This window comes from Thunnus maccoyii, chromosome 13 (genome assembly GCF_910596095.1).
Source record: "Thunnus maccoyii chromosome 13, fThuMac1.1, whole genome shotgun sequence".
Lineage (NCBI taxonomy): Eukaryota > Metazoa > Chordata > Actinopteri > Scombriformes > Scombridae > Thunnus > Thunnus maccoyii.
In genome coordinates, this window is record NC_056545.1 from 32,465,270 (window position 1) to 32,533,796 (window position 68,527).

At 39.0% G+C, this 68,527-nt stretch overlaps 1 protein-coding gene and 1 long non-coding RNA gene across 5 annotated transcripts; one reads left to right on the plus strand and one right to left on the minus strand.

The window, feature by feature from the left end:
* Positions 1 to 313: 313 nt before the first annotated feature.
* hlcs (holocarboxylase synthetase (biotin-(proprionyl-CoA-carboxylase (ATP-hydrolysing)) ligase)) lies at positions 314 to 50,229 on the minus strand. Of its 4 annotated transcripts, none has more exons than XM_042430795.1 (11): positions 49,715 to 50,223; positions 46,878 to 47,018; positions 39,244 to 39,406; positions 37,343 to 38,376; positions 33,249 to 33,428; positions 28,153 to 28,433; positions 7,215 to 7,282; positions 6,874 to 7,034; positions 6,513 to 6,627; positions 5,820 to 6,033; positions 314 to 1,189 (listed from the first exon to the last, which is right to left on the minus strand). In XM_042430795.1, exons 1-11 carry the CDS (start codon positions 49,985 to 49,987, stop codon positions 1,018 to 1,020), a joined length of 2,802 nt encoding a protein of 933 aa, XP_042286729.1. In that variant the 5' UTR covers positions 49,988 to 50,223; the 3' UTR covers positions 314 to 1,017. The 4 variants fall into 4 exon arrangements, with proteins under 4 accessions (XP_042286729.1, XP_042286731.1, XP_042286730.1 ...); XM_042430796.1 differs by lacking the exon at positions 314 to 1,189 and adding an exon at positions 3,528 to 3,637 and having other exon boundaries at positions 49,715 to 50,229; XM_042430797.1 differs by lacking the exon at positions 46,878 to 47,018 and having other exon boundaries at positions 49,715 to 50,222.
* A 1,694-nt stretch (positions 50,230 to 51,923) lies between these two features.
* On the plus strand, positions 51,924 to 53,870 carry LOC121910826. The gene is made up of 4 exons (XR_006099740.1): positions 51,924 to 52,319; positions 52,502 to 52,584; positions 52,961 to 53,131; positions 53,619 to 53,870. It is a non-coding gene; the product is annotated as an uncharacterized LOC121910826 (long non-coding RNA).
* The last annotated feature ends 14,657 nt before the right edge of the window (positions 53,871 to 68,527 follow it).

Sequence of the window (68,527 nt, forward strand, 5' to 3'; positions counted from 1 at the left end):
TGTACGAAATCAGTCTAAGGCAGGAAATCAGACATGTCCATATGCAATACAGTTATCTGGTTACTGAAAAACACTCTTCAAGTGTCTTCATGATATAAGATACTGCCTGTTTAGAGCTACAAGCCACTATTCTTATTTTCATATTAGTTTTAGTTAGACTTCGGATGTTAAATTAAAAAAAAAAAAATCAGCATACTCCCAGTTAAGACTACTATATCTGACTGTCATTTTCCTTAGATAATCAGGATTTTGTGGACTTCTGTGGCCATGTAAGAAAACAGATGCTGGTTAGTCTAAAGAAATGAACAACACGTTCCTGTGGAAATCTTTTATTTTGCTGAAATTAAGTGCAAATGCTTAAATGATCATTGTTCTCATGTAACAATGAAATTAGGTTAAATGTTTAGAAAAGGGGTACAACATGTATTATTGCCAGAAAGTAGTGCAAGTTATTCAATAATTATTTGAATTTGTGGTCTTAGCCTATGCCTATGGGTCATAATCAAACTGATGTTGAAGATAGTATGAAGGGACAGGGGCTGGATATACTGAATGTATGTCAAGGTAAGCTAGTAAATTATGCCACTTTAAATCAGTAACGTATTTATACCACTTTCAGACAGCAGACGCACATATTACACAGGTCTACTTAACGCACATTCGAACCGAGGACCCATTCATGAGACAGCTGTCACCTTGCTTCTCACTGTTTGCAGATACTTCAATCTGCTGTGTAGTTCATAAACTTCAGTGACAACGCCAGGTCATCAAAGCCGGGCAGCCTCTGACCGCCAACCCTCCTAATGCAGGTTGGCCTAAACAGATAGACCCCCAACGTGGGTTTAACCAGTGACACTGGATTAGTCTGAATTGGGTATTAGTGATGAAATTAGATGAAATTAGTGATCAAATAGAAAACAAGGATAAATTTATGTAGTTCCATTAAGTTTTCTGTCACTTTAAATGATCCAGTCATTCGTTCAATGTATTATTCAATGTATTTTGTTGAGTTTGGTCCTAATGCTGCTTGATGATCACCAGGTTCTTCAGCATGTCAAAGGAGTTTCCATCAGGTTCCACTGAGACCACACCCTGCTCCTTGCTGTACACTTGGAGGAATCCGTTGGGGTCCAGACCCACCACCTCAGCCTCTAGTCCATCCTCGCTCCAGAGACGCACCTGAGTCCCACTGAAGCCAGAGCACAGAGAACCACTGTCACAGTTCAGCTTCAGGATATTATGGGAAGTTAAAAAACTGTTCTTTGCTTCTCAGCTAAGACTAAGAGTCAGACCCTTTAAGACTGTGACTAACCACCACCTCCACAGCTTCTTTCCTCAGCCAATAACCCTCACAAACCACAGTCATATGTGCCCAACTCTGATCGGCTATGTTCTCCTACACAAACTGACTTTGTCATTGGGTACACTGACTTGATCTCCTTCATTCCCTGTACTTTGAACAATATGTTTATTATATCCAAATGTTTCAGTACACTATCAGAACCACTAATTGCACTGATCTCTTAATAGGTCATATATGCCTACGTTAAAACAAACCAAACAGTGAAATAAAATGAAATACAATACAGATTGTCCTTTATATGTATGCATTTACTCTGTCATAATTAAATAAATCATGACAAAGTTAATTATTTAGCTTTTTGTCTTTAAAGAGTAACTTCACACCAAATCATTTTGGGGTTGTTGTTTTTTTTTACACATTTTTTTTGTACACATAATCACACGTCTATGTTGGCATATGATGTTAATATTGGTGATTTGTCGAACGATACACATATTGGGCCTCAACTAATATGTGTGTAGAAATGTACTAACTTTGCACACAAAACAAGTGCACACACAAAATTGTTGTCAGATTCATGACACATGCGCACCAGTCAATTCTGTTCTTACCACCGTATGTATATTAGTGAATCAAAATCATTATAAACTGACAGGTGCGTGCACACTATCACTAAGGAAAGCTCTGTTGGAGTGGTACAGCATTGAAGAGAGCTGTCACTCATTGCAAACAGAGCTGTGATGGTAAAAATGTAGAAAAACTTAACTACTAGTGAAATGCAAACAGTAGTTTCAGAAATAGAAGCCAGAAAAGGCAGATTAGGCTGGTAAATATGTCACTGGCACATCCATTTGGAGCCCAATTGTACTACTACGCAGTACATCCGTTACAAAATAAAAAGTTGGTAAATGTGTAGATCTGTGGAATTCATCCAGCTCTACATCATTATTCATTTTCAAAATTGGCCAAAAATGACTTTCAATTATTCCCTCCAAAAAAACACATAGGTTCAAACCATATGAATATCTATTTTTGTGCATTATGTCCATAAGAGGGTAAACCAATACAACAAGAGAAATAACTACTTGTATAGGTATATTCATTTCAACATAAACATGTATTTTAAAAGATCCACATACCTACACATTACACAATAAATAAAATAATGTCCTATACCATAAAACTTAATTTAAAGACTATAGACCTGTCTCTCTCTCTGTACTGTGGTTGGTGCTAAAGTGAGAACTGAGAATGCAATATCTCTCGGAGTGAGATCAAAAGAATGATTAAATTGATATATTATTTGATAGCTTAATTTTTATACAGGTTAAGTAATATACTAATCTGAAGTGTTTCCAAATACGGCTTTTTAGATTGCTCAGAGTGCAAATCACTCTCTCTGCAGCCTAATTGGGTTGTGAACTCTCTGCCATCATTACCACACGGCTGTTAGATTATTCGCTCTTTTCAGTTTGACTTCTCATTTTCAATCAATGAAAGTGACGTTGTGTGACTTCTGTCCGTCATGAAGTGCATTCAGTGCATTCTGTGCAGCAGCCCAGGCCCATGTGAGAACTCGTGAGGCAGACAGCCAGGGTAGTGCTGCTTTTTTTTTCCACAATCAAATATTAATTTTCACTATCAAATGTTTGTTTTCTTTTTACAATTCCACTATACAATTGAATTTAGAATATTCATTGACAGCCCTATTATTCATGCTACACTGAACAGCGGTCGGTCTCTGTCACACTGTCGGTAGCATGTATCTGGTCAGTGTCAACACTTACAGTGTCGCACACCACTTAGTGCTGTGCGATATGACGATGTATATCGTGTGACGAGAGAAAAATATCTATCGTTTCATATTATGCTCTATCGTTTATATAGTTGTGACACAAATCACATTCTTTACGGCAATATTTTTTGTCATTTGGAGTCTGTCCATCTTTTGTGCGGATTACATTGATAAATTTCTCTTCTTGGCTTTTTACTCGCAAAGCTTTTATTGCACTTACAATAAGATGACGAGTTTAGTTGTTGTCATCTTTCCAACTCTCCACCGCTGTCTGTCTTCCCTGCTGCGCTGCACACACGCGGAGGGCTCAGCCCCGCCCGCGCTGAGAAAGAGCAGAGAAGCAACGAGACAGTGACCATAAATGACAGCAAAACACAGTAGAGACGGTCTTTATTTGTGTTATTTACCAAATGTTTGTACACTCGTTTAATTTCAGCTCAGTGTGAGAGTCTCTGCTGCTTTTTGCTGTCCTTTATAGTCGCGCTGCTCTCCTCTGCTCTCTATGATTCACCACTGCAGGGCTGAGCCATCGGTGTGTGCTGCACACACAGGAGAGAAAGTGAAGCCGGCGAAGTACTCGAGTTGATGACAACTACACTTGTTACGTTACTGTAAGTGCAATAAAGGCTTCGGGAATAAAAAGCCAAGAGTAATTTAATTTAATCCGTGCAAAGGACGGACAGACAGTGGGGGGAGAGAGGTGGGCATGGACCAACTATTTATTCATTGAATTAAAATGAGCTATATTGGCAAAGGTATCGTTATTGGGATATGAAATGACATATATTGGGATATGAGATTTTGGTCATATCACCCAGCCCTACACTACATAGCCATGAGGCCACACACCTGTTGTCCTTTGCAGTCCTCGGCTGCATTTTTTAAGTGTGCTGGAATGAAGGGAGGGTAGTTACTCTTTCATAACCAATTTAATTGTTTTTCATTCATTGCCACATTAGAATGAAATCATGACACAGACAACAGAGGTGTGTTGTAATTCTGTATTGCCTAGCAGAGAGCAGCACAGAACTGCCAATACTAAATACAATGTACCGTCATTAGTTTTAATGAAGTGGTGCAGGGGAGCTTTCTCTTTTTCATGTGTCATCCAAAATGCCAAAATGAAAAACAATCAGTCACAACTTGGGCATAACTTTTAAAAACTAAAGACAGTTCTTTGTAAATAGTAGTGGCAGTTCTATGATGCCCTCCACTGGACAGCACTGAAATGTATTTAAAAGTTTATCTAAGATAATAGGAATCTTTAGCCATCCAAATTATTCAAATCAAGTATATATCTTTCAGCGTAACAGTCATTTTAGTTCCAAAGCCCCTCTTGTTTTTTGTCCACTGCAGCTCAACAAGGAAACACTGTCCGAGGAAATACAAAGAGGGAATTTTTTGCTACAAAAGACTGTAAATGTGGCAGATATCCACTTGATATGACTAACTGCTGGAGCCTCAGATAAACTGCTGATGAATTTTTAAATGCATTTTTGTACAAAATCACTGTGTAGAAACACTGTGGATTTTGGCCCCCATCACTTACACTGAAAGCACATTTGAAGGGGATCTTTCAATAGCCACTATGAACAGGAGGAATGATTACAGCAATCAAAACCTTGTTCACTGTTCATGTGGGTACCTGAAAAATTGTGAACCTATCCTTTAATATGGCATGGAAAATTTATGTCACAATGAAAAAACAAAGGTTTGACAGACAAAAAGCTAAAGAAAAAAAAAACTTTAAACTTATGTTTTTCATTTAATTATGACATAGCAAATGCATACATAAAAAGGAAATACAAAATAAATCTTGTCATATTTGACTTTTTAATTACTAAATATTTAATTGCTTCCATAATGTATAAATAATGATTACATACAAAAACAATTTCCTACTCATAAACCTATAAACAAGTATGTGTGCTCAACTCACACATACACAAACACACACACTTATGCCATCTGAGAGTGATATGATGAGGTGGGGAAGAAAAATAAGATGAGAGATTGAATCTTAATATCATTTGTTTATTTCAATTGTTGACCAATTTTACTTTGTTGTCCACTGTGTGATTCTTGCAGTCTACACAGTGATCTGTAAAATGCCAATCAAAGGCACATTAATTACACTGAATCAAATTGTGTGAATAGTATTATCAATCTTTTTAATTATACTGTAGGCATTGTTTTATTTGTGAGGTCTTTTAATATGATCCTTTATTGTGAAGCACTTTGTAAAGTTTGTTTTGATATGGGGGCCATAAACTATTGAAACTGATTATTGAGATATTACAGCATCACAGGTGCATGTGATCAATTAATACAGTAGCTATTAGTAGCCACAGCCATGTGTAATGATCATGCGTATTGACAGTAAAGCCTTGTCAAGACCATCCTCAGTGTCATTATAAAATTCAGTGTTTCTGTTATCAGTTACATTTTTTCAGTCACAGCAGCATGCCAACTCAGTTTTTAGTGCCACAGCACCCTGACATCAGGTTACCTTACATAAAAATGATTACAATGTCTTTCATGCAGTGAGGTATACAGATTTTTAATTTGGGTTAATGAGAGCATTGGTATTTAACTAGTACTTGGCAGATATGCTGAGTTTAGGTGTTTGCATGTACTTATTGAATCAAGTATCTCGCTCTGATTCTAAACAAGAAGTAAAACCTGAGTCCAAAGCCCAGTGGGAGTGTTTGGAATGCTCACCTGTGAAGCCATCTCTTGTAGTAGGTGGGCAAGATGGCATCTGGGCCTCCTTGTTGGAAGCTGCTGATGAGGGCCTCCAGGTAGCTAACAGTCCGAGCGATGAGCTGGGCACAGCTTAGCGGCTGCAGGTTGCAGTTGTATTGGATGTTGTACTGCTGGATTAAGTCATTGATGCACAATGTTGGGTTGCTGTTGGTCACATTGAAACCACAGCCTGCAGGGCCCATCATGAAGAAATATTACTGTTATTGTGAGCAATATTACTATGTTATTCTGAGCAAACAACATGAGACTATATAATGTATTGCAAAAAGACTGTATTAATTACTATCGTTGACTAATTACTTGGTGTAATGTGACAGTGCAGAAATAACTGATCATATTCACCACCTTTACAATGACACACTGAAATCATGACTAATAAAGCCTTTTACAAGTTGCAAAATATTCCTTAAGATCACTTGTGTGTAATTAAGGTGTTACAAATGATTTAAGGTTACCAAAATGGTCTAGATGTTCGTCAATTTCCTGGAAAAAGTACAACATCAAGACAAAAGAACATTCCAACATGCCTCAAGCTGGTCATTTCTGTATGAGAGGGTTCATGTTGCCATATGAGAGAATAAGAAAACTGTCAATCATCTACTAAATAGCCTCCAGTCTCATTACCTGTGATAAAGTGGAGGCTGTTACCTATGAGCAGATGAAAGGTTGATCCTATTACAGTAGAGGTCACCAGTACTCCCCCGAGCTTCATCAGGTTACTGTAGTAGATGTCATTGGGCCACTTCACCCTCAGGTCTATGTCCTGAGGAAGGTTGCAAAATGTTCAACCATCATCAATCATGAACATAAGATATTTTCATTTAATACCCAATTCTATTGCTTTTAATATCATATCATTTTGTGATACAATATGCCACTGATATTTTTTGCTAAAAACTATTTTGATGTATTCAGATAAACAGTATATGGGACAAATTACAGAGGATGTACATTCTGATAATTTCTTAGTGTTGACATTGTTGATATAGGAAAATGTGTAGATTGATACCTGGTATCCAGGAAGTGTACGAACCGCCTCGACCACAGCCAGAGCAGCCAGATGTTGCAAGAAGGGAATCCTCTGTCCAAGCCTGGAGCTCAGCTCTACCTGGACACTCAGAGTAAACATGGCACAACCCAATGGGCTGAGCCAGGCATTCCTGCCTCTACCTGCAGCAGCAGCAAACACAGGAAACATACAAGGGGACCCTTAATGGTACCAAACTGACCTCAGACAATTATGATGAATAAAAAACAAAAACAAAAAATACTGTTACTGAAAATTGTTTACACATTTGAGGTATGTTTGAATGTTGTGTGAGCAGGTTTACAATGTGCTGGAGCACTGACCTCTGCCCTGGCTTTGTCGAGCCGCTATAGCTATTAGACCCACATCCTTTGGTAAGTGCAGAGTAAGCCTGAGGGGAGACAAGAACAATGAAACACAAATGTTAAAACCAACTTAAAGTACTTCATAGAGACAGCACCGGTATACATTGTTTTGTTTATAGTGTTTATTACACCTTAAGTTAGTGCTTTTAATTACTTCAGCCTTACTCTTACTTTTGCCCTTACTGACATAATTAAAGTATTAATATATACTTACTATTGTAATACTTTGAGTCCAGCTTCAACACTAAACACACTAAGAAATCCAATATAACAATGTTTATAAACTGGAAGTATTGCAGTTGTTTAAATACTGAACTGATAATCATAAAAATCTTTAGCAGATTTGGTGGAGAAAGTTTTACTTTACTGATGTAAGCAGTTGGTGAAAGAGAGTTAGAAATAGTCAGAAAGTTGACAGTTCTTCAGGGACTTTTTTGCCCTGAATTACAGCGTGTCCACACACAAAGTGATTCAAAACGTGTTTTTTTAGTCGTATCCATCTCACTTATGTTTAATAGAACAGATATGCTTCTATTTTAATCAATACACCTTTCTACACAGGCCATGTAATGGCTCGCAGCCATACATACATAATCACAGCCCTAATCATATTTTTATGCTTAAGTCTATTCTCCTACTGTTCACCTGCAGTGATTACAGTGAACTACAGTGATTATGTGTAGGGCTCCGAGAACTTCCAGAACACAGGTGACTTATTCTCAACACTGTTCCTGAACGGATCCTCTGTAGTCACATTTGTACTGAAGTTCTTTGAGAAATTTACAATGTAGTACAAAGTGAAGAAATTGTGATATGTAGCACAACAACCTAAAGAAGCTCTGTAAACAGAACTGCATTCCCTTGCATGTGCAGTACAAGCAACCCTCTCCAGAAAATGAAAACGTGATATATATATATTTCCTCTCTCACCCCCCTCCCATGGGGGGTGGGGCGTGTCTTCCTCAAGCTCGGGCCCTCTACCAGAGGCCTGGGAGTTTGAGGGTTCTGCACAGTATCTTAACTGTTCGTAGGACTGCACTCTTCTGGACAGAGACCTCAGATGTTGTACCTGGAATCTGCTGGAGCCACTCTCCCAGTTTGTGGGTTACAGCCCCCAGTGCTCCGATTACCACTGGCACCACTGTTGCCTTTATTCCCCACATCTTTTCTAGCTCCTCTTTCAGCCCCTAATTTTTCACATTTCACATTTGCATACTCACACACATTTGATCCTGCAAAGGAAAACTGTTCACACAACTACAGTAAGTAGTAAGGGTACAAGTGGGTCATAGTTGAAGCAGGATGAGGATCTGTAAACTGTAATGGATATTTACAATAGACAGTTTAGGTAGTCGTTTTGTTGTTCACTTGTTTAAAATCACCAAAAGGAACCAAGTTGTAATGAATTTGATATATGCTTTAATTTAGGGGGACAGATTATTTAGACAAAACTGAGGGTGTATTGTCTCACTGCCTCTGACAAAAATTACACATATGGTACTTTTATATTGTATGACATTGGACTGAAACCTGTCACTATTATTGAGCTTTGCCATTTTGGATAAAATATTTGAAACATACAGTGTTCACCATTTTTAGGCATGCAAACACCTGAGATGGATTTCCCTTATTTTACAGATATATCTATGAAACTCTAGGGCTGGAGTGACACAAGAGGTGGTTAAGTTAACCCAAGCCCTGTTTAGTAAGTGATTCATAAAAAAATGAATGAAATGAATGAGCCCTTATTGTTTATGGACCCGGTGCATTGCTTTTGCCCTTCGGTATGAAGTTCAATAGGAACCCCCAATTTGCTCTCTTAACAGCAGCACCTTGTCAGAAATGTTTCCAGATAGACCAAATACTAAACAGTAGTAGCCTTCAGCTTGGATTGTATTTTTAGCAGTAGAAAAGTTTCATAGACATGAATGATTATTTTCTGTAATTCTGAGATCATTTGTTTTTTTGTCCAAAGCTTTTATAATTTGATTTACACATTGGATTTTCTTCTCCCTTGCACTTAGAAATTCCTGACCTTTATTTACGTTGATTTTGTCAGACAACATTGCTTGTTTGGACACAAATCATTTTCACAAGAAAACAGAGTTTTAAAACTGAATATAATCAAAGAAAATGTGGACCTTCCGTGCTGTTACTCTCACCACTCATCCATTTCATCTCCTCTTATCTCCACAGCTCACTGATATCTGCTCTTTCCAACTTGGCCAGAACAAAGACATACAAAGTAGCACATTTGACAGATGACAGAGAGAAGGCATTGTCCCAAGAGGAATAGCATGGCCCTATAAATCCCTGCTCAGGACTCATTGTTTTAGGGGGCAGCTAAGCCAAAGGGGTCACCCTCACAGACAAAGCAGGTCAGGAGGATAACGCCCACCAGCCGAGTAATCTGTGAGAGAAGAAAAATGGTGGGTGTCCTTGGATCATGGGCTAGGGGAACCATCTTTCTCACACAGGAACAAGTCAGGGGAATGACACCAAACAAGAGAGAAAGCCCTGCTCTCCGTAAAGCAGCCTTCTCACCCACCCAAAGCATCAATCTGTTTGTTCATCTCAGACGGACCTGATAGACATTTCATGGTACCAGTCACATGCAGTTGATAGCATTTGGAAATAAAGGTATTTACTTATATTTAAATGTAAAGCTAGCAATCCCATACAAATTCTAACATTACAATGGGGTGGATTTGATGTGGTCAGTTAAGAGATAATTTTTCTTAAAGCCAGTCATCTCCCAAACCATTGCCCCCCAAAAACCCTCTCACTTTCCAGATTAAAATATCAAAGATTAAAAGATTATTTCTGCCATCGATGCTCATTTTTGAAAGAGGATTTACCATGCATAAGTGTGTTTGCATTGATCATTCAGCAGCATCAAATGGATGATCGATAAAAGAGGACAAACTAATCTGTAAATGTGATTAATTGAGCTAATCCTGTTTACTGAGGAACAGCAGAAATTACCATTTCAAAATAGAACTACTCAAAGTGACCAATGAGAGAGAGCTGCTGCATTACCACGGGACAGCGGAGGCACCAGTGAATGACCTTGCTTTGCTGACTGCTTGTTTGGAATTGGCCTGCCTGGTCTGGCAGAGGTCATGGACAAAGACACACAATCATTCCTTAAACCCACTACACACCTTAAAATGTGTGTTCTGTGTTTTATTGGCCAAAACAACCCTCCTCCTTTTATTGAGGTCCTGCAATTTATTATTTGACAGCCTCAAAGTGCTACTTTTCTGGCCACATTTGTATTTGTTAAAAGCTATAATATTTGAACAACAAGTAGGAACACATAGGCTATGCATGAAGTTACTATTGTAACTTAAGTTTATATATCAATTAAACAGAACCAGTTAAGGTTTATTTCACAATAATCCTTTTGCTATTGTGATTATACTGAACAATGTGTTTGAATGGTGTCTTGGTCACTCAAAACTATCTTCATGTGAGTCTTGCACAAGTGGGTAGATCCCGGTCTGAAAAGTGAAGCCAATGAGGAAGTGCCTTACATTGCATTCTCTTGCATTCTTTCTAATTGCCAGCAGGGAGCAACTCCACTGGCTGCAAAAAGAAGTCTGACTGTATGTAAGTCTATAAGAAAATGACCCTCTTTCTCACTTGATTTATTACCTCAGCAAACACTTTCCTAATGAGTTTATGGTCTCAGTCGCTAGTATCAAGTCTTCTTCAATGCATCATGATGTTTATTTTTTAATTATGGCCCCATTTAGAGTGAAATAAATGATACAACAGCATATGCAACAATGTTGATTATGTAACATCACCATGGCAGTGAGTTTTCAGTTAATGGAAGTTAATTGTAACATTTTGGTCACCTTAAAAAGTGTTGTTCAGCGTTTGGTTGTGATAAAAAACCCTCCAAGGAGTCGGATGTTCAGTTTTTCCGCTGAGGCAATTTTGTTTCCATGGTTTTAGGCCTGTTTTTCGCAAGTAAAAATTTGCATTAGCATTATCACTGCAAGCTAGCAGCTAGTTTTTTACAGTCTATGGTCTTGCAGCTTGATGCAATGTCTCATTAAATAAGATGCTACAATTTCTAAGCATGTAAACACCCACTGGCGACTGGTCATTAGGGGCAGGTGGGGCACAGCCCACCTGCTGTCACCAGAAAGAACTGTTCAAACAAATGACGTTATTATCAATTTTCAAATTTTTATCTGCTATAATTTATTATCTATGAATATAGCATCTTCATAAATTGTATTATATAATTTGTGTTGGGATTTTAGTTCATTTTTAATTGTTCCCTGCCTTGCTGCTTCAGACTGTGTTTTCATGATTCGTGTCCACAGCGGGCCTACGGTGGCCGGCGTGAATGTGGGGCTAGCCCCTTTCTCACAATGCAATGTGTATTGCACGTGGGAAAATATGAATACGCATGCTCAGAGTGTTAGTGTATTCAATGTAGATCACACAAAATTAATGATAAGTGGGGCTGACAGCCCGTAGCCCCACTAAAGCGTCATTTCATCATTCTAAATGTCTAGTTGACCAATCAGATTGCTTGGTCGGAACTACCTGTTGTACAATTTAGGCTTGTGACAGTGATAATGTAACTTGTGTAATTTCTCTCTCTCTCTCTCTCTCTCTCTCTCACTCACACACACTTTTCACTCACTCTCTCTCTCTCCCTCTGTATATGTGTACAAGACCTACTAGAAGCAGCCACTTTGTTGTTAAAAGTGTTTTGTGGACCCATAACATGTTAAAAAAAACACATCAGTAGCAAGAGCAAGTACTGTAGTTTTCCTGGTATGTAGCCTATCTATTGAAGTAGTTGGTGCCCCCCCAATTTTTTACATATAAAAACGCCACTATAAACACCTTAGATGTATTTTACTTAATTTACTAATGTAACTCTAGAGCTTGGGTGACACAAGTGGCAATAAAGTGAACCCAAGCCTTATTCAATAACTGATTCCTGAAAAAATTAATGAGCTATTATTGTTTATGGATTCAGTGCATTGCTTTTGACCTTCAATAAGGTGCCTGGTTTTAAGATACCAATGTCATTGTAGAGCCTCAATTTAGCTGTCTCAAGAGCAGCTCCTTGTTTGTTGCTTACTAGCTTGTTGAGTTTTATCCAGATAGGCCAAACATTCAACAGGAGTTGCCTTCAACTTGGATTGTATTTTTAGTGGTAGACAATCTTTACTTTCAAATATTTGAATGATTTTTTTCTCTAATTCTGGGTTTGTGGTGGGTCTTAACCTGTGTCTATGGTCACCATTTTCAGCAATCTTGGACAATAGACATAGCTAGTGACAAAAAAGGTTAGCGTAGGTAGACTTCTATGACATTGCATTGACTGGGTTGGCCAACCAAATATGAGCAATCAGACATTTCTTGTTGATTACTTTGTAACATGAACACTGTGTTTCTAGTGATGAGGGAAATTAAGCTTTCTGAATCACTGAATCAAGGCTGTGATGAAAGTGTTTAATTGTTTCAAAGAATTTGATACAGACAAAAAGTGCTATCTGCTGTGCAATTTTACATTTCTATGGGTAGCATAAATCTGAGACGATGATCAAATTGTTAGTTACAAATGGCTTTCATTATTGTTTGTTGTTCAATAGAGATGCACATTTTAAGCAACTTCCTTAATAGTTGGCCTTGTTAACAATCAATAGTTGGCTAATTATTAACAATTCATGAAATATGGTGGACATTTTTCCATTCCGTTTTTTAACCACTGACGCAACCTATGTTTGATGCAAAGTAAGAGTACATTATAGGAATTTAGTGACACAACCAGGTACTACAGCAAATCTATACATTTTCTGATAGTTGCACCGCACATCTCATCTTCTGCATTATCAGTTAATATATTTTTAATTGATGAAATTAACAGGGAATCGTTGATAATAAATTAATCATTTTGACATCCCTATATTCAACAATAACATATATATAACAAACATCACTTCTGAACATATAAATACTGCAGCAGATTGAGAAGCACATCGTGCATTAAAAATTCTCTAATACAAGATAAACAGATTAAACTGCTTGCTGACAGGTTGGTATAGTCTTGGTGAAGCTGACATGAAAACCTCTACCCTTTGGACCCTGTATGGAACATCCCTGTCTTGATGTGACACAGGGCTATGGAGTATAGCATACTTTCCACCGGACGTAAAACACTGATGTCGAACACTACACCATATGTTCCCCAGCATAAGAAATGAGGACGTTTAGGCATCTGCTTACAATCTTTTATAATTGCAGGTGGAGCATGCAAGGTCAATTGGGCCAATTTGATTTTTATGGTTGACCCTGTTGCCACAGTTTTGAAGAATCCATTTTCTCTGCACCAAACTCCCATGTAAGTCCTGCGGTTTGTATTTTACACGGGAAACGGGACTTAATTCCATAGTGTCAGTTTGGATATTGGATTGCTTGTCAAAACAAACATTGATTGTCAGGGCTTTGGCTCAACAGCTGAACAGCTTTAACTAGATATCCCTTCTTAAGGTTGTTTTTCTATTCAGTTTTCCAGAGTATGCACACTATTCTGTGTATGAATGTGACCATTCTGTGGAATATCTTATAAAATCTGAAATTTTGTTTTTATGTAAAAAAAAAAAAAAAAAAAAAAATCACAGACTCACAGAAGTTGCAATTTTAGAATGATGAAAGTGAGTGAGAGTGTGGGTAAATGTCAAAAATACTTCCACATGTGCAGACAGCATGGAAACATAATTTCTATGACCACAAGAAGAGGGGGAAAAATCTGAATTACATTTACATCCATTTCTGCGTCTTTTCCTTTATGTACCTTTTCTTTGAGGGGAAAAATAAGGGGGAAAAAGAATACAAAAGTAAAAGTGGGCCCTTGGGTTTTCATGTCTGAGCCTGAAGCTCTAACAAGAAAAAGTCAACAAGTAGGAAATGTGTCGCTCCAGGCACAGGCATCAAGTTCAGCAGAGCAGGAAAAGAATCATTATTCTCTCTCGACTAGCAAAGTAGTGATAGAAAAACCCTACAGTCTCTTATCCAAACTTGTTCACAAATAAACACTTCCACACTGTTAACTGTCCTTAACACCAACAGCTTTGTGCTGACACACACAAGATAGTAACAATGGACCACTAGTCCTACAACACTAGTGCTGAGTTTCAGTATGATAGAAAAATGATTTTTTCATTTTGATACCTTATTTTGAGAAATACTGGTAAATTGTTTTCTATTTTTTCTAGAAAAAAAAAAAAAAGAAAACCAAGTTCTTAATTATTATATGACACCTAAAAACAAGCAGCTGTAAGCATTTTGCCTACATAAAAGAGAACATTTTTGAATTAAAATCAAAAATAAAATTCAGAGCAAGAATCTGAACAAGCATTATTGGCTTTAATTACTTGACAGTTTTTGAAACTCAAACACATTTTGGTCAGTATAGAGGTTTGATACCCAGGCTGATTGACATGTATCTATAATTATAAAAAAAAAAGTGTAATAAAAGGCCAACTCAGCATTACAATAGCTTTTCAGTAAACTACTGAACACACATTTACTTTTAATTAGAGAAACTGACTTATTAAAACTCTCTTGTATTAAAACACTATTCGGTCAAAAAAACAGAAACAAGAAAGTCCAGTACTGAGCATCTTCCAAGCATGTCCATGATCCCAGTTTAACACTGAGATCATCAGTACTGTAATAAAGGACCATTATCGGTATAACTAGTAAAAAAACACAGTGGCTTAAAGTTTAAAGGCTTAAACAGTCACACATTTTGGTAAATGTTTTATTAAACATACAGATATGTAAGCGGCATCAATCTCTTTGAAGGAAGATTCTGGTTTATTTCAATGTGGCCATTGTGGCTCTATGTGTAATGCTAATTTTGCTGCCTCTAGCTCCATTATAAAGATTCAGGGGAGTCACAAAAAGATGAGTATCGGAGCAAGCTGCTGAGCCTCCTACATCTTTCCAAATAAATATGATTTTTACATGAATCGCCCCAGAAGTTGTTCCTGAATTAGTCTGGCTAACTGCATAGGGAATTACATCCAGGACAATTTGCATGGTAGCCCCTGTGCCCATTCAGCGTATGAATGTGTGTGAATGGGTGAATGTGGTTTGTAGTGTAAAAGTGGTTTGAGTGGTTGGAAGACCAGAAAGGCGCTATACAAGTACAGTCCATTTACCATTTACTATTTAATCTTTCACAGCATGAATGATCGATATCAGTGACAGACAGAGGATGTCTTTTTTTGGTTTAGTCCAGTCTAATTTCTTCTGTGGCTGAAAGAGGAGAAACGCTTAATGGGAGTATTTGGTGGGGAGGGGCAGTAAGGTTTTCACTGCTGATAGAATGAAGGTGGATATAGATGCTCACCAAAAAATATGAAAGGATGGCTGTCAAACTAGCATTGCTAATCAACTGGCTTTTGCAGGCAGGAGGATGATGGTGGGAGTGGGAGAGAGTGAATAGCTAATCGATTCTTGTCAGATAACATCTTTGAGGCCCAGTAAGTAACACTGTGTGGACTGGTATTAGATTGTGGCCCGATCATTGAGAATCACTGATCAAGGGGATTTAATTACCACTAAGCCACAGCATACTGAATGCCTTCATTGCCAACAACAAGAAAAGAAAGTAGGCCTTACCTGAATCCCACCAAGCTCTACTTGCCTTATGCTGCTGTTCCACTATCCCTCCGCGGCTCTTTTTCTTGGGTCACCAACTGTACACTGAGATTGTGGTTGGTTTCAATTCATTTAGGTTAACAAAAACACATAATAAACTAATCCAACATATGTCAGGGATGAGGGTTATCATTCAATGTCCATCACAGTCTCAAGACTTCCTCAACAGCACACCACTTTTGCGTTTGTATCTTTTTTGATTGGTGGTCAACCTTGTGAAGGCAGGTCTTACTGAATATGAGTCAGTCTGAGGGCAGATGTCAGAGAGAATACACAAATGACAACCTGTGAGCCTGACATTCCCTTCTTCCATAACCAAAAAAAAGACACCTGTTTTTTTCTTTTTTTAAAAAAAACATACATCTAAAATCTACTGATTATATGATTATATACTCATTAACACAAGGAAATCTTTTCAATTAGGGCTATATAATTTCACCATACCAACTCTGACCTTAACCTGATTGAATGTACACTTGACTGTCCTCTTCTTGTACCTCACTTTCATATGAGGCCTATTTTCTTTCCAGCAATTTTTTTTGCCAGCTACCTTACATACCCAGTGTAATCTTCCTAGAAAGAAGAAACATAGTCCAGGACATCCCCTGAAAATTTTGGTTCTATAGTCTTTATATTGGACAATTGCAGGGGATCCCTAACCTGACAGCCAAATATTTGCTAAAACAGATTCTGTTGGAGAATTTCAAATGGAATGAGCTAAGACAAACATTTGAATCATATAATTCAGTGTGTGGAACCTTTCAATAGCACCTTTTGTGCATTGTGGATGGCAAGATGAATACTTATGGGTATCTGTTACACAGCAATAACCTGCTGATAAAGGTTTGATGTTAAGTTTGGGCCCTTGTCAACAAAAGGATGGTACACAGCAGGAATAGAGTTTTACCAGCTGTACAGCAATTAATTTAGCCTTAATGCTGCATAGCAGAATAGCATCTGGATATCTTGAGGCCACATCCATTATAGTTAACAAAAACTAATTTCCATGTTTGCATGAGTAGATGACTACTCAGTCCATCATAACATGAGCAAAAGGTTCCGGCTTGACAGACAAAGAACCCAAAGAAGCAACTGTCGTAAACCTGCCCTACTTTCCCACTACTGGACAAACATGGCAAGTATGCCAGAATCCTGTTTACATCCTGTCTAATACTTGGCCAATAAAAGTGTCCAGTTATGTTATCAAGGGTTTTCCTCACATCGATATAACTACTGGTAAGGACTTGTGAGCCAGACAAATCAGCACCACAGACCTCACAGTCATTATTCTCTGTAACATTTGCCTCATCTACTTGAGTCAAATCAAAAGGAACATCAACCATTTAAGTTCCAGGTCCTGGATTGTAACTCCCCTACTGGTCTGTGCTCTGCCACATCTGAGACAACCCTTGTGCAGGCGACATCACTTGCCATCACAAGGTCAATGCTATGGAACGGGAGGTACTGCATTTCTGCTATATCTATATTCTGACACTAATTCATTTGTTCTGTGAATTGGTAGATTGGTGCATTTTCATAGCCTCCACAAATTCCTTGCACAGCCACAAACCATCCAGTAAAACTGAAAGTGGGTCGTTACAACAGACCTCTCTGAATCAGGGTCTACTTGACACCAGTATTTTTCAATATGGTGACCTGAACACGCAAACCATCTTAACTACAGAAATGGTGGACCACACCTGTAATCCAACTTTGGGGAACTGCTCTTTTTATGCCCAAATTTATAGCAGTTGTGCCAGCAAGCAAAGCACTGCCACTTTGGTGAAAGTATCCCCCTAAATTTTTGTTATGTGCAGGCATACAGAAATTAAATTACCAGTATAATGCTACTGCCTGTTTCCTCCAAAAATCTAGATATGATTATCCAGGTTGCTGCCAAAGTTACTGAAGCTTCCTTCTGTAGGTTTCTGGAACACAACTGTATGCACCCAGCACTGCTTTCCTTAAATCATTGTATTCTAAACCTGTACAGCTATCTAGCACTGCAGCTGCTTTTTGGTGTCCATGATTGTTAAATCAATTAACTCCTTTTTGAGGCATCTAAATTGTGCATAGGTCATATGCTCAATTTGTAACATGGAGTCCTTTGCTAATATTACAACTTGCTGACACACAAAACAAGTGCAAGTTCCAACTGAAAAAAGTATTCAGATACTTTACTGAAGTAAAAGTAGCAACATTCACACACTGATGGCACAGCCATTAGGAGCAATTGGGGGTTAAGTATCAGTATCAGTAAGTGCCCAAGGACACATCAATATGTGGACTGGAGGAGCTGGGAATCGAACCGCCAATCTTCTGATTAGTGGACGACCCGCTCTACCTCCTGAGCCACAGCCTCCCCTCATTTCAGGAGCTCAAATGTAATTGAAGAATTAAATGTTCATTTTGAATACTAGCAATGACTGCCTGAAGTCTGGAACCCATGGACATCACCAAATGCTGGGTTTCCTCCTTTGTGATGCTTTGCCAGGCCTTTACTGCAGCTGTCTGTCTAATCTGGGCTTTCTATTCTGAGACTTACACTCCTAATGTTCTTGCGATCTTTCTGATGGATATTTTCTTTTTTTGCAGCTTTAGGATGGCCTGTTTCACTTGCACTGACAGCTACTTTGACTGCATGTTATGGGTACACAGCAACAGCTTCCAAATGCAAACGCCACACCTGGAATCAACTCCAGACCTTTTACCTGCTTAATTGATTAAATAATGAAGGAATAGCCCACTCCTGGCCATGAGACAGCTTTTGAGTCAATTGTCCAATTACTTTTGGTCCCTTGAAAAGGGGGGGCTACATGTTAATGAGCTGTAATTCCTAAACCCTTCCTCCAATTTGGATGTGAATACCCTCAAATTAAAGCTGAGAGTCTGCACTTATTCATTATATAACTGTAACTCGAATATGTTTTGGTAACTGACTATTAATTTTGTAGATATTACTTCACTTATTCTCTTCAGGTAAGCTTTGAAAAAACAGAAAATTAGAACAAAATAATAACAGATTTATATGCTTAATTTAATCTACAACCTCACTGAAAATTAGCAGTGGCCACAAAACAGCTGGGACGAACCATGAAAATCTTTACAGCATACAACATCCTCTATCCTTAGCTGTTCGCTTCGGGAATATTACAGCGTTAATGTTACCCTACATATTAACTGCTCTTCTCACCCTAAATCCAGATAGTAAACAGTATTTTAGTGAAAAAATTAGTGACAGTGGAGAGAACGGGAAGCTGCAATAATGCCTGAAATCAATATCAAGATTAATTGTTAAATTTACCTTGGTCCTCTCAGACAGAGGTTTTTGTGGACTAAATGTCAACCAAAAGTACCAATAATCTAATTACTAATGTTTGACTACAACATTTTAAACTAAACACAAAATCAGGTGACACAATTAACATTGAACTTAAGGAATATCACTGCAATTTTGCATTGCACTTCCATGAAGTTGAAGGGACTTTCAAGAGACTGATTTTAAAAATGGTCAAAATTGACGTAAAAATGGCCAAAATATCCTGACTTTTAGTTCCTTGTATGGGTCAAACTTCAAAAACACTGGATTCCCATAATGGAACTAATTAGCTTCTTTTATTACACTTACAGGCTGGTACGAAGCCATATCTTTCAAATATTTATTTGTTTGCCAGCATGTGGCCACACTGAACCACATGGTGTGATACTAATGCCTAGGTGGGCTTCCAGGAAAAACTTCAATGCAATTCAATCTCTGTCAGCTTCCACTAGCAGTCCTATACAACTATTTAAAAGTGTCAGTTACACCAAAAAGGCTGATTTTCTCTGAAAATATTCAGTATCATACTGAATACTTATATACGCAAATTCTCGAAAAAATAATACAGGCATTCCTCAATAATGCCATTAATCAAGGCTACTCCAGAGGGACATCTGGAAACTCAAATATTAGCAATGAAATCAAACTGCAGCAACAGGTTTGGGGTTATATGGCCAACTCATTCACCCTGCTTTGGTTTTTGTACAACCTTAATGACAACACTGTCTGCTCCAATCAGCTCAGTGCTGGTCCACAATCCATTTTTCAAACTTTATGACAGTCTTAATTGCTCCCACCTGCTGCCTGATCAGCCCACTCAACGGCCACTTTTTCTCATATGTGGATGCAGACAAAGAAGCCTATTAGGTGCGGCTTGCCTTTGCTGCAGTGAGGTCACTCAGGCATTAAATTAGTTCCAGCCCATCTACCCTCCCACCCCAGCGCACACACATATACACACGTGCCAAATGCTGGATTCATTGTAGGATTTTTATGCTGAATAGCTTTCTTTTCTTTCCTTCACTTGCCTGGTGTCAATTTCATTTTCATCTGTTGCCAAAGAGCTGCTTTGTTGACTCAGCATCTAGTGCATGTAACATCACCCATTATTATTCATTACTGTCTCTGATACAGACGTTTATGGCCTGATATTACATATTGTACTTAAATTGGCAACAGCCAATGTTTAATCAGGTCAACCTTTTACAATTCTGATCAACATATAGCATCAGTGTCATTTAAAACAATCTTAAAATGGCATTCAGGATTTTTTTTTAAATCAAGTTCTACAGAATGGCTTCTATTAAAATAACATAATTAGAAAGAGTTGGGAATGAAATGTGTGGTAACTGTGTCACTAAAAATCTGATCACCATTCAGTACATTTACATGCTCACAAGAAACCAAGGTACTGAGATAAATAAGGTTACACAGGTAATTGGCAAACATGCACATACACTGTAGTAACAGGCTTACTATAAAATCTGTGTTTACATGCAGCTGGTCAGGAGTCAGATTTCTCCCCTACCTTCTGCAGGTGGATATAGTCCCAGTTGTAAAGTTGTTAAAGTTGATGACTCAAACCCTGAAAAGGGACAAAGGTTTGAGTCCCAAGTGGAGTGTTGTAAATAAACCATCAGAAAGGGAGAGGGGATGGTATATATACTCTGTTTCCAGCAAGCTCAAACTAAGGCAGTCTAATCCAACTGACATGCAATTAGTCTTGATTAAACAACTTCTTGAAGGTAGGTTCGTGAAGGTTCTAACTTTAAATTTTTGTTCAAACAGATTTAGCAAGGCATAGTCATTTTGAAGGCTGCAGTTTGAGCTGCTGTTGACTTGTATTGTGTTATACTGAGTTTAAAGTTTTTAAATAATATAAATAATGATGATAGGAATCTACAAAAACATTCTCGCACATTTGTCTCATCCTTGATTACAGCCTCAAAATTTTCCTGCTGACTAGAATAAGTGACCTACAATACCTACAAAATTATTTAGAATTAAGGTCAAAGCTGAAAAGCACATACACACATCATTACATAGTCAGCTACATTACACTGATCTCAACTTCAATGGGGAAAAACAAATGGGGGATCAACCTGCTGACCGAAGAAAAGACAGTCAGACCAGCCAACATTAATGAAAAAAGTAAAATACGTCATGGATATACTTACTACTTTTTAAACTAGAAAAGTTAAATTTCCAGATTTAAATTTAGACAGAGATACTATTAAAATCACTATTGAAAACTACTATTAAAAACATCCCTGTATCCAAATATTTGCATGAGGAGCTTTCACAATAGTCCACGGTAAAGATATAAAAACAACCTGAGGAAGTGCATGTTAAGACAAACCTTAACATGTGGTTTAAAATGTGACAGATCCATAGTTGGACAGAAAATGTGGGTGCAAGTGTGTGTGCATACCTTGTGACAACCCGTGCCATAATGACAGCTAACAGTTATACATTTCAAAAACACACAAATTCAATAAGGTCGCAAGCAACCTATGAATATGACCCATTCAAAAGCTTTGAGTGGTCTTGAACACATGACAGCTGATCAAAAAAAAAAAACAAAAAAAACAGATGCACTGCTGAGACACTTTCTTTCTCTTAGTTATAAATAAGCAACCTGTACAGGTCCGTTGCACTGGGGCATATTAAAGACAAAGGGCCAGATGTGTAAACGATACGCACGTGCAAAAAACATGCATATGCCATTCCCCACACATAAACTGGTATTTTTAAAAACATAATGTGCAGTGAGAATGTGGCACCTCACACAGACTTCAGACCAGAAGCACAAATGATTTTTTTTTCCCGGAGCCAGCTGCAGGTTATATGATAAGGTGGAGATGGAAACATAAGGTGAAAGACGGAATCTATGTATAAAACATTGTTTGTTCAGGTTGATAATCAACTGCACTTATTGTGAGCTTTTTATGACATTTACATCTGTTATATGCCAAAGGGTGCATTTATAAACTTAATGTTGATTCATTACTTTTGTGTGATCAGTTGTATCATTCTTTTAATTTACACAGGAGGCATCCTTTTATTTTGCTGTTACAATTCTTTGTATTTTATCTTTTATTCTGACACTCTGTTTCGATATAATCACTAGAATTCAGTGATTTTTTTCAACAATTGTTTACAGGTCCATGTAATGAATTAATGATATGGACAGTATAAATAGCCATGCACCCGTGCATAATGGTCACTCATAATTACAGCTGTTCTGGAAAACCTCACTGGTGCAAGACAATCTGTGAAACTGCACTTCTTCTTTTCTGTTTGGTTCATTGACAGGTGTAAAGACAGGAGGAGCAGGCAGTATACTTATATGAAAACGACTGGTTTAAGGCACGTCTTCATTCATTTGTGGTTAATTGTGGGAGTGGAAATTAACCTTGTGCATGTGTCCAGTTCCAAAATGACTGAGATTTATAAAACAGAACCATGCATATGCACAGCTTTATAAATCTCACTATAAGAATGCATAGAGGTTACTCATTTCATTTGTCTGCTTTTTCTGCTGCATTACTATGGTGCTGCCGCTGCAGTAAACGTTGGGGCCGCACTACCTAACTGTAGGCACTAGGTGGCAGCAGAGTGCTTGAATCCTAATGACAGGATTTCACTATATACCCCCTTTGACCACAATGTGGTCAGCAATGGCTTCATTTCTGATATTTAACTTAACAGCTCTTCTGTGAACTTAAATAAACTAAAGTGAGATGTGTGTTTGACATCAATGAAATGGTGTTTTAGTGTTTATCTTGCAGCGCCCCTGTGACATTTTGCACCCTGATTGTTTCTCTGCTGAGTGCATATAAGGCAGAAGCCCCACTCAGGCGGAGCTTTGGCTCAGTGTTCAGGGGAGCTTCTGTAATTTAGACTCTATTGAAATTATTTGAATGCATTTCTTTATCATACTCCAGAAACATTTGATCATTGAACATCAAATGAACATTTAATCTGATTAACTGACATGTAGTTGAAAGAAAATGTTCCCAACCTTTTCTGCAGGGATCATCTTTTGTAGATTTTCTGAGTTGTTGAGTTAGGGTCTTCTTGTAAATTTGGCAAAAGTAGCCTAGGCTACTTTATGTCTATAGTAGATGCCTTGTTAAAAGCACAACACTGTCACACACACAGTTACTTCTTCACTGTATATCAGCCTAGAGATGGTGAAAACTCTGTCCCTCTCTCAAACTAAAAAAACTAAATGGGTCTACTGTATGTTTTTATGGTTACACTGTTCCATCAAATGGAAATATCAATGTCTTGTGCATCATTTTAGACACACTTCCCCAAAAATTCAGCCTGAAACCGCAATATTTTTGCCCCATCCCAAGATTCCAAATAAACTTGTGGGATTTTTCTTCAGTGGGTTTCTATGTGCATATGTTTTGGTCATTAAAGCAGCTAAACAGCCAAGTGAAGAAAACTGTTTGTGGTTCTTTTGTTGTTCAGATCTACAATTAACACAGATTTTTAACTAGATGGTGAATCAGAAAATAAATAAAATATAAAACTTAGGAGTGATACACTTGACGTTAATCAGTAATCTGCCTTCACTCAAGGATGAAACTGCAGTGCTGTTGTGATGTATCAGATCAGTCCATCTGAGATTCTGTCCTCCTTTCAGTTTGTTGATTTGGACGACACAACTCAAGAGTTTCATGACAGAGCAACAGTGACGTTCAAATCATTAAATCATCTCAAAAACTTCTATTTGTATTACTTTTCATTCAACTCCTAAAGATTAAGGTTTGGATTGATTACAGAACATTCTAATTAACTAAGCTCAACTGTCTGGAGGTAGCAGCAGGAGGCGGTGACAAAAAACTGAGATGGACTGTTACAGAGCTTAATTTAAACTGCCGAATTTTCTCTAATAGTGGTCAAGGCCTTTATTTACCTCAACTGCAGAGGGTACCAGGCCTTTATTGGAAGCAGGCTTATATTAGAGAGAGGCCTTTATTCCTAATTCCCTCTGTTTGATAAGTATATTTGCTCATATTTTAGTACAAAGCCTCCTTGTTTTCTGGTCTGTTTCCGTTTGCTCTGTTAAATTTTTGTTACTGCATTATGCTATTAATAAAATCAAAAGCCTTCATTTCCCGACTTTTATTGTGAAACATTACAAAAACATTTCAATATAACTTGTGTGAAGTATGACAGGTCAAGTACCCAAGGGGAAATATGGCCAGTGTCAGTTAAAAACTAAACAAATCTGAGGTAACGTTACGCTGGATATAAACATAAATAGCCAGTTAACAGCACAGTCAAATATCAAATATCAATCAGCTGTCTCTCTAGCTCCAAGCTAAATTTCTTCCTTCCACCTCCTAGCCGTCCTCTCCTCTTGTCAGCTAACAGCAGCTCACGTTTCTGTTTTTTCCAGTATCTGATTCTTTTCGGGTCAGTGTCAAAAGGTCTTGCAACTTTTGCTCCTTAATTTTCTTCCGCATATTGCAAAACTCTCTTTGAATTTGACATCAAACTTCCGTCTGGTGGGTGCCATGTTCGCTCTCTACAGTGTTGTGGCATTGGTGTTATGGAAAATCTAATCACTGACACTTGCACAGGTCCTATATGGTACTTCAATTATAGCTACCACCATCTTGTGGCACTTGTACATTACTACAAACCACAGTCACATAACAGGCACCAAGAGGAGGGGGGGCGGACATTTCTTTTCATTTGATAACGTTAAAAGTAAAGTTAGGCTTTGCTGTTGGTTTCCCAACTCATTTTAAAAAAAGACGAGAGAAAAAGAGGTAGAGGGGGCTAGAGAGTGAATGAAGAGATGGAGCTGGTAAGAAAGCAGTGAATCAGATCAATAAAAAAAATATCTGATTGTTTCACAGCGGTTACTTTCTAAGGCACAAATAAACACACACACACACCCGCACACCACCGTACAACCCTACAGCAGAGCGCAGCAACACCTGATTTGGTCTGAATATGGCCTCAATCCATCCTTGTTTTTTCCCTCCCCGGCCTGTATTTGGGGCCAGCCTTTATTTGTTTATGTTGACCACACCCCGGCCATTATTGGAGACCTGGCTTTCAATTGAATACCAGCCACTATTAGAGAAAATACGGTATACCTTGGTTATATATCATTCAATATCATGTTGTCTAATTATGCTATGATAGGCCCATGTTGTTAGCATTAAACGTGGTGTTTGATCACGGCATAATTTATTACATCTTATTAGTGTACCATGAAAAAAGTGTGACTGTTATTATTATTGCAGCAGTGAAAGTAAAGTTCTTTATTTTCAATGCTTCACATTTTTCTGTGAAGGTGCCATTTCTGTGCCTTTTATGTCAGCTGGGCTGACATGAACTGATGAAATTTACGCTCCAATATCAGATTTTCAAACAATTTAATAGACATTACCCTCTAATATTCAAATAAGTCATCAATACAGTATTTATTTGCTGTCCATAGCCACTGTATGAAAAGCTTCTTCAATTCATTAAATCTTTGCAGCATCTGAAGGATATGCTGATATGGTGATAAATAATGAATGAAAAATAGTGATTAAGTTAATCCATTTCACAGCAATCCTTTTGAATTTGAGGTCCAGCATTTTTCTGATCAGGCATCTGAAAAACAGGGTCTTTTATTATTATCATAACACTCAGAGCAATAGTTCTTATGTCAAGTTTTTATCTTTGTTTTTATCTTTTATCTTTTCTACCTTTTTTAAAATCTCAACTGTACTTGAAATATCAGTACTTGAAGGTTACACTGCTACTTACCTGTTGTATTTGCACTACATTGGTATTGTGGACTTTACACATATTTACACAAATAAAGAGATTCAGAATTTGATTAATTTTCCATCATTTATTATGGTAACATATGGTATGCAAAATATGAACAACACTGTTAGTGCAGCCTACATCACAAGAAGGTTTATGTCAAAAGTATAGAGCTTAAGTAGATGGTTTCCAGCAGCTCAATACGATAAATACACACAATAAAAATCTCTTTGTCCACCGGTTAAACCGCTCAGTGTGCATTGCTTTGATTTCTGCCTGTATGAGGTGTAATGAAGGTACCCAGTCAGGATGACATTGTAGCATTTCATAGGCTGGCTTGCCTAAAAAAGAAAAAAAAAACACACAATTTCTTTAATTAGTTATGTAGCTATTGTAATGGGAAATTGCTGATCACCCAATAAACACACAAGAGAGCATTGTCAGGTTATGAAATAATGTAATCAAATAATACAATCAGAAGTATAATGCATCATAGTTCTGGAGACAAAGATACATACCACCTACCTATCTTTTCTTTGTCTGAAAGGTTGGCACTTAACCAGTCCCTTAAATACTACTTGTACAGAATTTATGACATCTGCTTACTAACCTTACAGGTCAGCAACCAACCCTCAGATAGAAACATAAGTCAAAAGTTCAGCTAACCTAGGAACAGTCTTTCTTCACGACCATATATGACAGTACATAAGCATGCACCAAGTAGCATCACAAAATAACATCACTACTATATTAAATTAAGGACAAACCACACTATCCTCTAAAGCTTATCAGTTTTACACATAAACATCTACATAACTACAGTTTATCTTATCACTGGCTCAGGTAAGGGTATAACAGAATAGACTTAACTGTTAAACACACAACTGCCTCATCTTACACAGCAAAGAACTAAGTTTAGAATAGATATAGCACAGAGGAATTTAGAACATGTGTGAAACACTAACTAACACTAAACTGAACTTAAACACTGTCTGAAACATGTATGATATATTGAAGAAATACATCAAATGATAACCCGTGATTCAGTTTTCTTTTACACTATGCAGTAGTTGTGCTAATTTCACATACACCATGTATAAGGAGCTAGCGGTAACAATAAAATGTGTTCAGATTATAACTTACCTGTGTGAAAACGGCATGAACACACGAACAAGTGTCAGGAAATGTTGCCAAAGGCGATGTTTGTTCATCTTACAGCTGCTACCCATGCAACGCCTCTTTGTTAACTCTTCCAAGTTGGAAAGCTGAAAAATCGCACTCCATTAGCGATCAGATTCCCATGCTGGTCTTGAAAATAGTGATGGCAGTTGATAATACCGGAAGTGTTCACCATTCCACCATGCTTTAAAGTTGGATAAGGTAAACAACACCACCACAATGTCTACCTCCTCCACTAATCGCATCCATTTCCTAATGTTCCACAATGCATTGCGCTGCTCGCTTGCACTGACGTCACAAACCTATTCTCTCTCGACTGCTCACATGAGCCACCTGGTGGTTGCTGGTGCAAAGTGCTCCTGGATAAATTATTTTACCCCCCTTCATTGTCGCCGTGGCATTACCGCAGTGTTACCACATTCAATGTTTGGACAGCAAAAATAGTGCGGGCAAAGAAAGCATAGTTTTTTTCACCAGTCCTGCCTTTTGTTGGCTTTCTTGCCTTGTACCTTGTGGCTTTCTTGTACTGCTTAGGATGTGCAGTACAACAATCTTATGAAGCTACTGAAATCCTAAGGGTGATCATTTTTCTAGTGCTCACAAGATCTATACTGTATCATGATAAGAAAATATAATCTTTCTGAACTTTTGGGGGCTCTTACAAATCAAGTATAGCTACAGTGTTAGGAGCAAGCTAAACTAATCTGTCTAGCTGCAGGTAGCTGTGATGAAAGGTACAGTGTAAGAATTTCAGGGGGTTCAGCTGTTTTGACTGTGCACACTGCATTCAAAACCAATTGCTACACATCTTTTTGGTCACAAAGCAATTTTATCTATGAGAACACACTTCTGCCAGCCTAGATTTACATGTCTAACATTACACAGGCTCAGAGGAATGTGTGTTACCCTTCAAACAGGTCCATGGTAGATGTAACGACCTCAGCATACAGCAAGGTGTGCCCCAGTACACTGGTCTTCAGGTTTTTTCTGTAGGTCTCCATACTGAACAGCTCCCAGGTCTGAGACTCTGAGGAGTCAGTGACCAGGGCCAGAGAGCCATCAGGCAGCAAAGGGCCATTCTGGAGCTCACAACAGGACACCACTCTGAGGCAGGCCTTGGACAACGAGAGGAGGCCATTTTGATCTGCACGTGTCTGTAGCCACTTCAAGAAGGTGGCCTTAGCTTCCTGTGACAGAGGAGCAGAGAAGGATAATACCATCAGTAGTTTCTTTTATATGATACGTTGTAGCCATTCTGTGTTTTTAATAGGTTTTTGGACAGCAATAGAGCTTTATGATGCAGAGGAATAAGATATATCAGACTTTGGATACACACAAAACTTAGTAGAATCTATTCATTGCTGATTTGGGTCTTTTCATGGGATTTACTGACAACAAATATGGCTGTCACTGGTATTCAGAATAATAATAAAAAACAGACACACACCAATATCAGCACACCTGCAGTGATGGTATGGTAACTGGGGAGTACAGACGTCAATTGAACATTCAGTTTCAATGAATGCAACAAGTATTTTATATTTAACTGTGGTGTTCGAGTTGGGTTTTCCATATCAGGCACTGTCTCTCATTCCAAGGTTTTACAGAGACATTTCATATTCAGAATCTGCTTGTTGTATCAGTTGCAATATACATAATGAATTTACCCTTTGAAATAAATGTGCTGAATGAGTTAATTAGTGTGTGTGGCTAATCAATGATGTAATGGTGTAATTATACGGTGGTCCCAGTCTCCTCTGCTGCAGTCCCTTCACATTAATCAGATTTCTCTTCTGTGTCTTTACATACATAAAAGTGTTGTCATAATGTGTTTCATTTATTCTCTTCTTTTAATGCTTCTTTTATACAGACAGGTGACAAATTAAAAGAAAAACTGGTACAGGTCTGAATGCTTGACCCCTACAGTAAGAGGATCTGGTGGCTCTGTTATGCTGTGGGGGGCATTTTGCTGGCATGGTTTGGGTCCACTTGTCCCTTTAGAGGGAAGGCTCACTGCAAATCAATACAAAGTTGTTCTGTTCACCTTTATCCTATGATGAAACATTTCTATCCTGAGGGAGTGGTCTCTTCCAGGAGGACACTGCCCCCATCCATGGGGCACGAAGGGTTTGATGAGTATGAAAATGATGTGAATCATATGCTATGGCCTTTGCAGTCACCAGATCTCAACCAAAATGAATATCTATGGGAGGTTTTGGACCGACGTCTTAGACAGTGCTCTCCAGTTGAAACTTTAAAATCCTGTTTCAGAATTACATACTCTAATAATGACAAAATAAAAAAATAATCAGAGAATCATCTTTTCGCTTGACACTACTACCAGATACTCTCATAATGGCCACATTGAATACATTAGTGTGTGTTGGAGAAGGTTTTCATCACCTGCATATGGTCCAATTGCTACAGCAGTGTCTAATGATAATAATAATAATAATGATAATAGTAGTAGTAGTAGTAAACTTCACTTTGCATTTTGTGTATATGAGAGTTTCACTGGAAGCAACAATATGTTCAGAAGTTCAAATAGGATTTTTTTCTCTGACATTGTCTTTTCCCTCTGTAACACTGCTGCAACATTTCCCTCCGTTTCAACCTATTTTATCTAAGCATACAGGCTGCCTGATGGTAGGACAGTCCATTGATTCTCAGAGGCCACAGCTTCATGTTGAGGGCTGGCTGTTTCTAAAGAGAATAACATCTGTCAACTAGGACACTTCAACAAGCTTTGACACGCAAAGCATCTGCACTTCTCTGAATGAATCCTACAATAGCAAAAAAAAAAGGGCCTTGGCAAATCCATTCCAGTCCTGATTCGATTTTACTCAACAACCCACTTAATCTCCAGACAGAGGGAAAGAGTGATTTACCACTTAATGGCAGAGAACAGAAACACCTCCTGAGCCGTGATGAAAGTCAGTCGTACTTATCACATTATTGAATACATTATCGCATGCTTAAGAAAGTATTCATCACCTGCCAAGAGTCCTGCTATCAAACCAACTATGGCAGTGTCTCAACCTTTCAGTTGTAGCAGTGGTGTGATCTAATACTGTAAATGTTACCCTGCACCCACACAACTTTAAAACTACACAACTGGTCCTTTACTTTCCTAAATGGAGAGATACTGATAATATTCCATAAGTGAGATATATGTATGTGAGATATTTGAAGTCGCTGGTCACTATATCTTGGCACAAGATATTATCACTTTTGTTTTTTCCACACTGTCCCTTTGTGGTTGTATTACTTGTTTATTATAGATATGAGTAAAACATCTGATATGTGACTAATATTTGCTTTTTAACCACATAACTTAAACAAACATTTTTAATAAGGATTTTTTAAAGTAACCAAGATATCAACTGCGCAGGGCATTTTACAGTGTAAAAATAAACTCGTCAGTGCTGTCTGGTGGGCAAACTATGAAATGGAGACAAAGTTTTTAAATGACCACAAAAATATCTGACATTTTTGTATTGACATTTATTCAGCAGATGTATGCCAATACTGATATATGTGTGTACACTTGAAATCGGCCAATAACATTGCCCATGCTGATGTATTGTTTAAGCTTTAGATATGAGTCTGTCATGTTATACAATCCCGTTATGTCATGTGGTCATTAGTGGACTAATTCTTGTGCTTATTTAAAATTGTAATATTTGCCACAGATAGGTAGACATTATGTTTGTCTGGTAAAAATATTGTTTAAAAACCAGACATAATTTCATTTCTGGAAATGACCATCATCTGGGAAATTTCTGAAAAATATGTATCAAATCCCACAGTAACAACTGACAATTATTTTCATTATCAGTTGTCATCTGTGAATATTTGTTTTCATTGACTTAACATTTAGTCTACTAAATGTTAATATCTCATAGCCTAATGTGCCATCTACATGCTGCTTATTTTGTCCCACCCAAAGTGCTATATTCAGTTTACTTTTCAGTTTAATTATATAAAAACAGAAAAAGCACCAAATCCTCACAATTACAGCAACAGTAAGTAATAGAAACATTGAGAGAGCAGAGAGTGTATGGATTTTACTTTTCAGCCATTTTTGGTTGAAGAGAAACTGAGTGTACTAATACTGAATGATGGTCATTCATTGATAAAAAAAAAAGCAGTAATGGAACCTCTACTCTCGTACTTAACCTGATCTACTCAAGACCAAGAACACTGTCAACTTTAAAAGCTAATTGAACCAATCAAAGTGAAGTAGCCTAGGAGCAGAGGGGGTTTTTGAATGGAGGCCATTCTGCAGACGCTTCGAGGTAAACAGCTACTAGCTCTCCTCCTCCACCTACGCAACAATCTGGAAACAATTCTGCAGCCCCCAATTTCCATTACCCTGCTGTTTGTCTGGACAAAGTAGCAAGGGCAGCAAGGTCAAAAAGAGTAATCCAAATAAACAACAATGAAGACAAAATCAACTACTACTGCTACTATTACTAATATTAATTTAATATGGGTTTGTTTTTATGGGAGACTTAGGCTCTGTGTCCAAATAGGACACTTTACTTCATTAATATCAATAAGCGGAAGGGTCATATTTGGGAATCCAAAATATCCAATAGCTAAAAGTACCTTGAGTTAGTAGGTTGGGGAGTGTCAGTCCCAACTTTAGAACCCCTATAGTTTTGGTTTAGGAGTAATTCACAGAAGATTTTAGAGGTAGCACTAGCTCCTCAGTCTAAGGCATACACACATTCAGTCAGCTGTTGCAGATAATGCACCTCAATGTGTCTGCAATTTGGAAAAATGCAACAATAATGAACCTTTCAAAGCATGTTTTGATGGCAGATGAGTTAATAAGGATACAGTCAGTACAACAACTCACAGCAATCCAAAAACATCAGAAACGGTGGTTTATTTATCCATAGCAACAGGGTCAACTCCTGCCTCTTCTTTTTGCTTAGAAGTTATATCGGTTCCTTAGTAAAAGTCATTCTCATTAGCTTTGTGAATTGGTCTTAAGATTAAACTCTTTGCCAGGAACCTTTAGCAACAGGACTCCTACTGGTAAATAAGACCCACAATAATTATAGCCCCAGAGCTGCTTTGAAGAATGACTTAGGTCCTTGCTTCCTGTGTCCCAGCAAGCTTGAGCTCTGACGCCCTCTAGTTGTCATTCTTGAGTACATAGATCATTAAAAAGCAATTTTCCTGCTCCATGGCAACCGCACCATTCCTGATTAACTCCCTCAATCTTATGAGACAATGAAGAAGTAACAGTGTGTAATTTTATCACACATCTATAAAAAAAAGGGTGATAATTCTATTTTATGTTTAGTGTTGAGGCCATAGTGGGTAGTGGTGGTGTACTGTACTGATATTTTGCCCACCTCATGTATGTTAATGGAGTGGACAAAATATTAGGAACACCATTCAATATAATGCACCTAAGTACACCACCACCACCAAGTAGAATTATCACCTCTCTGACAATGTCAACAAAAACTGAAAATGTGTAATTTTCGTAAATGTAGCATTTATGGCAGAGCTGTTGTATTGGATTGCATTAAATTGCACAGGTGAACCTAATAAAGTGGCCTGTGAGTGTTATATTATACCTACACACTTCAAATGATTTTAGTATTGGCCCTATGTACACAGACCTGCTGTAAGCCTGCTGCATACAGTATATGCTTGTATATTAGCATACACTGAGGAAGCCAAATTGTTTCCACATGTTTTTTCATTCTTCCAAATAATGATAGCTTGTCAACTGTTGGCTTAACACATAACTGTCCACAGAAGTTCTTCTTAAGTCTATGTACTTTATGTTGCAGGGAAAAATAAGTTTCTGAGGTTTGACCAGTTGTTGACTAAAAGGTGTCCATCACAGTCACAGAAATACATCTATTACATCTCTAATGCCAAGATCATCCCAGCTGACACAACTGTGACTAACACCATGCTTGTTTTATTGTGACCATTGTGAACTGTGTACTGACAGATGAGTTCTGGGGTCTTACCTGAGAGGTGGCCAGCAGATGGACTGGACTTGGGGCTGGAGTCTGGTTTAGTTCACAACTGAGGCCCAGAGAGGTGAGGATCTCTGTCAAGACTTCATAACGCAGTGCGTTACTGACCTTTAGTTCATCAAAGCCTTCACATGACAAATTCTGGGAGTCAGGAGCAATTTCCAGGTGGACCTGCAGACAGGAAATATATGGAATAACATGTCTAACATGTATTGAAACACTGACTTGAGTTACTTACTTGATAGTCCCATTTAAAATTTGAAGTTTTTCAATTGTAAATATTAACAAACATTTAATCAATCTACACTTGCAATTTAAACATACATTCTCAATATATTCAAAAATCTGCTTCTCAGGCAATGCTCACAGTCTGTGGATGCCCTTCAACAAACTCCACCTACTACAATCAAACCGTAACAGCTGAATTGAACATTTTTATTGGTTTACTGGGCTATTTGAAAATGCTTCAAGTTATGAGACTGAGTACTGCCTAGGTTTTTAGACAATAGAGCGCTTTACACATTTGTTTCCTGTTGACTTGCAATTATTAAATATTAATCCAATGATCATGATCAGAACAAAACTGAAAACACTATCAAGGCACTATCAAGGCCACATATGCATATCAACTGAAAACAACTAGCAATAATTTTACTACTGAGGATTGGGTATCAAACCTTCAATACTTTGTTGGTACCAAGCACAGTGTGTTTAATAAAGCAGCATTACCAGTTAAACCAGGCAAATAGTTCTGTTTCATAAACAAGGTTTAAATAAATCTGACTTATGATGGAAAAATCTTCCTCCAGACCAGCCTGGGCCGTTTCCCAAAAGCATCTTAAGGCTAAAAAGATCCATCTTACAAACCTTCTGAAACTTAATGACAATTAAATCTAGAAGCACATGGATTTACAGTACATAAAAGACATAAAAAAATATTATTTTGAAAGTTTTATATTAGAAATAGGAAGAGAGGAACACAAATCTTAATATTGTTGATAAAAGGACACAATATTTAAAAGCGTACTCCACCAATTTAGCATTGTACTCCTATAAAATTGCCGGACTCATGATAGACAGTTTTTAAAAAAGGATCAAAACCGATGCAGCAGAACCTGAGATATCATCTTTTTTTATAGATTTGCAAAGTGGGAGGAGCTACTTCAGGTGTAAAAATCAGAGGTAAAAATCCTGTTCATTTTTCAAGGGCAAAAATGAAACTGCTGGCTAATGGCAAGATGACCATCAGCCAGCAGGAGGGGTAAAACTGGAGGGGGGTGCACCTTGGATGTTGAGCCCTCTGGAGGTGTCATGGACCTATAAACAAATCAAGGAAGGAGGGTGTCCACCTGATGACTCCGGTGAAGCTTCTACCCCTACCCCCACTGCTGGTTAGGATTTACCTTCCGCATAAACAGGACTGAATCACTGACATAAGAAACCTTGACTTGACTGTTCCCACTGAAGTTCTGTTGCTGCTGGTTATAATTTAAAGTCCATATAGACAGGACTGAATCATTGACAGAAGAAACCTGGAGTTCTGTTGGCGTTTATGGGTTTATGACCTATACTGCAACCAGCCACCAGGGGGTGATTGACTTCACTTCTGGGTAACTGTCATGTTGTCCAGCTTTATATACTGCACAGTTTATGGGAATGACCATCATTCAGTGTAGCATGAACAGTGATTTAAAGCTGGTAGTCAAAGCTAACCAGCCATGATGAGCTGTTGTCAGACTCTGTGTCTGTGATGGAAACACACAGAGACATTGGAGCTTAGACAGCCACTAGAAGCACATTCACCCTTTGTAAAAGTGTCTGTGTGGTGCCTGTGTTGTACATGGGCTTGCAGCTTTACTACAAGAAGTTCTCCAGTGTGTGTATGTCAGTATGTGGGTGTCAGTGTCAGTGCATAGCGGTAGCCCTGTTGTTGATCACATTTAACATTACTGTGCGTCAGCCCTGAATATCTTGTTATGGTTGTTAGAATAAAGCACAGTTATCAGTGGGCCCATGTGTTGTGTTTACTGCCACAGAAGACGTATAAAATCCTCCTTCATGTACAGCATTCTCACTCGAACGTTGCTTATCAGGCTTGCTAACACTACCAGATGATAGCATTAACTAGGACTATAGTTAGGGAGTGTGTAATGTTATTTCTACAGCTCACATATGAGACAGACTTTGGAATCTAGCCTATTGCGTCACACAGGGAGGGGCCAGAGAGTTCAGCTGAAGTGAATTTTCAAATCCAAGCAGACACATACTTACGAGCTAATTTTGAGCAGAAAAAGCTGTTGTTACATGCAACGAGAGCCTGTAAAATGTCATGCAATCCTGCCACTGCAGCATGCAAATGGCAGGTCAACAGGAATAAAAGGCTATAATTCTTCAATGCTATGACTAATTTCAACCAAAACCGGGTCACGTGCACATATAAGCATTGAATGAGCCTGTAAACTTTCAAGCAATTTCACCACTGGGTGGCACTACAGTTAACAATATTTAAATAACTGCCTGCCAAGATGCCAACACACCTAAAATTTCTTCTAAAATGTTACCTTTTCTAGTAATTATGATTGCTGTTAATTATAATTGGCTGGTAAGCAAGGGTACTAATTTATAGACGAAAACAAATTCTATAATAGGTATTGGACTAAATGAATTTATATTTATTATTATATTTATTAATTAATGATAGTGTATGATATAATAGTGGTAACAATAGCCTGTCACCAATGACTATTTTGTTTTCAAGTATTCACTTATCTAGTTTATCCATTTACCAGTACTCTTGTTTCTATCTATAAATGTGCAAAAATTATTTCATGTAGGAGAATTTTCCAACCACTCTTTATGTCAACAGATTCAAAACACAAACATGCCATCTTTAATGATGTAGTAAACTGATCCAGTGACTAAGAATAAATGCTGCTGCAGAATTAAGACAAACAACGAGAGGGAGGGGGGCATGGGGCGTGTCTGAAGTGGCTTTCGCTCTAATTTACTTCTCTCAAAGTATGTTTTTTTAGTGCCCAAAAGTCATAATTATGTGATGATCAGACTTTAGCTAAGAGGATTAGTAAAAGGCACTGTGTCTCAACTTTAAACTTTTGAGACATACTACTGATATAATTTCTTAGATGGAAATCATATATTTGTTTCCAATGCACCTACTATAACTGTACTGTAACATGTACTAAAATGCAAGTTGCAGTATTTACCATTAACGTTTTGTCAATTAGGCAGAATCAGTATAATACTAGTATACACTAACAACAGAGATCACATTTTAAGCCATTTATCACTGTTGCACTGGTGACACATTCCTTGCCCTGAAGACTATGGTTATAGTAGTCTGTTTAGAAATGGCTCCAAAGACTAATAACAGAGATTTAGACTTTAGTCTTTAGAGCCGTCTCTAAAGAACTTACTGTAACCATATGCTTCGGGGCAAAGGAACATGTCACCTAGTGCAAGGGTGTGGCATTGACATGTACAGAGGAATAAGATATATCAGGCTTTGAATACACACACATTACTTGTTAGTCGATCAGTTCATTGTTGGTCTGGCCCTGCCGATGAGATTTGTTGACAATGAAGAAAAATATAGATAATCGCAAGCCAAATTCTTTAAGGGAAATGCACTCCAAATCTAGAAATGCATTAGTGATTAGCTTTGTAGCATTTTTCTTGTTGCATGTGCTTTTGCTTTTTGTGTGTGTTTTGGTATTTGTTGCATTTGTAGATTCGTAGCGTGTTTCCCCTAATGTTTGTTCTCTCACTCTTGTGTGTGCTTTGTCCTTAGGGGCCACCCAGGAGTCCTAATCTTTTTTTGACTTCCTCTTTAATCACATTGTTCCTGATTTAAATAAAATGTTAGACATGTAACATTTGAAAAATCTGCCTTTTCCAGTTAGATGAATGAATGTGTTTTTATATTTATAGTAATTTATCAAAAAAGGTATCATTTTGGTATTGGTACAGAAACTCCACAATTTTATCAGCACTAGCAACATTTCAAACAATATTCAGCCCTATAAACTACTACAATCATTTCTTTATACAATGTCATATGTCTTTACCTGACAGACAACAGCTTCCCCGCCGTCCTCTCCATGGGTCACCCTGACGATAACCATATCCCTCTGATGAGGGACGTCTCCTTTCAGCTCCCCCCAGAGCTCAACTTCCCCTCCTCCCTGAATATCTCTGACGTAGACCTTCCCACTAGCCAACACACTCAATTCCAGCTCTGTGCTGTCTTCCCTAGTGAAGCTCAGTCTATGGATATGCCCATGTCGTCTCTCCCTGACCTCCAGAGAGAGGCCTGCAGGGCACAGGGTGGAGGCTATCCCCAGGACCTTGCCACCCTGGCTAAGGTAGTTGAGAAAGCAGGTCTGAAGTTGGGGGGTAAGGGCTTGCTCCTCTGCCAGTACCAAGAGCTTGGTGTTGTCCAGCCAAGGATCACTCAGAACCTGCTGTGGTAGGAGGTGGTATATTATGTAGTTTTCCATGTTTATACACTCTGATAAAACCTGACGAACTGACTGAAAACGTTCCTGGCAACCACCTGTGTACACCAGAATATTTGGCGATTTGCCATTAAAGTCAAATCCACCGCTTTGACCAAGAAAACCTTTGGTATCATGCTGAAGTTCATCCAGAGTCTCATCCCCACTATCCAGCCCTATTGAGTTATCATAAGGAAGGTCCAGAATGTTCTCAGCTGAAGCATATTTGACAGAGAGGATGGTGCTTTTTTCCAGCTCCAAACATTCGTCGCAGCTGGACAGATGGAGGTGGTGTCTATGGCCCTCCATGTGGTGATGATTCCCCATGGAATTGTCTTCTGAGTAACCAAGAGGTCCCAGATCCTGGGTCCTACAGAGCGGCTCTGACCCTCGTCGCTCCTCTAACCTCTGCTTTGCCTCCGGGGTGAGGAGAAGACTGCCTTTATGGGACAGTAGGTGCTGACGGTCAGCTGACAGCCGACAAGGCAAAGGCTGACCTTTTTCAGCCTTGGTGCTGCAGAGCTGTACTGAAGTCACAATCCTTGGGCTTGGTGGACGCTGCTTCTCCAGCAGCTCACTGAGAGTGGATTCTTGGAGGAGGACAGCTATGGGAATGTCAAAAAATACAAAAATTTAGGAAAATGTGCACTCTGGTGACTTATGTTTTGGAGATAAGAAAAAATATGACAAGTATTTCTGTTAACAAGGCCTTTACAAACTGCAGGCAATTACAAATTAGGTATGAAAAAGTTAAAGCTGAATTAAGAGGGGTTTTGTTTGGCCAACTTGGAGCACAAGAACTTGCCTTACAAAGTTGTTAGCCAACAGTTGTCTATTTACACATTCAGCAGATAGACTATTAGCATTCATTTGGAGCTGTAATGAAAGTCCATCATTCACAAATATTCTCTTTCATTTTATCTGACTGATAAATCCACAGTGTACATGAGCTAGTTGCTAACTGGGTCTGTCTGCTGCTTGGTGCTGGGCAGGTAGCATACAGTGGATTTTACAGTGGAGCTTTTTTCACTGAAAAAAGCATACTGCTGCTTGAAACCAGGATGACGAGAGCAGATGACAGTTTTGGGGCCATAAAACCAAACCAATGACCTTTACATTCTTTCACTTTACACATTTTGTTTGATCCATTGTTCATATAAAAATATTGATTAAATGCACTTTAACTAATTGTTGTCAAGGCCTTAATAACATACACTGTTATTCAAAAATGTAGATGAAATTAAGAGTACTATAAGCAACATGAGTTTAAGTCTATTATGACTTATTTTTGCTGAGGAACTGATAATTTTACTAAATTAACATTACAAAATAGAACGTAATGCAACGCATTTAATCAAATGTGCATAGCAAGAGGTAAATTAACACATATAGAAGGTGTTTTGAGGTGGTGATATCAAAATACAATTGAATATAAAAATGGTAAATATGAAATGTAATTGAAGGCAACATACGGATTATCTTTGAAGGCACAAGTCCATTATCCAGCTGAAGGCGATCTTCTATAAAAGCCACCCCCAGCCGACTGAAGTTATCTACACTGGCCTGAGCCACTGCCCTGAATGGCTGGCCAGGACTACATGCCAGAGGAAGACAGCAGTCAGACCACTTCAGCACCTGCAGACAACAAACACTACTGGTTAGCTGACGACTTTGTACTGATCAAGGAAATACGTAGCTTAACAAGGCTACTCATGGTACTTACCGAGCCAGGGAAATGTAATTTAAATGTCTGTGTGTGTGTACTGTGTTTACAGCCGCAGCTACAGATGGGTGACAAATTAAAGGAAAAACCGGTAAAGGTCTGAATGCTTGACCCCTACAGTGAGGGGATCTGGTGGCTCTGTTATGCTTGGGGGGGCATTTTGCTGGCATGGTTTGGGTCCGCTTGTCCCTTTAGAGGGAAGGGTCACTGCAAATCAATATGAAGTTGTTCTGAGTCATCACCTTTATCGGATAATGAAACATTTCTATCCTGATGGGAGTGGTCATTTCCAGGATGACAGTGCCCCAATTCATAGGGCACAAGGGTTCACTGAATGGTTTGATGAGTATGAAAATGATGTGAATCATATGCTATTGCCTTTGCAGTCACCAGATCTCAACCCAATTGAACACCTATGGGAGATGTTGGACTGACATGTTAGACAGCGCTCTCAACCATCATCATCAAAACACCAAATGAGGGGATATCTTTTTGAAGGTTGGTGTTCATCCATCCGAAGAGTTCCAGAGACTTGTAGAATTAATGCCATGGCTGAGGAACACCATTCTTCAAAAGCCTTTTCACCAATTATGACCAAATTTGAAAATGACAGCAGAACATGTGGAAAATTTTTCACTCACATCCACGCCACTTATTATGATATATAAAATTTTCACATTTGTGGCACCCCCTAGTGGCAGAATATCTGAAGACTGCACAGCAAAGCTTGGACCTAGCAATATGTGCACGAAGTTTGGTTACAATAGCTTATGCCAATTTTGACTTATGAGCATTTATGTAAACTTGAAGAGACAGGTTTCAAAATGTGTAATTTCAAAACGGTATGGAATATCAAAACTCCAAAAAAGTTCTTTTTTCTGACCAGAGATGCTATGTACCAAATTGGTGACGACCATTCAAAATTTGTAGGAAAAGTAGTAAAAAAAACAGATTTGGATGAAATTAAAAATGATGGAAAATCTATCTGCATTTTCAGCAAATGGGTGTGGCTTATATGGATGGATTTTTCTAGAACCACAGAATCCAGGAAAAAAAGGATTATGTTTCTAAGACTTACAGTTCAAAAGTTACAGGCCAAAATATGAAGCTTGTTGTTATAGGCCAATCAGTATAATCTTTTTCTGTCTGAGTCAAGCAGCAACCTCCAGGGCTGAAAAATGAAGCCAATGCAGAAGTGCCAAAAACCTGCATTCTACCTAATAGCCATCAAGGGGTGACTCCTCTGCCAAAAGAAGTCCGATTGTATGGAAGTCTAAGAGAAAATGACGCTTCTTCTCTCTTGATTATTACCTCAGTAAACTGTTTTCTAATGAGTTTATGATCTCAATTGCTAGTTTAAAGTCTTCTTCAATATAGCATGATGTTCATTTTGTAAATTATGGTCCAATTTAATTTAAATTTGACGATAAAGCAGGATATGCTTTAGGGCGCGGCTACGTTGTGATTAACAAGGCACTACCACGACGACAACATTGCTTACGTAATGTAAACATTGCGTAGAGGCGTAGCTGCAGCTATTTCACAGTGTGTTTTCAGTTCACTAAAGTTAACTGAACATTGTGATCACCTAAAAAAGTCTTGTTCAGGGTTTGGTTTTAATAAAAGACCCATCAATGAGTCGGAAGATCAGTTTTTCTGGTGAGTGCATTTTGTTTTAACAGTTTTAGGCCTGTTTTTCGCTAGCAAAAATTAGCATTAGCATTAGCATGATCACTGTTAACCATAGATTGTAAATGCACCATGCTAACAGAGCTAGCAGCTAGCGCTATGGTCAGCTCCACCCTCTTGTCCAAATATGGTCACTTCTGGCCCCAAAAATCAAACATGGCGACGGCCAAATCCAAGATGGCGATGGTCAAATCGCTACACTCGAGGCTTCAAAACGGCAGTTCACAAACCAATGGGTGACGTCACGGTGACTACGTCCATATTTTTTACAGTCTATATTCTGAGTAGTAGGTGAGATTTCCAACCTTCCCAAGTTTGGGAACTGTAGCTCAACATGGTTTCTGAGACACAGATATTTTAGGGCATAAGAAGATGACTAACTAGAATGTGCATTTCCAGAAGAAAAGGCATGTGAGAGCTGGAAGCTTTTAGCTGCTGCTGCCCCCAGTTGCTGCTGATGCCAGCTGCTGCTGCCACTACAAGGTTCTTCTCCAGCAGCAAATTTTTTTTTAAATTTTGTAGCACCACCTACAGGTGAAATTGTATCAAATGCTACAGACTTGTTTGGCATCCCAATCTTTACAACTTTGCTGAATTTGGTTACCATGGGATATTACATTTAAGGGATATGGTAGTATGATATAAGTAGTATGGTGGTGTTTGGCTACAAGTTGGGGTTATTGGTTCTATGCTTCAATATGTCGTGCACACTCATAAAGACAACAGAAATATCATGTTATAATATTACAGTGGCACCCCCTGCAGGTAGAAGTGTCTCAAATGTGCAGTGTGGCAATATGTACAACATTCCCAAATTTAGTTGCAATCCAATTCAGTGTTCAAGAGCTATGACTCGTTAGTGCATAAGGCCATGCCTTCTTAAGTTTGGTAACCAATTAGGGACAAACAGTAAGTGATACCCAAAAATGAACACATAACATTTTTTTCAGGGTCATCTAAACATGGTATGTACCAAGTTTGATGAAGATTAGATAAAATATGTGCCAACAAAAGCAAAAAATGTGTTAACCAAAAAACCCCAAATGGTGGAAACTTTTTGTAGGCGGAAATGTGCATGGCCTATATCAGTCTAATCGGCACCATCCAAGGAACATAGTGTGCAAATATTGTTTTGATAGGCCTGACGGTTCATGAGTTATTAGCCAAAACATAAAACACATGATAACTGACCACATGGTGGCGCTATCGGTAGCATGTTTTAAATTATTAAGCATTTCTATACAGGACACCTGTTCATAAGGTATGAATACTTCAGCACTTTTAGTTTTTTGAAATTACTTAAAATTATTCCTCACATAGACTTTCCATTATAAATTTTAATACTTTAAAAACAGTGCTGGTAGGCAGCTCTCACACAATAAAGAATGTAGAATAACATATTGTGAATGCTAGAAGCATTCACACACCTAGAAAAGGCAATTTCAGAAGAAATTGCATGCCATACCAATGCTGGGGGCTGAAAGTCTGGCACTAAACTGGAATGCTGGCTTTAATTTGGATTAAGAAGCTGAAAGCGTATGAATGATATGGAAAAGTGGGAAATGGGTGGGTCAAATTAGGAAATCTCTATCAGCTGTGCTGAATATTTTCAAAAAGTATGAATCAGTAGACAAGAGTTGAAAATGCATGAAAAATAAGCTGAAGCAATATTGTAAGCTATGACAGAAGTTCAAGTGGGAGTTTTAGAGTTAGGACTTAAATTAGCTTAAGTGCGCTGAGATGAAGTTGAGGTTTCCTTTAATTGTCTTTGTTGGAATTCGGATAAAACATCAGCTGAGGTCTAAGCCCTGACAAGAGTTGAACAATAAGAATTTTTATTTTGAAAAACTAGGTCCATCCAGAGGGAGAGAGAGAGAGAGAGAGAGAGAGAGAGCGCTTTTGGGTCTCTTCATACATGACAACATATGGAGAAAAAAAAAAGTTTCCTGTATAAGAAGTTAAACAGAAAGTAGTATTTGGGTGGAATAAACCTTTGACACAGGTCTAAAAATAGCTTCACAGCACTCTATGGTTGCTATGGTGAGCCACTTTGGTCCCCATTTGCAGAGCCACAGCTGTGTCTTACATTTTTTCAGTGCACCCACAGAACAGACAGGTAGCTGACTGTGAGGACATTTTGAGTCTTCCTCCAGAATCACTGACTCTACCTTTAATCATCATCACCCCAGGGTTCTGTGAGCTCACCTCTAGTCTTCATACTTGATACAGACATTACAGATGATTATAAAATTAATATTCCAAATACTATTATGGCTATTAAAGTTTTCAGATGATACTACACATTCTTGTCTTTGCTTGGCACTGAAAATTATTTTAGTATTTCAGCGGTATTTTACAGATTGATTAGTGATGTGAAAACAATTCATTTATTACTATTCTACTAAGAGGAAATTAAAGTTGCAAGCAGCGTTGGTCGGGACCTCGCGCTCTGGCCCGTCAGGATCAGATCATTTTGCTTTTTAAAAATGAGGGATATTTCTTACAAGTGTGCTGTGCTTTTATTTTGAAAGTTTGATTAACATGTGTACTGTCAGGTGCGTAGAGACAATAAGTAACTGCAGCTGGACACAAAAAAATACTCATATATTTGAATGGATAGTGTGAGCGAACCCACACCTTTTTGAACATTTACTGCTTCCACATAGTTTTAGATACAGACTTCATTTGAACTTTAATTGAGTCACGAGACTTTGACCTACAAATCTTGAATTTACATGTTTTTTCTATCTTTTACTGTTTTTGAGATATTAGAGTTTGAGTTTCAAAGTCTTTTCTTGCTCCTCCTGTGATTTTATAATAAGTGTGTATTGTGGAATGTTTCACAGCACTGAGGGAGTGACATCACCAGGAGCAATTGGAGAGGAGAATTTTAGAGCACGCTTCTTGTGAAATCTCCTCATAAATCCCATTACTTTGGCCAAATCTTACATTAAAAATCATATTTTTGTAGGAAATTTCGTGGCGAATCCATTGATACAGGTTTGAAAGTGGTCAGACTTATAGTTGAGACGTCAGAAGCCTCTGTTTGACACAAAGTTCATGCCTCCCCATTGTTTTACATTGTAAGGGTGATGTGGCACTGCAACTTTGAGGGCTTATAAAATCCAAACCATTCGAGTTATTACAAAGTTTTTAACAACTTTTTTTCGGCATAGTGTCATAAGTCATCTATATAAGTTTGAAGCTAATACCATTAACGCCATTGGAGGAGATAGAGTTTGTTCAGGGGCCAAAATCGGGGCAAAGTCTTATTTTGAAAGGCTAATTGCGGACTTCTTGTTGGATTTAGGTCAAGGGTGTCAGTGTGTGATTTGTAGGTCTCGATCAGACGAATAATTGAGTTTTGGTTTGATCTCTCTACGACATTCTTATGGGCTGTGGCGGCCATTTTAGTTACACAGGTGGCGCTAGAGAGCACATTTTGGCACTTTAGGGATTAAGTTTTACATTTTATCAAATTTTTCACCAGACCTGATGTGCATGCCAAATTTGGTGAGTTTTTGAGCATGTTTAGGGGGTCAAATTTAGGTCTGAAGTGGCATAATAATAAAGAAAGAAAGAAAGAAAGAAAGAAAGAAAGAAAGAAAGAAACAAACAAACAAATTAAAGCTGCAATCAGTGTGAACGGGCCCTCGTGCCTTCGCACATGTCAGGGCGCAGCGCAGTTGAAGGGCTTCTGTCACGGGCATGTAGATGTCTTCAGGCCCGGGCTGTTTTTAGACAGTGCAAGAAGGACATAAACATCACTTCCTGTGTCCACTATTTTGCCCACTGCTGGGGCTGCTTTGCTGCAATTTCGTAGGAGGGCGCTATTCAGCCAGTTTGCATTACTGATAGAATATTGTCATGTACACGTGTTCAGGCTGGGACTCTTATCAAACATGTAGTTTGGTGCAGACTGGAGCATGTACAATGAAGTTATAGCAACTTCCTCTGTCATGGTGAAACATCAAATCTCAACGGTGTGAGGATGAGAATTTTCTGCAGGGTGAGACATGTCTGTCTTGCTCACACCTGTGTCATCAAAATTAAGCAAGTTTTTAAAGTCTTTTCTTGCTCCTCCTGTGATTTGATAATGCTCCATACAACCCACACACCCGTTCTCCCCGCCATTCTCTCTCTCTCCCTCTCAGTTGGAGCAGAGAATGTCACTCTTCTTGTGAAATCTCCTCATAAATCCCATGACTTTGGCCAAATCTTACATTAAAAATTACATTTCTTTGTAGGAAATTTCATCACAAATCCATTAATACAAATTTGAAAGTGGTCAGACTTATAGTTTAGACGAATTCAGATGAATAATTGAGTTTTGGTTCAATCTCTCTACAACATTCCTACAGGCCGTGGCAGCAATATTAGTGACATAGGCGGCACTCTCGAGCACATTTTGACACTTGGGGGTTAATTTTTACATTTTATCAAATTTTTCACCAGACCTGATGTGCATGCCAAATTTGGTGAGTTTTTGAGTATGTTTAGGGGGTAAAATTTAGGGTTGAAGTGGCGTAATAATAAAGAAAGAAGAAGAAGAAACAAACGAACACAACAGATACAAGAGGGTCTTTGCACCTTTGGGGCTCAGGCCCTAACAAACAAACACATGAAAAACAATAGGGTCCTCGCTCTTAGGCAAGGACTACTGTTTTACAGTAAGCCTCTGCCTTTTGGACTCAGTCCCTAATAATTTGTGGTTTCCAGTGGCCTTTTAAGCTGCCAGTATACTTCTTCAACTTTGGAAATCCCCTACCTAATACCTTTCCATCGTCAGAATTGGGGGGTGAGAGGGGTGAGAGGCGGAGATGAGCCAGGGTTTGAACTCTCTCCAACTTGCCTTTTTCATTTCTTAAGAAACTATTTCTGAGAGTGCAGAGTGCAATACTATGAATACCCCCCAAGAGAAACTGTCGGCATTTCTCCCTCCTGTCTAGGACAACCGGCTTTTCAGAACAACCACAAAAATATTTGATTTCTGACATGGTCAGACAAAATGTTGCGAAATCTAGTTGTTTTCTAGCACAATCCAGCCCTTACATACATTATTTTTTCCCCAATCTATAATATACAGTGTTATGCAAAATGGAATCAGTGCATAGTACACAGTACACTTGTCTGTCTGTTCATCTTAAAGCTACACGGGCTACACTGCTACGTTTCAGCTCAACGAATGTGGGTCAAACACTTCAATCAAGTTTTCCAACTGCATCACATGGATGTTGTCTTTAGTTAGTAGCATTAGATCAGACTCCTATGATTTATTTGGAGAATATCACCTTCTGCCACTGAACAGATTTGTCAGTCCCAATGGTTAAACTGAACAGATTACAGAGGTCTTTGGTTTATCAGTATGTCATATTGTTAAGTTTGATGGATTCGAAGCTGCTGCACTTAATGCAGACTTGTTTTTTTTCCTTTTAAGACCAGTGTACCTGTGTAGGCTATGCACAAAATGTGTTAATACTGACTGCACTGTTGCTTATTAGCACTGTCTGATGTATATAGGTTTCTATGTTTGTTTTGTTTTGTTATGTATCCTATGTGAAACAGTGTATGCCTTGTAATACACAAGACGGCACAGACAAATTTCAGAGAAATCAGACAAAGTGGAATCACATCAAATTAAATTACAATGACTGGTCTGAGAAAATTATTTTTTTAGTAATGTGTGGTGCCTACTTTCTTGTTTGATGTGTGAGGAGATGGGTAGCCCACTCTGTGTCCTGTAGCTTCTATGATGAATGAAATATTCTCTATTCCTGGACCACAAACCACAGAGGACCCCAACAACACAGTCCATTTGCTGAGGTCATCACATGCCTGGGGACAGTGCAGACATCACAGAAAATGTTAACTACAAAGATTACAAGGCTGTTACACATTGATTAGTAGTTAGTGACAGGAGCCAAAGGGACAACATGAAAAAGCCATGTAAAACTGTGTAAAAGCAAGGCTAGAGTAGACAGTGACACAATGACATCCAAGCTGCAGCCATTTAGAGGACAAATTAAGTGTTTCCACACACTTTGACACAGAACAACACCTGAGTGGTTTTAGCCTCACAAAGCAAACACTGGAAAGGCTTTGTTGTATGTGAATCAGAGCTGGCTTTTAAGTCTTTCTAATTATGCCCAAGTCAAGTGTAAAATCATTCAAGACAAGTGGTTTTGTGGTGCCAGTTGCCCCTGAAAGTGCTTGTTTTTAAACTATAGAAACACAGACATGGACATCCCCATTGCAATATCAATTAGTTACACCCATTGTGGCAGTGTTCAAAAGGACAAAACTACACACAATACAAAACTTTTTAATATTTGTTGCTGTGGGTCATCGGCTAAACTGATAAATCTTTTGCCTTCAAGTCTCAAATCAATTAACAAAATTGAACAAAATTACTGTCCACAAAAAGGGGAATGAACACCCAAAAAAGTCACAAAATCTCATATTAGCTATGTTTGAAAAAAGTCTTGTGAACAATATTCCCAAAAAAGTGAGTTGTTTTCAGCCAAAACCTCACCAGTGATGGCTGCAAAATATTTGATGAAAAAACAAATGAGGACCGCATCTTGGATCTGACAGTGATGTGACACAAGACAGGTGCCCTTATACACAGGCAGACAGGCAATGTCCACAAAAAAGGAAAAAAAAATCCCACAAAAAGTCAAAGAAAATGTCTTATCAGCCATGTCTGGGAAAAAAAGCCTTGTGAACACCACAACCTTTTCTCAGTGAGTAGCTGTTGTCTGATGACTAGTGATCTCAGCGGATTTAGTCAATAGACTTTAAGGGGATGAACACATGAGGTGACTCTTTTTGCTGATTTTTAAATATGGAATGCTGCTATTGGAGCCCAGAGCATGGGTCCCACAGCGGTCCTAAATGACTTTATAAGAAATTGTATTTTACTTATCTAATTGCACTGCTTTAATTTTAGTCTGCAACCTGAAGGGGGAATGAGTAGTGAGACAACTTACTATCGGTAGATATAACACGTTACTCAACTAGTAGGTATTATAATGAGCAAGTTTTACTTTTACTTGAGTCATTACCCGTGAATTCATATGAACAGGGTTGCGAGCTCTCCGGGTTTTGATGAGAATGCAGGATGACCATTGCTCCACCCAGCTAAATCTTTGTAAGGTTCTGGAAGCATCAACGACCCCAAGCTTGATAAAAGAGATTTCCACACACATTGATCTATGCAGTATTCCACTCTGTTGGTGAGAGACACCCATTTTCAGGCTCTGTCTCACTCTGCCCAAACTAATCTCACACCAAATAAGAAGAAACCATAAGGTCACTCCTTGATGTCAAAATCTAGCTGTAAGGGTTTTGCAGAAACATCATTATGGATGTTCTATTTGTTGCCCACAACTGTTTTTATGTTGAATTCGGCTGTTTGAGTTTCCAATTCAAGGACATGGTGTGTGAATTAATTATTTAAATCTCTAAACACAACCACTCAGGATCACTCAGGAGGATGTAACAAATTGATGTTCTGTGTTTTTCTGCACATCAGGTACGATACTATTACACACAGATTTCAAGTGAAATTATGTGGAATAAAGAGTGCTGAGCTCCATCAGAGCTGTGAGGACATTTTCCTATAAGTAAAAGTTCTTAAATGCTCTGTCTCATATTTGCAGTGACATTAGTGGCCTCATTGTGTACATAAAAGCATATCCTATTGATGAACACACACTAGAGGATTTAAATAAATAACCAAAATATGGCAACAGATAGTTTTAATGCAAACACATTTTTAGGCCAATGTAACGTGGACAGGAATGAATGTTTCATAGGCTAAATCATTAATTCAGCTAATAAACTTAGTCTCTGCCACTGTCAGCATATTAACAGCAATGTTTATAAAAATAAATTTGATGTGCATTACTATATTTTAGAACTTCACAGCGCTCAGCTTTGTTCCTCAAAAAAAAAAAAGTCAGTTCAACCATTTCTCTCTCTTAGCTCTATAGAAATCTCATTGTGCAGTTCCATTTTTATTTTTCCAGGTTTTGGGATATTTATCTCTGAGATTTCTCCCTTCTCAGTACAAAGGAAGTGAATGTAATTTAACGTGTGCTGCATACAGTACTGAAAAAGCATTTTAAATAATTCAGCAGCAACATGTATTTCCAGAATCAGTGGCCTGAATGGGTAATCCACAGACAACACTCACCTTCATGGGGAAGGTTTTCTATTATAGAAGTAATCCCTATCACAATACCCTACCGCCCACAGTGAGGTTTGTGAAAATTATATTCACCTCCGTTGTAGTGAGATGGAGGCAGAATTGTCAGAGAGGGCTATCTCAAAACCTGGTCAAATAACCCACAGGCAACCCTGATATGAACTGTTTATGAATTAAACGTTTTGACAGCTCTGTTTTTTGAGGCTAATAGAGCAACATGAGAAATGTAAACAAGGCTGTGAAAGGCCCAGACAGTCCAGTCACCAGATTGTATGAATATGATACCATGTCATATAAATTAACGATATCTCAGTTGTCCAACCTGAGGCTCCGTGACATAGACGGACTTGTCTCCCAGCTGGAGGAAGACGACGTCCTCGGGTGGAGGCGGTCTGGGCTGCCGCCCGCTTGTGTGACGTCCTGTCGACGGTGCTGTGGCTGGCGCTGGCGCTGAAGCCGAGCTGCAGCAGAGGCGGCTGAAGCTGAGACTGCTGCGGCTGCTGCTGGTCTGTCTGGACAGACTGTTGCGAATCAGCACAGAGTAGCACTTATGGAAGCGCACCCACATGTAGACGTAACACAATGTTATTAACATCTTCACCAGCCTACGCGAAGGTGGCCATCGTTGCCGCTCTTCTCGACATTCTCCACAAGCGGACACCGAACTACTGTCGACCTTAGCTGTCAAGCTAACCTTTATAGCTTCTTCTTCTTTATTTTTATGGGAGGGGGGTTACTAACAGACGTTCAGGTGCATTACTGCCACCCGTGCGTCTTCTTCTTCTTCTTCTTCCTCTTCCTCCTCCTCGACTTCTTCTTCTTCTTCTCGTTAGGCAGACTAAACGCTGCAATGGCGTATTACTGCCCTCTGCTGTTATTAGGGACCGAGCCCAAAAGGCAGGCCTAAGGGCGAGGACCCTATTGTTTTTCGTGTGTTTGTTTCTTTGTTTCTTTCTTTCTTTATTAGAGCCCGAGCCCAAAGGGCGAAGGCCCTATTGTATTTCGTGTGTTTGTTTCTTTATTACTAACCTGCGTAAAAAAGACAGCATAGACCTGCTTAAGTTGGTTGCTGGTTTTAGCTGGTCTTAGGCTGGTTTAGTTAGCTGGTAAGGCGGGTCTTGCTGGTTTGTCAGTATAGTCAAGCTGGTGTCTGCTGGTCAAGCTGATTGGCCTGCCGGCTGGCTGGACTGACCAGCAAAACTCAGCTGGTAAACTGGTCAAGCTTTTATGTATAAACTCATATACTGAGTTTTCCCCTCAAACCTATAAGTGTGAATTCATAATAACCTATAGACCTGGTTTGTTCTGTTCTTTCTCTCAATAAAAGATTTTTTAAATTAAATTAATTTATTTTACTTGTAATGTAATGTAATTAATACATTTAAAATAATTATTTTAAATTGAATAAAATAAATAATAAATCAATCAATAATAAATTAAATAAATCAATCATATCATTTTAAATTAGCTAAATTGAGCAATCAATGAATACATTCATATAATCAAACAATTTAACAGTTTACAATAATTCAGGTGGCATATTCCACGCTCCACAGTTTATGTGCAGGAACTGTGGTTTTGATAAACCAATGCAGTGATAATGTTATTTAACAAGGCAATATGCTGTGGCTGTGGCTCAGTGTTATGCATCATGGCTAAAAAAACCAACAAAAAAAACAATACAGTATATGAAACGTTACAGGGCTTTTAATTTGAAGCGAGGGCTTTTAATTTGAATCTGATACAGTATGTGGCATTCGGCCGTTGTAACACCATCACTCAGTCACGTGGCATTCAGTCAACCAATGGTGTAACTCGGGCTGGCCCCACTGTTGCCAGGCTAAAATCATCTCTGTGTTTAGGACATGCATAGTGCGACATCTAGTGACGACGGTTGGCGGGCTTTCACTTTATTCACCAAGAGCAAATTCACTCACACTAAGCGCCAGCTGCTACTGCGGCAAGTAACTTATATCTGCCAATGTGAAGTTCCTTTAATAAACCGTCCTACACATATAATATCGATGTATTGTTTATATAAAGAAGGTAAAATCACATGCAGACTGATCCTCGAGAATTATGGCAATTTACAGTTTACTAACGTTAATTTGAACTCAGCTGTGTTCAGTGAATGTTTTGGCTAACTGTTAGCTAGTACAAATTAACCTAGCTGACATACTATTGCACTCGACTTTATGCAGCCTCTCCCAAAATCAAAGGCAGTAATGTTATACCCTCTGTAAAACAGCAAGTTGTCTTTTTTGTTGTATGGATTAAACAAATGAGATACAACATGTTAGCTAAATTTGTCAGTCTTAGTGGTGCTGGTACGGAGATTACCTTTGGCCAGAGCTAGGTAAAATGTCTTCCCCAGTTTCTAGTCTTTATGCTAAACTAAGCTAAGCTAACCTGCTGGCTCCAATACAATTAACGCACAGACATGAGAGTGGTATATGTCTTCTCAACTAACTGGTGAATAAGCATACCCCCCCCCCCCCCCCCCCCCCCCCCCCAAATGTCAAACTATTCCCTTTATTGTGTTATTAAATGAATTTGAAGGACACAAACAAAAAAAATTTAAAAAGTAATTTTCTGATCAAGTTCAAATTTGAATGTAAATTACAATTTACAGTTTTGGACCTGGGAACCATAGTTTATATTCTAGACTAGGTAAACTAATTTGCATGATGAATGACTATACATACTGTACAAGCGTGCACCCTTGTTTTGCCATACCATTATATTTAACATGTGTCTGTCAGTTTCTGCGGGCCCACTGGCAGTCAGACCCCTGCTATGCCTTTTATGGAGTGGATGGCACCACCTGCCCCATATTGCCTCAGCCAGATAGAGGACTTTTGTCCCCATCCTCTTGGAAGGAGCCCCTCTGTACCGCCATGGCACCAGAACAGTCCAATACAGAGAAGGTATCTTTACAACAGGTCTATATTTTTGTGTATTACTGTTGTATGGAGCCAAAATAATTAAATTAATAATCATGAAAAGAAGCTACTTTTTATAATGATTGATATATGATCATATCTCTAACAAAATTATTTCTATCAGGTTTACATACTAACACTGTGTTTCATACTATGATTGTACACAGGCTGAGATATGTACAACTCCGAGGCCACTGTATGAGGTCATCAGCAACAACAGCAGTCCTGCAATAAGATTCATAACCAGCAGGTAAACTCTGCCAAGTGTCATTTAGTTTATTTTCTGGATTTTCAGGGCACTGGCTAAAATGGCATATTCACAAAAACACATTTTTATAAACATGATGGCTGTTTAGGTGTTTTTTTTGTTGTTTTTGGGTGATACTATGTAAATACTAAACTCTAATATTTTAGTATTAAAATGTTCAGGGTCTCTCCATATTTATTTCTCAGAACCTTAAAGAATATAGTTTAATATATTGTACTTTTTAGAACTTTCTATCATAGTGTACAGAATCTTGAAAACAGTTCAGGAATGGCAATCCACTCCTCTATAGACCTGCTGTATTTAACTGGCTACATCCTAAAAAGATTGATTTTGGACTTTTAAAATCTCCAACCGCTAGGTGCTGCTTTATCCCGGTGCCTTGACTGGGACTGCTGGCCAGTGTTTTGAAGCCATGGTAGAGAGAGGGGGGTCCTCAAGGGGAGCTGGTCCAGTGGACTGACCTCAGTGCGTATCTGACCATCCTTGGCAACAACCTGACTCGCACCACCTTGCAGCACCACCTCCACAGGTTGGCACCACTGTCGAATACCAATAGTTTATTTAATTGAATTAAAAAATGTATACGTTTGTTTTGGAAAGTAATGTCTTTGTACAGAAGCAATATTTTAATAGTTAATTGGATAACTTGGTTTGGATCATTTCATGTGTATCAGCCTGGCTAGTCTGTGATCACTACTAAAGGGACAAGAAGGGTTAAAAGAACAATGCTGGAAGATGCTCAACAATTACTAGTGTCCTTTCTTGAACCTGACATGTTCTCACACATAGACATTTTGGAGCACACTAAAAAATGTTCAAGTAACAGTTTCTTAAAGAAAACAATTCATTACATACATATGTACAATTTATCACATACATATTTAAACTCTTTGTCTGTGTGTGTGTGTGTGTGTGTGTGCTCGATTATGGCAACAATCATAATCACGATTATTTTTGTTCAATATTGAGATCATAATTATTTAACATGATCACTTTTTGACTGTCATTTTTGCCAGTTGCCGATGTTGATATATGCACATATCTGACAAACAAAGTTACATCAGGAAAATGTGGAACTTCTCTGCCCCGCTCGTCTTCACCGAGTCGACTCTGCTGTTCTCTCCGCCATGCCACTGAGAGCCAGCTGCTGTGATTTTCGCCCACCGTGCAAGAACGCCCACCGTCTGCATCTGAGCCAAGGACAAAGTTGGACATTAAGATGGACTACACACATACCCTGCTCGCTTTCTGAAGCGACCAAGTAAGAGGCTGGGCAGAGGCAGTGTTAGTTGTGTGTTCTTTTCAGCATCAGTTGCTGTTGTTTAGCATTTAGCTTTTTTGCTTTATTGCTATTGTTCTTGTTGTGTGAGTTGACAGACTGCCGAGTCCATTTTTTCCTGCTTACTGCAGACCGACGACGTCATCACGTCAGGCACAGTCGCCATCTTGTCGCACACTCACACACATACACGCATTCCCCTGCATGTGTCCAACCCTGTACATAGCTGTTGTGTTTTGTTTGGTAGAATTAGATTTTAGAATAGTTGTTTATTGAATGAAGCATTTGTTAACTTTGTCAATTTTGCTAAGTTTAATAAACACTGTTATATCTTTAAAGAGAAGTTCTTTTGTCATTATTGTGTGTAACGTATTGTGAAAAGTGGCTGATTGAAGGAGTCAGAGCTCGAATTCAACCCTTCTTTGTTCACCCTTGAATGTTTATCTCTCAGATATTAACATTCTAGGTGAACTCCCATTTATGAGACTACCTTGTTTGGTTATTGGTCCCGGTTTCCAAGTGGTACCCCGTATTTGTTAGTTCATATTAATAATTCTATCCATTGTTATAATTAGTTAATTATCTTTGATAATTGATAATTATTGCAAATAATCAACTGTGTTCCTCACAGATCCAACAGTTGGTGCCTGAATTATTGATTAAGGTTAACAATATCTTGATTTCATAATTCATAATTATCTGTGATAATTATGAATTATTGCTAATAACCAAATGCACTACTGCCCGTCCCAACATTGCCAACTGCTGTTATAAACCAAAAAGAGGAGAGTAAAATATTTTTCCAAACAGAGTGGTACATCCTGTCAGCCACGGGATTTCCAATCTGTGCAGCTGAACACAGCAGCTCCTCTACGGACTGTTTCTCCATGATGGTCCCGGTGTTTCTTCTGCAGGTTTCACTTCACTCAGCTGGCAGACAGACCCGCTGGTTTTTCCCACTTTAACCTGAATAACTAACCGGGGCTCAGTGGTCTGGTTGCATCCAAACAGAGAGCCAGGGCTAGCTGAGAGGCTAGCAGAGGCTAACTGTTTGTGCTTCTTTCCAGTCATGCTGCAGCTTACGCTCCGCTAGACTTAGGAGCATCACCACTTTCTGTATCCGTTGTTTCAACTTTAAATCCCTCTAGCGTTTCATATAGTGTTATGGTTGTAATTTGTAGTCGCACAGTGTGCGAGTAAATTATTTCGCCACTTCACACATATCTATTTTTAGGGGCAAACGCGAGTGAAATACTCACACGGTAGAGCCCAGTGACAGTACACATTTCAATCAAACTTTGACCAGATGATGTGGGTTAAAAGTGTTTACTTTTCTAAAAATAGACGGTGAAATATAGGAAATTCATTTGTTTTACACACAAACTCATCAAGACTTTTCAATTTACTAATTGAAATGCATGTGATCGGGCTCAAAACTTGCACAGTTTTGATGACACAGGTTTGAGCAACTCAGCCTTATATGACAAACATCATCTGATTCACATGAAATTTTCAAGGTGTGCTCTACAGTTGATATACAGCAACATGATGTTCACTTAATGGCTGCTTTCTAGCACCAGATAGTGGACTCAGGAAATGATATTTAACTCCTTCATGCAATGTTAGATAACTAAAGTAAAATGTTAGAAAAACTAAAGTTACACGTCTTTGTTCAGCAAGTACTCGTAACAATGTACATTTAAACGTACGCCACTTAGAAGTGCAATCAAACTGGCTGAATAGTGCCCCCTGCGCAACTGAAGCAAAGCAGCCCCAGCATCAAGTAAGATAGTGGACAAAGGAAGTGATGTTTATCTCCTTCTTGCACTGTCTGAAAACATCCCAGGTCTGAACACATCTACATGCCCATGACAGAAACCCTTCGACTGCGCCGCGGCGCGACGTGCGCAAAGGCGCGAGGGCCTGTTCAACACTGCTTGCAGCTTTAATAAGGGCCCGAACGCTGACCAGCGCGAAGCCCTCTTGTATCCAAAGGGATTATTATTATTATTATTGTTGTTATTATTATTATTGTTATTATTATTATTATTATTATTATTACGACACTTTGATCGCGAAAAACTCGAATGCGCATATCCCAAAACTCATGAAAATTTTGGATTAAAGTTGCGATTTTGACGCCAAGCCCGCCTACTTTAACAAACTCCTCCTAGAGATTTAACCTCAGCAACTTCAAATTCGTTCAGTATCATCTACAGACCTGGAAGATTAAAAGTTATCAAAATGGTGAGTTTTTGACATTGCCAAGGGGGTGTGGCCGGGCGGTGAATTTCGGTCATTCGCCATGAAAATTGAAACGGCCATAACTCCGGCATACACGATCCTAAGAGACCCAAACCTTTTGTGCTTGGAAAGAGTCCCGCCCTAAACACATCCATATGTCAATATTGGATCTAAGTCATAGCGCCACCTACTGGCAACAGGAAGTTACATGTTTTATACTTTGACGCTCTGTGGGTAGCACGGTGATGGGATCCACCTCAAATTTACTCAGAATAGCCCCAAGACCTTGGAGATCGTATATTATGAAGTTGATGACTTTTCGTTGAAAGGTCTTGCCATGACGACGCGGCGAATTTTGATTCGCCATGAAATTTCAAAACCTTATAACTTCACTCCACGTGGTCTGACCTTTTCCAAATTTCATATGCTTGTTAAGAGTCCTGGTCTGAACACATGTTCAGGCCCATATTTAGTAACAGTCATAGCGCCACCTACTGGCAACAGGAAGTACCATGCGTCGTTCTTTGTTGTATTGCTCCTCGGAAATTTGGCTGATGCACCTGAAATTGACTCAGCTAAGATGTAAGACCTTGGTGATGCTACATTGGGCAGGTCATGACCCATATCAAAACGGCGTTGCCATGGCGACACATCCTTCGCCATGAAATACAATGCTGTATTTTAGGGACAAGGGATGGGTCTACAGTCACGAAATTTGGCACACATGTCTGGAGTGACACCAGTTAAAATCCTTGATAGGTCTTTTGCATAGGCGTGGCAATATGGCTCAACAGCGCCCCCTTGAAAAATTGTAGCCCCGCCTTCCAGATTAACATAGAAAAATGAAATTCAGGAGGCATATGGATCATGTCAAGACACACAAAAAAGCCTCTTGGAGCCATATTGTAAGTCCTACAGGAAGTCGGCCATCTTGGAAAAACTTGAAAAAATTTTCACGTTTTTTTGACCGTTTCGCATACCTTGTATTTTAACGAACTCCTCCCACAGAATTCATCATAATGACTTCAAAATCAGTGTGTGTCATCTACACTAGTGTATGATCAAAAGTTATCAAAAGATTTAGCTAGCGTTGAAGTGTGTGGCCGTGGTGTGGCGTTGAGTTTTGGTGTTTCGCCATGATAGAGGAAATTGCTATAACTTAAGTGTATGTGGTCGGATCTGCCTGAAACTTGACATTTGAAAACAGTCCAGGCCTGAACACATCTACATGATAATATTTAGTCAGTGATGCAAACTGGCTCCATAGCGCCCCCTACAACATTTCCATGAAGCAGCCCCAGCAGCAGGTAAAATACTGGACAAAGGAAGTGATGATTATCTCCTTCTTGCACTGTCTGAAAAACAGCCCCGGTCAGAAGACATCTACATGCCTGTAACAGAGGCCATTCAACTGCACTGTGTCCCGCAATGCGCAAGGGTGCGAGGGCCTGATCATCGCTGCTTGCAGCTTTAATTCTGATTTGTTTTCCCAAGAATTGACAATTACCTTTTTGTGGGAGGAAATCCATGTGAACAAAGACGGAACATGCAAACTCAGCACAGAGGCACCAGCCTGTCTCTAAGCTATTCTTGAATTTAAGGACATAGTCACCCACCCTGACACAGCTCTACAATGAGTCCAGTGGAGCCAAATCAAAACAAGTGTGAGACTTCTTTCAAATACAAAAATAGACATAGAGCCTCAAACACACCATGAACATGAATCCAGCAGTAATGTGAGTTGGCTGGTCATTCCCACAAAATTATCCAGGAAATAGCTCTGCAATCCGATGGCCACTGTAATATGCATTCTGGGTAAAAACCTCTAACTTTGGCCATTTTAAACTTCAAAATATGCACATTTTATACCTTAATTAAAATGGACTTGATAAAACACTCAGTTAACGTGGCACCAATAGATGATAAAACTATCAGACTGGTAGTGGTGTGAGTAAAATAAGACCTGGACAAGTCATTGTCATGTCCATCAATGTGAATAAGACCCTAGTTATAAAAATGAACTTTTTTGTTTGTTTTACAAATTTTTATTTTAACTACACAGAAATATATGATATGGCTTGTGCTTGTCTTGGAGAGATGTTAGAGAGATTTTATATTTGGCCCAAATTTGTTATGTACTGTGTTTGTAGCTGCCTTTTTCTTTCTGATTAATTTTTACATTCCCTTTTCCAACAACTGCTAATGATAAGAAACTTGCTTACATTGCTTACATTTTTTAGATCAAGCATTGGAACAAGCTTTACGGGGGAGAACAGTCCAGTAAGTATCAACTGCAGTATATAAGACAAGATATTAGTCAGTGTTAACCACTATTTCTAAACCTTACATTATAATTATCCTTTCCATTCCTAACCTCCCTACCATTTTTGTCTTTTTTGTCTTTTTTAGGGGGGGGCAGGGGATATTTAGGGGGAAATAGCAGGTCAACAGTATGTCACATAGAAGTGGTATACATCATCTAAACCCTCTTATTGTCAGTATACCAAGGAAAGCCATACATCCTGTGAATGTGAAGGTCTCTAGTTTGTGGTTGAAAAGTTTCATGAGGCTGTGATTATTCTAGAGGTCACAATAGGTCAATTTTATGCAGTGAGGTCAAGTTAAAAAAAAAAGATCTCACCACAATGAAATGGCGACTATGGGGACTAACACCATCACACATAAATACAATTAGGCTCATTGAATCCACAAGAGTCATACCCAATTTATGCAATTCTAAGACTGTTTAAGGAACCCAGTAAGCAGAAACATTCAAATACACAATTTTTATAATAAGTGAAAATAGCATGCAAAAACTGCATGGTTTTTGCTGAAAACCATGCCATTTTACATGGGATTAACATAAAGTGGACATGTCTGTAAAGGGGAGACTCCCTTTGAAAATTGCCATGCCAGTTTTGTTTTTTTTTTCTTCGCCAAAATTTCACTGCCAAACAAAAACCGTAAAATCAAAGTAAAATATCCTAATTCAAATAAAGCGGCCATGCCAGTTTTCCCTTCTAACTTTGGAGCATTATTTAGCCCCCTTCCTGAATGACATACCTAGAATGACATGGTTGGTACCAATGGATGCCTTAGGTCGTCTAGTTTCATATGATACCAGAATCTTCTAGTTCATCAGAATCATCTAGTTTTAAAACTGAGCCTGCTATAGCCAGAAAGCTAACATTATGCTAGCATTCAAAGCCAATAATGTTCTGTACAGTTGACAAACTGTAAATATAATTTGACAGTATGTTTAACAACAAGACTAGCTAACCATCCAGCCATGTCATTGTCACAAAGAGGGATGTGAAATGTTAAGTTCAGTTTTATAACCACATCTTCATCCCGTTTACACACACGCGCGGCTGTCGCTTGCGTCTTCACCATAGCAACGGTCGCTGAGGATCATGGGTAGGCTAATGTAGTCGCTGTCTTGATGTCCGCAGACCTGTTTGATACTCAATCCAAAAAGGAATAACGATAAAACGAATCGGCAAAACCAAAAACGGGCCGGTTTTGATTGGTTTTTCGTTATTTGATTCTGACACCAAAAACGTTTTTTGTTTTGAAACAAATAACAGATTTACCGTTTTTTTTTTACTTTTTGAATTACAAATGAATTACAAATTATCCGATGATACCCGACCCCGTAGCCCCACTGCAGCATCATTTGAAATACTTCACAGTTGATTGGCTCTCTGTCTGATAGATAGCCAATCAGATAGCTCTCTGTCTGACAGATAGCCATTCAAGCTGAAATATTTCAAATGATGCTGCAGTGGGGCTACAGCGCAAGGGGAGACTTTCTTAGCTAACACCAGCTAACTTGGAAAAAATAAAGTGGATTTCATACTTGAGCACACGTTATAAACCCTTTATTTGGAGGAGAAACTGGATTTAAAGCACCTCGGAGCCCACCAGCCACAGAATACTGTCATCACTCAAACTGCTGGTAAAATTAACCGCGGGTGGTGAAGTTTGCCCAGAGGAAAAACCGCCATGTAGTCCTTTTCTGAGCCATCAGCTGGTGAGTGAAAGCATATTTTATCATCCTGCCTTGGTGGTTCTGGTCCGTGTATTGGCCATATTGTTGTGCTTGATCAATTGATATAGATGGTGACGAGTGTCAGTGTGTCCATGCTTATCTATTGAGGTTGTTGTCATAAAGTTGTCACAGAATGGGCTAGTATCCTTAAAAAGTAGTCTGTGCACTTTGTTGTGGTGTTGAGCTCTTTGATGTTCGCTTATGGCCCTGTAGGCTCATTTGTTCTGAGCTTTGTTGTGTCGGCTTATGACGATAGAATATCACATTCTTAATTAAACAATATTACAGAGAAGGTGTGCTTCAGTGATACAGTCGAGCGCCTAACTTGGGCTAATGCTTTCTAGAAATCATGGCGTTTCCCAAACTGAATAAATACCTCACATATAAACACAAAGCTGCTTTGCTAGCTCAAACTTGTTGTGACTAAGACATCCGTTGATTTGATCCATTAATTTTTCCACGGACAGACTTAGCTACTACGTCCGCAAACTTCACATATATCTTTACGCTAGCTGCGCCGTGTCACCGGCACCGCTGATGGAGAATGTCGGTGTGGGAGCTGAGATATGATCTCAGCTGAAGGGTGGTTAAGTTTTGCTGTGTATGGGTGTGCCGGGTAACGATAAAGAGTGGAGAAGAGTTTGGGTTTTTCAGTGTGTGTGAGGGTGTAACCCCTGAGACACAACCTGATGCATGACCTCAGCGTGCGTGTGCGTCGCTGAACTGCTGCGTCTCTCACGCTTGTAGTGTCCACACTGGAAGCGTGTCTGCTGCGGCGCTTTTGCTACTGGCAGCCCTATCTTTCCATCATGTTCCCTGTCTGTTTCTGCTGAGAACCGCGCACGTCACGCGGAGAAAATAGGCGAGACCTCGAATCTCTAGATGAAGCGACGCAGCAGCCACGCGCATCTCAAGCTTCATTTATACTCCCGGACAGACGCACACACGTACAGCTGCAGACATCACGGACGGGTAGTTGATGTGTTTATACTATCTTCTGGGGTCCGCTCGAAGAACGCGCGCCACACATGCACAGTAGATCGTCGTCTACAGGAACATATAACGTTGTGACCGCGCGGACTGTTGCGGACAGGTCCGCGCGTACGCAACAAATTGCAGGTACACGGATGTCTGCACAGAGCCCACGCGCACACCCTCTGATGACAGGATTTATGTCGCGGACGCCCGCGGACGCGGGCTGTGTGGCTGCTCTAAAATGTTAACATGGGCGCCGAAATGAAAAGCAAGAGGTTCCGCGACGCACACGCGCTGCTTACGCATCCAGTGTGTCCCAGGCGTAACTCGTCTCACACTCTCGGAGTTCAATCCACTCAGTAAGGGGTCCGTTTTGTTTTCCCCACAACTCCTAATCAGTTCAGTTCAATCCAGTTTCACAAACATAAAAGAAAGACAACTCAAAACTCCGTTCCGGATCCCCACAAAACAAAAGAAACCACAGACACTAGCAAAGCAACACAGTACATACAATAAAGCAAGCAGAAACGTCAGATAGGTCGGACCACCGTGATTAAATATTTATTTATAAACGTTACAGTTACTTATGGAAGCCCATTTCCGCCACTGTGATGAAAAAAAAGATCCTGTAAGTCATTATAATGAGAAACTATCTCAAAATAATGACTTAATATCTCATAATGATGACTTAGTATCTCAAAATAATGACTATTTCATAATAATGACTTAGTATCTCATAATAATGACTTAGTATCTCAAAATAATGACTTAGTATCTCAAAATGACTTACTATCTCATAATAATGACTTAGTATCTCATAATAATGACTTAGTATCTTATAATAATGACTTAGTATCTCATAATAATGACTAAGTGGCATAATGCCTGTAGATGGCGTTGTTAAGTAATTTTCAAGCTAATTCATGAACTGAAAAACATTAATAGGGGAAGATGAAATGAGAATGAATCATGGAATGAAATGGTCTTTAATTGATTTACAATCCTAAATTTTGATTATTTTAACAGTAGCATTTTTTTTCTCATTACCCTTACTTGTGGTAAACTGATTTTCAGTCTTGTTGCTGTTCCTGCCTATTTGCTGCCTGCTCAGTATTAAAAAGTCTCAAGAAACCAATACTCTAATATGACAGGGGGCATAACAAGGTATCATAATTCTGAGTTTTATTCATTTTTACGGGAGCATTCTTTTCTTATTGACCTTGATTTGACCTCACTCATGCACGCACTCACTCACACACACAATTTTTCTCTCTTCCTCTGTAGATGTGTACAAGGCCTGCTAGAAGCAGCCACTTTGTTGTTAAAAGTGTTTTGTGGAGCCATGCATGGACCCATAACATTTAAAAAGAAAACAGATCAGTAGCAAGAGCAAGTGTTATACTTTTCCTGGTATGTAGCCTATCTATTGGAGTAGTTGGTGCCCCACCAATTTTTTACATATAAAAACGCCACTGATGACACTATGATGACACATAGAATCAGTGATTTTGGATGATTTTCACTCAGAGGTGATGAAAATCCACTCATATTTTATTAATGACAGTGGAAAGGCCTTTTAAGCATTAATTCTGCAAAACATCGATTTTTGAGAAATGGACAGAAATGACACAATAACATATTATTCTCTGTAGGATGAATATGGTCATAAAATTACTGATTTGGGATGATTCTTGCTCAAATCTAATGAAAAATTACTAGTTTGTGTGGAACAGCAGTGAAATTGATTTTCTAGTAACTGTTATGTGTGCGATGACTCTGCTAGTAGAATTACTGATTTCCTCTGATTCTGGCTCAAATCTGATTAAAAGTTACTAGTTTGTGTGGAATAGCAGTGAAATTGCTTTTCCTGCAACTGTTGTGCCATGACTCTGCTAGTAGAATTGAGCGTTTGGGATGAGTCTGCATCGAGTATGATGAAAAGTGACTAGTTTGTGTGGAATAACATTAAAATTGATAGAAACATATGAAAAAGCATATGATGTGTGTGCCATGACTCTGCCAATACAATCAAGCATTAGGTGTCAGTTTGGATCGAATATGATGAAAAGTGACTAGTTTGTGTCGATAACACTGAAATTGATAGAATCATATAAAAAGCATATGATGTGTGTGCTGTGACTCTGCTAGCAGAACCAAGCATTAGGTGTGAGTCTGGATCGAATATGATAAAAAGTGACTAGTTTGTGTGGAATAACATTGAAATTGATAGAAACATATGAAAAAGCATATGATGTGTGTGCCATGACTCTGCTAATACAATCAAGCATTAGGTGTGAGTCTGGATTGAATATGATGAAAAGTGACTAGTTTGTGTGGAATAGCAGCGAAATTGATAGAAACACATAAAAAGGCACATGTTGTTGTGTGCCTTGACTCTGCTAATACAATCAAGCATTAAGTGTGAGTCTGGATCGAATATGATGAAAAGTGACTAGTTTGTGGGGAATATGAGCGAAATTGATAGAAACATATAAAAAAGCATATGCTGTGTGTGCCGTGACTCTGCTAGCAGAACCAAGCATTAGGTGTGAGTCTGGATCGAATATGACGAAAAGTGACTAGTTTGTGTCCTATAACACTGAAATTGATAGAAACATATGAAAATGCATATAGTTTGTGTGCCGTGACTCTGCTACTACAACAGAGCGTTTTGGACGAGTCTGCATCGATTCTGATGAAAAGTGACTAATTTCTGTTTGATAACACTGAAATTGATAGAAACACATGAAAATGCATATGCTGTGTGTGACGTGAGTATGCTAGCAGAATCACGCATTCGGTGTCAGTCTGGATCGAATATGATGAAAAGTGACTAGTTTGTGTCCTATAACACTGAAATTGATAGAAACATATGAAAATGCATATACTTTGTGTGCCGTGACTCTGCTACTAAAACAGAGCGTTTTGAACGAGTCTGCATCGATTTTGATGACAAGTGATTAATTTGTGTTCGATAACACTGAAATTGATAGAAACACATGAAAATGCATATACTGTGTGTGCCTTCACTCTGCTAGCAGAACCAAGCATTAGGTGTGAGTCTGGATTGATTCTGATGAAAAGTGACTAGTCTGTTTCCTATAACACTGAAATTGACAAAAACATATGAAAATGCATATACTTTGTGTGCCGTGACTCTGCTACTAAAACAGAGCGTTTTGGACGAGTCTGCATCGATTCTGATGAAAAGTGACTAGTTTGTGTCCGATAACACTGAAATTGACAGAAACACATGAAAATGCATGTACGGTGTGTGCCGTGACTCTGCCAGTACAGCAGGGTGTTTTGGGTGAGTCTGCATCGATTCTGATGAAAAGTGACTAGTATGTGTCCGATAACACTGAAATTGATAAAAACATATGAAAATGCATGTACTGTGTGTGCCGCGACTCTGCTACTAAAACAGAGCGTTTTGGACGAATCTGCATCAATTCTGATGAAAAGTGACGAGTTAGAGTGGAATAACACTGAAATTGACAGAAACATAAGAAAATGCATAAACTGTGTGTGCCGTGACTGTGCTACTATAACAGAGCGTTTTGGGTGAGTCTGCATCGATTCTGATGAAAAGTGACTAGTTTGGGCCCAATAACACTGAAATTGACAGAAACACATGAAAATGCATGTACGGTGTGTGCCGTGACTCTGCCAGTGCAGCCGAGCGTTTTGGGTGAGTCTGCATCGATTCTGATGAAAAGTGACTAGTTTGGGCCCAATAACGCTGAAATTGACAGAAACACATGAAAATGCATGTACTGTGTGTGCCGCGACTCTGCTACTACAACAGAGCGTTTTGGGTGAGTCTGCATCGATTCTGATGAAAAGTGACTAGTTTGGGCCCAATAACACTGAAATTGACAGAAACACATGAAAATGCATGTACGGTGTGTGCCTTCACTCTGCTAGCAGAACCAAGCATTAGGTGTGAGTCTGGATCGATTCTGATGAAAAGTGACTAATCTGTGTCCTATAACACTGAAATTGACAAAAACATATGAAAATGCATATACTTTGTGTGCCGTGACTCTGCTACTAAAACAGAGCGTTTTGGACGAGTCTGCATCGATTTTGATGAAAAGTGACTAGTTTGTGTCCGATAACACTGAAATTGACAGAAACACATGAAAATGCATGTACGGTGTGTGCCGTGACTCTGCCAGTGCAGCAGAGTGTTTTGGGTGAGTCTGCATCGATTCTGATGAAAAGTGACTAGTTTGTCTCTGATAACACTGAAATTGATAGAAACATATGAAAATGCATGTACACTGTGTGTGCTGCGACTCTGCTACTACAACAGAGCGTTTTAGCCCAGTCTGCATCGATTCTCATGAAAAGTGACGAGTTCGAGTGGAAAAACACTGAAATTGATAGAAACATAAGAAAATGCATAAACTGTGTGTGCCGTGACTGTGCTACTACAACAGAGCGTTTTGGACGAATCTGCATCAATTCTGATGAAAAGTGACGAGTTAGAGTGGAATAACACTGAAATTGATAGAAACATAAGAAAATGCATAAACTGTGTGTGCCGTGACTGTGCTACTATAACAGAGCGTTTTGGGTGAGTCTGCATCGATTCTGATGAAAATTGACAAGTTTGTGTCCGATAACACTGAAATTGACAGAAACACATGAAAATGCATGTACTGTGTGTGCCGCGACTCTGCTAGCAGAACCAAGCATTAGGTGTGAGTCTGGATCGAATATGATGAAAAGTGACTAGTTTGTGTCCTATAACACTGAAATTGATAGAAACATATGAAAATACATATACTTTGTGTGCCGTGACTCTGCTACTACAACAGAGCGTTTTGGACGAGTCTGCATCGATTCTGATGAAAAGTGACTAGTTTGTGTCCGATAACACTGAAATTGACAGAAACACATGAAAATGCATGTATGGTGTGTGCCGTGACTCTGCCAGTGCAGCAGAGTGTTTTGGGTGAGTCTGCATCGATTCTGATGAAAAGTGACTAGTATGTGTCCGATAACACTGAAATTGACAGAAACACATGAAAATGCATATACTGTGTGTGCCGCGACTCTGCTACTAAAACAGAACGTTTTGGACGAATCTGCATCAATTCTGATGAAAAGTGACGAGTTAGAGTGGAATAACACTGAAATTGATAGAAACATATGAAAATGCATATACTGTGTGTGCCTTCACTCTGCTATCAGATCCAAGCGTTAGGTGTGAGTCTGTATCGAATATGACGAAAAGTGACTAGTTTGTGTCCGATAATATGAAATTGATAGAAACATATGAAAATGCATGTACGGTGTGTGCCGTGACTCTGCCAGTGCAGCAGAGCGTTTTGGGTGAGTCTGCATCGATTCTGATGAAAAGTGACTAGTTTGGGCACAATAACACTGAAATTGACAGAAACACAAGAAAATACATTTACGGTGTGTGCCGTGACTCTGCCAGTGCAGCAGAGCGTTTTGGGTGAGTCTGCATCGATTCTGATGAAAAGTGACTAGTATGTGTCTGATAACACTGAAATTGACAGAAACACATGAAAATGCATGTACGGTGTGTGCCGCGACTCTGCTACTACAACAGAGGGTTTTAGCCCAGTCTGCATCGATTCTTATGAAAAGTGACGAGTTAGAGTGGAATAACACTGAAATTGATAGAAACATAAGAAAATGCATAAACTGTGTGTGCCGTGACTGTGCTACTACAACAGAGCGTTTTGGGTGAGTCTGCATCGATTCTGATGAAAAGTGACTAGTTTGGCCCCAATAACACTGAAATTGACAGAAACACATGAAAATGCATGTACGGTGTGTGCCGTGACTCTGCCAGTGCAGCAGAGCGTTTTGGGTGAGTCTGCATCGATTCTGATGAAAAGTGACTAGTTTGGCCCCAATAACACTGAAATTGACAGAAACACATGAAAATGCATGTACGGTGTGTGCCGTGACTCTGCCAGTGCAGCAGAGCGTTTTGGGTGAGTCTGCAGCGATTCTGATGAAAAGTGACTAGTTTGGCCCCAATAACACTGAAATTGACAGAAACACATGAAAATGCATGTACGGTGTGTGCCGCGACTCTGCTACTACAACAGAGCGTTTTAGCCCAGTCTGCATCGATTCTCATGAAAAGTGACGAGTTAGAGTGGAATAACACTGAAATTGATAGAAACATAAGAAAATGCATAAACTGTGTGTGCCGCGACTCTGCTACTACAACAGAGAGTTTTGGACGAGTCTGCATCGATTCTGATGAAAAGTGACTAGTATGTGTCCGATAACACTGAAATTGACAGAAACACATGAAAATGCATGTACGGTGTGTGCCGCGACTCTGCCAGTGCAGCAGAGTGTTTTGGGTGAGTCTGCATCGATTCTGATGAAAAGTGACTAGTATGTGTCCGATAACACTGAAATTGACAGAAACACATGAAAATGCATATACTGTGTGTGCCGCGACTCTGCTACTAAAACAGAGCGTTTTGGACGAATCTGCATCAATTCTGATGAAAAGTGACGAACTAGAGTGGAATAACACTGAAATTGATAGAAACATATGAAAATGCATATACTGTGTGTGCCTTCACTCTGCTAGCAGATCCAAGCGTTAGGTGTGAGTCTGTATCGAATATGACGAAAAGTGACTAATTTGTGTCCGATAACACTGAAATTGATAGAAACATATGAAAATGCATGTACGGTGTGTGCCGTGACTCTGCCAGTGCAGCAGAGCGTTTTGGGTGAGTCTGCATCGATTCTGATGAAAAGTGACTAGTTTGGGCACAATAACACTGGAAATTGACAGAAACACAAGAAAATACATTTACGGTGTGTGCCGTGACTCTGCCAGTGCAGCAGAGCGTTTTGGGTGAGTCTGCATCGATTCTGATGAAAAGTGACTAGTATGTGTCTGATAACACTGAAATTGACAGAAACACATGAAAATGCATGTACGGTGTGTGCCGTGACTCTGCCAGTGCAGCAGAGCGTTTTGGGTGAGTCTGCATCGATTCTGATGAAAAGCGACTAGTTTGGGCCCAATAACGCTGAAATTGACAGAAACACATGAAAATGCATGTACTGTGTGTGCCGCGACTCTGCTACTACAACAGAGGGTTTTAGCCCAGTCTGCATCGATTTTTATGAAAAGTGACGAGTTAGAGTGGAATAACACTGAAATTGATAGAAACATAAGAAAATGCATAAACTGTGTGTGCCGTGACTGTGCTACTACAACAGAGCGTTTTGGGTGAGTCTGCATCGATTCTGATGAAAAGTGACTAGTTTGGCCCCAATAACACTGAAATTGACAGAAACACATGAAAATGCATGTACGGTGTGTGCCGTGACTCTGCCAGTGCAGCAGAGCGTTTTGG

Bases quoted from the DNA above. Each gene is read 5' to 3' on its own strand.
- hlcs (XM_042430795.1), bottom strand. From the start codon at position 49,987: ATGTTAATAACATTGTGTTACGTCTACATGTGGGTGCGCTTCCATAAG. The intron at 38,377-39,243 runs GTATGTTGCCTT...ACATTCCCATAG, and splicing joins TGTGCCTTCAAAGATAATCC to CTGTCCTCCTCCAAGAATCC. The intron at 6,034-6,512 runs GTAACAGCCTCC...TGGGCCCTGCAG, and splicing joins AACCTTTCATCTGCTCATAG to GCTGTGGTTTCAATGTGACC.